Genomic DNA, 72089 nt, shown 5'->3' with positions numbered 1-72089 from the left:
TATATTATGCTATAGGATACAAGATACTTCCAATATGTTTGTCCAACCACTTTAATTTTTATTTTATTAAATAAAACATTTTCAAAAATGGGGCCAAATTGACAAATTTCATTCAATTCACAAGTTATATTTATAAATGTACACTCATTTGTTCTCCTCCCATAAAAAAGGTGTTAGTTGAAACAAATCTTAACTATCTCTTGCTGTAGGTCACCAAACCAGTGCTGAGTCGTGGGGAACAGGTCGTGCTGTAGCCCGTATTCCACGTGTTCGTGGAGGTGGTACTCACCGGTGAGTGTTTTCTTTCTTATAATTCTGTTTATTTTTTATATACAACTAGTTTTCCAGTCAAATCCATCCCACCCTTATCTATTTTGTAAAGTGAAGTGTATTGACATCAAGTCTGAACTGAGTATGTGTTAACAATCATAGTTATTATCATGACATCAACGGTGACATTAACTGTGTGACATTTATTATATATTGTGTGGCCCGCCTATCAAATAAATAATATTATGTTATAATAGTTTTTTAAGAAGTGCGCTCGTCACCTTGAGACATAAGAAATGTTAAGTCTCATTTGCCTAGTAATTTCGCTAGCTTCGGTGCCCTTCAGTCCTTCTAACACATTACTGCTTCACGGCAGAAAAAGGCGCCGTTGTGGTGCCCATAATCTGGCTGGCTTCATGTGCAAAGGAGCCTCCCACCGGTAAAGTAAAGATGTGTTCACACAGATCTGGTCAGGGTGCGTTCGGCAACATGTGCCGCGGCGGGCGGATGTTCGCGCCCACCAAGCTGTGGCGGAGATGGCACCGCCGCGTCAACCTACGGCAACGTCGTGCCGCAGCGGCTGCCGCAGTCGCCGCCGCTGGAGTGCCCGCACTGGTGCAGGCCCGAGGTTTGTGACACTAGCAGCTCACTAGACAATATACTGTGTGTGACCAGAAGATTTTTCCATAACTATTGTACATATCTGATATCTGAAAAATGGTTTATTTTCATTATAAGTTTTCCGCGTTTGCCAATTAGTTGATAGTTCTGCATTCACTTTGTGTTTCCATATTAATAGTGATGTGTACCTGACATCCACAGTTCATCTGTTTGTAATAATTATATTTTATATACAATTCCGTAATTATTCAATATTTATATGCACTATATGTCCACATGCAGTAGATGATGATATCTTTGTGTGTTACTGCGGAATAGTGCAACATCAACACATACACATGGCGTTCCAGAGTGGCTATCATAGCTACGTTGGGTGCATTGTATATGTTACAATATATCTTTGTATTTCATTGATATTAAATGGCGTTAAAGGCATTTATTTTCTCAAATTCAAATGCAAAAACGCAAAAATTCTGAGCGGCACTACATTTGCGCTCGTCACCTTGAGACATAAGTCTCATTTGTCCAGTAATTTCACTAGCTAAGGAGCCTTTCAGACCGAAACACGATAATGTTTACACATTACTGCTTCAAGGCAGAAATAGGCGCCGTTGTGGTACTCATAATCTAGCCGGCATCCTGCGCAAAGGAGCCTCCCACTGGTGGTGGACTTCATGTTAAGCTGAGAGCCTGATGCTGGGTCAGGCCTTGTAGCATGTTGTGGCAGGTTCATAGGATCATCTGTACATTAAGTATACTGTAATGTGTACAGGACATGTGATTGAGAAGATCCCAGAGCTGCCATTGGTCGTGTCCGACAAGGTCCAGGAGATCACCAAGACAAAGGAGGCTGTCATCTTCCTCAGACGTGTCAAGGCTTGGTCTGATGTTCTCAAGGTGTGTTACTTTTTTAATTTTCGCCAAAGAGTATGTAAGTACAACATAATGAGGTGGTAAATGTTTAAAATAGTCACACAAACTGTTCTTATTTTGACTTTTGGTATTATTTGCATCAATTAAACTTAGTATATTCGTGTTTCGGGCTATTAGAAATGCCTTAATAAAATTGAGAAATAATGAATACAGTTTATTTTGAAGATTATAGATCCTTAACATTTTGATGTCAAGCAAGTGTATAAATAATTATTTATTGGCATGCCAATTTTGAATTGTGATGTTATCTATAAATGCATATTAATTCTTAAATATTATATTATGTCCCCTTATTACAGTGCGGTTTCGTTATTTCGTAACCTCAATGTTCAATGAAGGGACTAAAGAAAGTTCTAGAACAACAATTATATTGATTTCTTTCAATATGATATACAATCTAGAATACACTAGACTTCAGCAGTCGGTATCGCAAGAAATTCGGCTCAATTTCATTGATTTTTCATGAAATATCCTGGTGTGTCTAACGGCCGTCCCCAATATACTATCTACAGATAGATATAGATTACTACCTTCTACTTCGTCTTACGTCAGTAATTAGCAGTCAATAATCTGAAGCTGTCCCAATATACCCGATAAGTCAAACTTATCGCCTTATAATGGGTCGCGTGAATTGCAATTTCCATACAAACTTCTATCGCTGGTAAGCTATACGTGTACGGATAAGGTGAGTTACCGTCGATACGTTTATTGGGACAGAAATGTCAACGATATTTTTATCGCAAGTAAGAGAATATTGGGAAAGGCCGTAAGTTATCTATCTATCCATCTCAAGGTGTTGGTAGCTCCTTTACATTTCCAATGGGCAAACGGGCCAAAGGCTTACGTGATTGCAAGTGGTAAGGCAGGCGCCCATGGACGTCCGCAAAACAAGTAGTCGGGAGATGCGTTGCCGGCCTTTAAGGTGGTAGTATGTTCCTTTCTTGAAGGTCCCTAAGTAGCATCGCTTCGGCAAAACAGCAGCCGGTGATTGATTTAACCAAGTGATTAGGGTGATATTAAGCATTTTGACGAAATGACCGTTGGTGGTGTTCAACTGCTGGCATCAACCCGAAAAGCTCTGAGCATTCCCCGTGATGAATGCGGTTGAAGATGCATAGCGAAACCCACATCATTGCGCAACGCCGAAGAATCAAGCCGATCGCGAAGATGACTTGAATGTTTCATGTTATTCATTATGTTATTTTATTAACAGGTGTACAAGTCCCAGCGACTTCGCCCCGGTAAGGGTAAGATGCGCAACCGTCGTCGCATCCAACGCAAGGGACCGCTCATCGTATACTACAGGGACCAGGTTGGTTTTGTCATTTGTACTTAATCACTACTTTTATCTTCTAAATATAGTATCTCCTGAAATTTACAGGTTGGATAGGACAATCAGATAATTGTTCTGAATATGCACTAAAAATTCTAATTAATAAGTGTAACTAAGGTACGAGACGAGCAAGACGTTCAGCTGATGGTAATTAATACGCCCTGCCCATTACAATGTAATGCCGCTCAGGATTATTGAATAATCCAACAATCGCTTTCGTCACCTTGAGACAAGTAGATAAGTCTCATTTGCCCAATAATTTCACTAGCTACGGCGCCCTTCAAGACCGAAACGCAATTATGCTTACACATTATTGCTTCACGGCAGAAATAGGCGCCGTTGTGGTACCCATAATCTAGCCGGGAACCTGTGCAAAAAAGCCTCCCACTGACATAATATATCATGTGTTTAATTATTCTTTTATGCCCCCTCTTAGCCTTACTCATATTGTCAGATACAATGTTGGGTTACATTAGAGGGGGAGAGTAAACCTTCCCGAAGGAAACATCAAGTACACTACATGTGTATTGGTGTGTCGACATGTGGAATACATTTACCGATTTAGCTGAATGTGGATTTAGTGCTGTAAATGATTTACTGTTCCCGATGAACAAAAGAAAGATTGATATCTTCTTAAAGATGTATATTCGTCTTAACAGGATTACTATTATAGTCTCTTGTGTAGTTCAGGTGTCGTGTGCAAGTAGTTGAAGTAGAATAGAGTGAGTGAATGAATGTTGTATTTGACAGTTAGATGAAGTATGATTGACAGAGTAGGTAAACGAAGTAATATTTGAGTATAATTATAAGAAAATTAAACTTTATGTAATCTTAACACCGATTATTACTGTTAAACTTAGGAGACACAACTCAAAGCTTGGTGGTCTACTTTAACGTGATTCTGGCAAATCTGTGGTGTGTCTTCCACAGAAGCCACAGTAGGAAGAATAGAATAATAATTAAATTTAATGCAGTCGACAATAGTAAATCTGGCGTCGACATTTATAGATGTCACACTCATACAAAAAATAAATCGACTTGATATGAGACAAGGCGGAGACTTGAGTTTAAAGCTAAGTAAATTGGAACTTAAATAAAGTCTGTGTGCAGCAATTATCAAGCGCAAGTATCGCACTAAATGAATATAGAAAAATCAATATTGAAATTTGTTTGAATTCATGTTTTGATAACAATTTTATACCAATTTCTTCCTAAAATTTATCATTTATGTTTCTTAAGGGAACAAAGCAATTTGAAAGTTTTAAAATTATGTATAAAATTTAAAAATTTTAGAAATGTTAAGGTAGGGCATAGCCTGAAAATGATTGGGGAACACTGGTAGACTATGAGCTGTGAAAATGTCCAAAAAAAATTGAGTTTACACATACAAGTCGCGAGTATAAGACGTAGATAGTCACACACACATTAAGTATTAAAACTGGCCTTTTATCGGTGACTAACAAGAGACTATCTAGATTTATAAATTATCTGAGGTTTGAACTAATAATTGAACAAGGTCACATTTGTAATCTGAATATAATGCCCAACAGGGTCTTACAAAATCTTTCCGCAACATCCCTGGTGTTGAGATGCTGAATGTCAACAAGATGAACCTTCTGAAGCTGGCTCCAGGAGGTCATGTTGGTCGCTTCATCATCTGGACCAGGTCTGCCTTCCAGAGACTAGGTGAGAATACAATCTTAACCTTTAAGTACAGTTGTTCATTATTTTGTGTCCTTAACCAATGTATTAAAATTTAGCAAAAAAACATGAGTGAAAATTTCCATTGGTCATTCTCTATTAACAGATTCCCTGTTCGGGTCCTGGAAGTCACCATCCAAGGCTAAGAAGAACTTCAACCTGCCGCAGCCCAAGATGGCCAACACTGACCTCACCAGGCTACTGAAGTCTGATGAGATCAGAAAGGTTCTGCGTGCACCCAGGTGAGTAACTTACATATTGGTAACTAGCTTTAAAATAAGAAATTAACAGGCCTGGGTGATGATTTAAGATATTATGATGGTACATAATTAACACAATTTATTGAATGACTGAGCACTGCTTGGTGTATACAATTTTGAACAATCACAGTTCCATATTGGATATTTTATTAGAGTGAAAAAAAGAGTTCTGGGGGAGTTTTTTCTCTCTCAGAGTGCCATTTGTTTCCGAAGTGGTGGTTAGTGTCTGACTGTCATCAAAAATAGTTCTAAAGGAATCAATTTTGAGAAAATAAATGCCTTTTATGATGATATGCCTTTTCAGAGCATTGGGTTATGAGAAGTAATGATTACTCACGTTGACACTTTCTGATTATCATAACAACGATACAAGTAACTGGATTGTTTATAAAACAAGAGCTAACATCGCCTATGTTTCAGCAAACGCGTTGTTCGCACTAAACGTAAGCTGAACCCACTGACCAACACCAAGGCTATGCTGAGATTGAACCCATATGCTGCTGTCCTGAAGAGGAAAGCCATTTTGGACCAGGCAAGAAGGAAAAATGTGAGGGCCCTGGCTGTGGCTGAAAAGCGTGGAGTAAGTAAAAATATAAACTTGTGTAGTATTCAATAGAAGAGACATGAAGATCGTAATGTAAAGTGGATTTAAAGAGATTTTATTGTATTTACTAGTGGCCATGGAATATTCCCTTAGCTTTATTGTTCAGCTTTATAATTTTACATGGACATTACATCTTGGATATTCAGAAGAAAAAATCTTAAAAATCCTTCACTCTAGGGTAGATAGACATATTAAACATGATGATATTTCTCTACAGAGCATTGGGTTATGACCACAATGATTACTTTCACGTTGACACATTCTGATGGCATTTTGATTTGGTTTGATTTTGATCTTTTGCTATGCGCCCAGACAAAGGGAATGGGCTACGCTCCCAGATAACGATGGGAGGGAGATGAATGCTCATGCATATCAACCCAGCCGGCTGTGTTGGTTATGTGGGACTTACATGAAACCTATTTGTATACCCCACTAAAAACACCATCTGAAGTTGGCCTTGCCCTTCATTAGAGGTGACCTCTTGGGGAGAGATATTTCATTTGATAGAGTTATTGTTTATTAATAACCAACAAAATTAAACCAAATCTAATAAAGCTATTTTAAATATTATGGTATAGCATAGATTATATAATGAACAATATATTAATCTTCTGGATGTTACCAGGTAAAACTGCCAGCTGATCACCCAGCACAGAAAGCAGAAGCCTTACGCGAGCTCCGCAGGAAATCTTTAAAGCTGGCGGCTGCTAAAAAGCCCAAGAAGACCGTGGCAAAGAAAACTCCTCCACCGCCTAAGAAGAAGACTACCGAGAAGGCACAAAAGAAGGCGGAAGCTAAGAAACTTGTAGCCAAGAAGTGAAAGTCGTAATAAACATTTATAACTGATTTTTGTTTCATTTTAAAGAATAATGTCACAATATTATGGTCTTCACAATGGATTGATCAAGTCTAGACGAAAATCTGCTCAAATATAAGCACTATTATTCGGGACCTCTAGTTGAGTAGACACGGTCACTAACCATTCCGCTATATGGATCGTCATATTATTTTTCCATACTACCTATTGTAGAAAATAAAATATTGTGTACCTTAAATACTGATGATGGCTGGCAATACATACTGTAATATTTCCAGCTGTTACTATCAGCATGCTGACGAAACGAAAGGAAATGTCTGCTATAGGGATACACAGAACACTAAAAAACCAAAATGGCTGACATGCATTCCCACATTTTCTTGCCCTTCCATTTTAATAACAATAAAATTAGCTCGGTTACCTATCTATTTTATCTTAAAGTAACGAAAGTTTTATATTCTTAAAAATCGATTTGGCCGACCGATAATAATTAAGAAAATTACAACTGTAACTGAACTATAAAAAAGCCTACAAAACAAACAACAAAGTATGTTTTTTCGTTGTTGAAAAACGTCGGTACCTGTGGAACGCGTGTTGTGGTTCCCTTATCACGCTCGCCTGTAGATCATTCGCATAATAATAATAAAACCTAGATCCAATGACCACTAACCAAAACAAACATTAATACCTATTGCTTTTTGCAGACCTTTTAGCGTAGGGACGCGCATGTTCTTTGAGATACATACCTAGCTAGTTCAATTTGTAAAGTATAAACCATCGCCATAATCAAAGCACAGATAAATCGAATGGTCTCATAAAGAGAATAAGATCGAATCTAAAAGATCTCAAAACGTTCTAAGAGGTTAGCATACTGCGATATAGCGACCACTTCTGACAGCGCTTTGTCTACAAATATTGATATTAGGTACCTACTTGAGTAGAAAATAATGTAATGGTTTGAAGGTAATTTCTTTTTAATGTTATAGGTGGCTATTAAGAGTTAAATCAAATCTGACTATCTCTAGGTACCTACTGGAACTAGACGCAATACATTTTAACATTTATATACTAAGAGAATGTGATACGATAAAAATCGTTAATCGTTCATACCTATGAGATTTTATACTTTAATGAAACGGCCGGCGTGAGCTAATTACAATATTAAAGAAAATAATTAAGTTTAAATAAACAACATTAATCATTATAGATTACACCATTATCTCAATTAGAGGTGCCAAGGTTCACCTATCTAAAAAATACATACTATGTTACGAGTTACAAAAAGACATTGCATAAACATTATTTCCCAAGACAGGACGTCATATAATATAACGCCGTGGTCTCATCATAAATGTAGCAGCGAGCTCATAATTACTCTTATTATGCACACATAAATCACTATTTAATTTGCAAATACCAATCAATCGAAAACTTTTGTTTTCAACAGTACTTCAGTTAGTAGATGTACATAATATTATATTATTATGCAGCCTACCTATCTATATATTGGCAATTGATCATTGATTTATTTTGGTAATGAACCTTGACATTTTTTAATGACACTATTCAATAAAAGTAGTGACAATTTCTATTGACAATGACAATGCAATTATGTCTTAGGAGTAAATGATTAGAATGGGATCTAGAGAGGTCACATTATTTTATAGTTTATATACCTGCGTAAAATGAAAAATGGTATCATCATGAACATAATGCATCCAAAAATAACCTCGATGCACCGGATGTAGCGTAAAACTCGAATGATCAATACATGGGTTTGACGTCTATGGTGTAACTCTATTGAAATTTAAAACTTGAAATTTCATGCTTCTGTTATTCTGATACCCTATCCTATTGATCCAGGTATATTACATATACAGATATTGAGCTAAATAAACATGAAATCGTTTGCTATTTATCATAATTTACATACAAAATGCAATTTTCCGTAACATAGTTCCATCCATAAATATTAGAACATTAGCTGTGGTTTATGCTTTTTTTTAAATTGCAACACTGGTAATCGAACAATTTTTCAGTAATCGATACTGTTACTAAGTAATCGTAACTTGACGAGTTGTATAAACTACTTTATTCTCTTTAAAATGAGATTTTCTTAGAGTTTTTTGCATTATTCTTTGAATTTATCAAATGCTTGTGGTGACAGTAAATTTACCTAGGGGTGTATATACTTAATACAATATTATAGTCACTTATGTACCTACGCTCGTTTTTCGATAACATGTATAAGATATCTAAATAGATGACTAAATGAAAGCAAAAGCACAATGTCAATCATTTAAAGTTTCGTATCGCTGTAATTAGAGAATGATGGATAAAAAACGAAATATGCTTAAGACTATACTACAGACGAAGTACATACATAAAGTATGTTGTTATATTGTTACATAATAATTATAATTCATAAGTATAAATTGCTTTGGTAATATGGTTGACGAATAACCTCTTCTTCTCGAAATTCTGCTTCACTTTCCGTATCTCACTGCACCAATATGTAGTATAAAAGTTAGTTAGTTATCTGTCAGATAGTTCTGTTCTAATTATATTCTTCATATTTTGTCAAATAAAGTCAACGTTGGCCACTTTTGCCATTTGTCTGTAGGACGATCTGTTCTGTGCCCATCTCAAAACATATCCATACCACTGTAATAACTGTATTGGAACTACCTGCTGAGTGCTGCCCATTCATGTTACGCTCATAGATTCTGATCTATAGTTTCAAGATGTGGTTTTCTATGTTAACCACAAGGCACCATTTAACATCGTTGGCTTAACCACGAAGATTATTAACAATTAAAAAAATATTTTAAGTGAAAATTCTTATAAAATTAAATTTAAAGCACCAAAAATATTTTTACTTCCGTGGAAGACATTAGGTACTAAAGATAAAATCTTTGAGACTTTAACTAAACATTTTCAACGTTAAAATATCAAGACAAGGGTCAAAGCGTACCAATTTATCATTGTCATAACAATTTAGAAACGAGGTAGACTTAATAAAAAGTTAGATCCATATAATCGACTATTCACAGTTTCAAAAGCAATCGAGAATGATGTCTCGATCCTCGATTCCTTAGATTTTTAATTATTTTATTATATGTTGCCAGTATCTAAAGAGGCGGAAACTTACATCATCGTCATCGGTCACGGCAGCGTTCGCTTGGCAGACTGGCTCTGGCAGTGGCACGCATTTGGGACTTGGACTTTCATGACAGCATGTCATTTTCGACATTTGATTGATAATTTTCCAAAGATCCATCAAATTAGTTTGTTTGAAAGTTAGTTTAGGCGCTAAGTGTATATATTTTCATTTTTTCATGTTAAAATAATGATGTGAGTGGTTGGTGTCCATATTTGGTGTTCGCGGTAGCAGCAGCCAAGATGGGCTCTGAAAAGTGCGTTGTCGAAGGCTGCAATTTGGAGTACGATGTAATCTGCAGCTTTTCCTTCTATAAGTAAGTGTTTTCCCGCCCTTTATTCATTTATACAACGACTTTATCTTACAAAACATTAGTTTTCCTAAATAGCGTCTCTATCCACGACGCTTTGTCACCAATGCGTCTATATTTTAAGTCCTAGATTTGTTGAAAAATAATTTCTCATTCCTATTAGATGTTTTGTCTAGCACAACTAGTTCATCAACCTAGTTACAATATCATACATTTTCTGCTTCTAATATGTAATAAATTATTCAGATCTATTATGCTTATGTTGTTCAAATAGGTTAGTAATTCAAGCTATAAGATTCTTCACCTATATGGTGTGTAAAATAAGCCCAATCATTAAAAGTAATGTTTATCTTCATAGAAGTCTTCTAAGTCCTGGTAACGGTCCTGTATTTCCTTTGGTGTTAATAAGAGTAGCTGTCTGTGTTCGCTTAACATCAGGTGAACATTTGACCTAAATATTGGTGCTGGTGAAACACTATTCTTTGAAACTCAGTTATAACTGCATGGATTATCCAAATAGTGTATTTAAGCCTCATACTTATTTTATTTTTCAAGTATCATGTAAGAGATACTAAAATTAACCATAATCACAATGAAGTTTTATTGCCCAATATGTAATAAAGCTAAAAAGTAAGAAACATCTCCTTTACATTTAGCTTAATAACAAAACCCCACAAAAATGTTTTTTTCATTTATTTTTTACTTGGGTGTAGTTACGTTCTAAGCTACACACATCACATTTTAAGGAATTTGGGTTTAAAGTTTAATAAATATTAGTGTATTCCATACAAATGTATGGAATACACTAATTTTTAGGGTTGGGCTACCATTTTTTGTCAGTCCATTAATATGTATCACAATATGACCAGTTTAGTGTTCTTAACTCTGTGGTTTGGAACATTTTACTGGAATAACATTCACTTAACCACATACAAGTAGGCAGGTCAAAGGTATAGCCCTTTTCTTTCCTCAGGCATAGTATATATCAGTCTGGAGGTTAAAATAGTTGATTTTTGAAGTTTGATATTCATATAGGCACATTATGTACACTTAAGTAAGTCAATTTTGATGCCATCAGCACAGTAGACTACCAGAAGGGCTTGTTCTGAGAAGAACAGACCGGTTACAAGATGCAGGAGTTTATTATATATATTTGTATACATTTTACATCCCATAAATGATTGAGTAATTTTATGAAGTCCGAAAGCTGGAACAGCAACTCAATTTCTAGCTCTTGTGTTTATATATATCTTGTGATATAATAAATAACTTTTTTGCAAAAACACAAAAAGTGCAGTTAGAATTTACAAGGTTTCAGAAAACCTTTAAAACTTATTTATATGCATTTTGCAATGCACTCGCATTGATCAAATAATATAAAGTCAGCATAGGCATAAATTTTTTTAAAGGCTGGCAACACTCCTGTGATTCCTCTGGTGTTGCAAGAGGTTGTGGGTGGCGGTGATCACTTAACAACAGGTGACCCGTACGCTCGTTTGTCCTCCTATTCCATAAAAAAAAAATATCTGTGCCTAGTTAGGGGATATATAATTTGTATGCCAGTAAAAAGAAATAGTTATGTATATCACTACACTTTCTTTGTTGGTTTGGTTGAGGCAGGCTACCAAGTAATGAGTAAAGGTATGGTGTTGAAGAGCATTCCAGTTTCAATGGTAATGATTAGTGTTTATATACAACAGTTTTATAATTTTATGTTAAATCTGAAAAAAATACACCAGCTGCTACCAGTAAAATTAGAAAATGATGTAATCACCAGGGAAAGGAGATACTTAAAGGAAGTAGGATGGGGAATTTCAGGAGGTATAAAATTGTATAGGGAACAATGCATTAAAGGACAACTAAAGAATATATGGTCCACATTTCCCTCATATAGGCCACAATTACACAGAGCGTGATCCCTAATCCTAAGTTTTGCCAGAAATACTGGAGTGCAGGCATGGTTTAGACGTAAGCGGCAAATGGTTGAAATTCAAGAACCATGGTTTTGGTGGGATATGATCAGGTTGAATATCTCCATAGATTTTTCCTTTCAAAGTATTGGATGTTTTCCAAATATTGAACCATCATACATCATGGATTTCAAATTAGTGCTTAGGTCATGAGTGAAAATTTGGTAGTGTTACAATTTTCTTAGATCATGGATAAAGTGACAACCATAGATTAAATAAATAGACAAACTATCATAGAATAAATAGTTTAGTGTGTTTTTAGCATACATATTTAAACTAATTTAAATTAATACCCTCCCTTGCTAAAAAACTTGTGTTAACATAAATGAACATCATAACTAAAATAACTATATTAAAATACTTATTTTAACATCATAACACAAGTTAGGATATCATCCTCACCATCTGGATGTGTGGCGGTCCTCCACAGTTCGGTTTTCAAGTAGCTTTCTTCCACGTACTACAAAGCTGTGGAATGAGCTTCCTTGTGCAGTGTTTCCGGGACGATACGATATGGGTACCTTCAAAAAAAGCGTGTACACTTTCCTTAAAGGCCGTCAACGCTTCTGTGATTCCTCTGGTGTTGCAAGAGATTGTGGGCGGCGGTGATCACTTAACAACAGGTGACCCGTACGCTCGTTTGTCCTCCTATTCCATAAATATATATATGTTTAGCAAAATGATACATTTGTAATGTGTATATAAACTTAAAACATTTTCCAAATTATTATGTTCAATATTCTCCTTATGGACAGAAAATTATTTGTTTTGTTCTTATTTTCAAGTCTTTTTGATGACTTGATGAGTTACTGGGTTAATTTTAGAATATAAATAAGTTAGTACAATATACACAGATACAAGACCCAAGTAAATCTCTAAATTTCACAAATTTGCATTTCAGCAAAATTTTTATCAAGATATACACAATCTGTTTTTCTTTATTTAAATACTTTACAATGATCTGTTTAGACTTTACTTTGTCACATACAAATTTTTATTTGATATTTATTTATTAAACACCAACAAAAGTATAATAATATTATTATAATAAATTGTAAGTGTTGGCTTAATTATAGGTGTTACACACATTTCATAAACAAAGACACAAACATATTGAATTAAAATTAATGCAAACATTATCGGAATATTTACAAATCGAATTAAACATAAATGTATAAAAAAATCAATAATATTTTATAATAATTAAAACTTGCAGACTTAAACTTATCAGTTTTTATAAATTATGTGAATAAAATATAATTTATGCCTATGATATACAAAAAAAAAAAAAAAATTGAATATAAATGAAATAAATTCAGTTTAAATGACGAAATATTATCTTTTTCTTTATCCTTTTCTTTATTAATACTAGCTGTTATGACACCAATACATTTTTTATGTGATATAACAATATATTTTACTCTAGCATTTTTCTCAGGGTTAACAATAATGTTTATACATCCCTGATTGTCTTCATTAATAACAAAGTTTAAATCAACAAGATGTTTTCTTAAAAACAATGCTTCAGAAGTACAAGAACTTAGAGCAAAAAGCTCAGATTCAGTTGTCGATAGAGCCATACTGTGTTATTTCATTAGTTGTCCAATGAATAATGTTCTTATTAATTTTTATTTATTTATTTAACCAATAAAGCCCCAATCCTTACAGAGTGACCTATTGCGATCGAGGCTTGACTTAAATTTAAGTATTTAAATTAATATAAACATAAATCTTAGAGCTACTACTAACAATCTATACCTACTATACTAGATTATTACTATACTAATTACTATTACTAGAACATACAACAACTACTCAAATTTTTTAATAAATAACCTGACAGATTTCCTATTTTTAGAATCTCCTCCCCAATTGTGGGTCACTCTTCTCCAGTTCGGTCCAGCTGTGAGTTTGAGTTCATCATCCCATCTTGTTCGAGGTATCCTCTGGCTCCGTGTGCAACCTCTTGGATACCAATTTTGCTCCATTTCTCCTGGCTATCTCTCAACTATTTTATTAAGTGTGTCGTTTACTTTTGTTTTTGTCTTAGGATAAGTTAATCCATAATCTATTGTGCCTTTCAGGTATTTCAAAACATGCTTCACATAAGTCCACAACTGGTCATTATAAGAATCTTGAAACCTAATGAAGTAGTTAAAAACTTAAGTATGGGTGTGATCCTAACATTAGGTACATCAATGAACTTACCAATTCTCGATATGGTTCATTACATTGTTCATTGTCAGTGCTAAATGTAACATTTAATACATTTGGATCAATAGGTACAGAATTTTCTGAACAATTTTCCATGTTAAAATGTTTCACAATTTTCTTTGTATAATTACTTTGTTTGATTGTGAGAATACCCTTCTGTCCATCATGATTAATTTCTAATCCAAGAAAATATTTCAACTTAAAAGATTCAATTTATTTTATCAACAAGATCAAGACATGGACTGGTAACAATTACATCATCGACATAAACTAATAAGTAAATGTACACACCATTTTTCCCTCTTACTATATAAACAATAATCACTTTCTGATCTCTTAAAACCAATACTCTTAAGATATTCATGGAATGTCTTATTCCAACAACTGGATGCTTGTTTGAGTCCATACAATCCATTCAATTTTAAAACATTGTTCTTGTCAATAATTATACCTTGAGTTGGATTGAGATAAATGTTTTCTTCCAAGTTTCCGTTCAAAAATGCAGTCTTAATTTCTAATTCTTGAAAATAATAATCATTTTCTAAGCCAACAGATAGTAAAGTTCTAATAGTTGTCGTCTTTGCTACTTGAGAATAAACATCCTTGTAATTAAAGACCTCTGACAACTAGCCTAGATTTGAATTTTTCAAAACCAATTTCATTCTCTTTGAATGTGTAAACCCACTTTGTATCCAAAATCTAACTACCATCAAAAGGTCTTCTTACTTCATTCGAGGTTTGATTTTCCTGAATAGAAACTATTTCTCTTTTCATAGCATTTAACCTCTCATTTTTGTTCCTATTAGATAACACATCTTGATAGTCGACAGGAACCTCTTGAAAGAAATTCATGTTACAAAGAGCCATATACATTTCAAAATCATTGAACTTAGGTGGTACTTTAACTTGTCTTTTCTCTCTAACATTATCACTTAGTACATCATTTGACTTGTCACCTTGTTCATTAATTTCAACCTTACTTTCATGAGAATCAGTACACATGTCCTGTTGAACTTTGTCGTCACTGTGAATGAATGAACATCTAGACCCTAAATTTTGAAATTACAAGTAACAATTTGTTTGAAATATAATTCACTTTCCTTAAACTTTACATCCCTCATGGATACAATTTAATTTTTTTCAATATCCAACACTCTGTAACTGTTAACCTTTTTTAGCTTTAACATCAAGCTTGGATCTAAGATGCTTTTGGATATGGAAAAATACAGTACATCCAGAAATATTAAAATTATTTACATCAGGTTTTCTTTGATACCATAACTGTGCTGGATTTACATTGTCAAGAGTACTGGTAGGACTTCTATTTAAAATATATGCAGCTGAATAAACAGCCTCCTGCCAGAATTCCTTAGGAACTTGAATCATATAACATGGTCCTAGCCTTTTCTGTTAATGTACGGTTAATCCACTCAGATTTCCCGTTCAATTGAGGAGTGTAAGGTACAGTGTACTCAATGAACACACCATTGTTTTTACAGAACTCTTGTAACTCAATACTTTTATATTCACAGCCATTATCTTAATCTATTTATACTTTTGTTTAACAGTGATTTGGTGTATAAGAAATATTCTTTAAACATACAAACTACCTCACTTTTGTCTTTTAGATGATAATCAAACAAGAAATGAGAATAATCATCCAAGAAAGTTAAAACATATTTATAACCTACATGTGTAATTGTATGTGGGCCACATCTGAATGCACAATCTTTATATATAGAAATGAATTGCTGTTCGTTAGTCTCGCTAAAACTCGAGAACAGCTGGACCAATTTGGCTTATTTTGGTGTTGAATTATTTGTGGAAGTCCAGGGAAGGTTTAAAATGTGAATAAATATGAAAATTCTCCAAAAAATATTAATATAAACAAAAATTTGATGTGTCCCCCGTTGTTCAGAAATAAATTTTAAAGAATAATTTTAAATAAATAACTAATTAGATTTTATATATCTTTCTTTATAAACAATACTAAGCACTTCTTGGTCAGATTATATATATATAACAGCGGTTTCCCGATGACATCCATTTTGCACACCCGTAAATGATTAGCCTAGATAGATAGATAGAATAACTATATAACCTGAATATTATATAGTCTGAGAATCGGCCGTCATCTATTTTTTATACCCCAAAAATTTTAATTATTAATTTTCTTATTACTTTACATGGCAATACAATGTTTGCTAGGTCAACTAATTTTTAATAAATAATTTACCCTATTTCTTATCTTAGAAAATGGTAATCTGGTCATTTTGCCATTAGTACAATTTTTATCTACTTTAAATACCATCTACCAAATTCTCATCTATCAGCTTTATCATAGATGCACAATTTAAATGACCATACCGTAAATTCCATAGTTTGTCTTTCCAAACATTTTTGATAGTACAATTTTGAAGTTTACCTCCATTCATTAACTTTCCTGTGATGGTTACAATTCCAATAGCGTCCGTTGCTATACATTATTTTGTCACAACAATCTTGATTGGTGTATTCAACTTGCAATATGAAGTAAACATTGTTTCATCCTTAACCATATGGTCGGTACATCCGGAATCAACATAAAAGATAAGCAAATTATCATCACCACTGTGAATGATTGAGTTATGAACTGATATAGATTTATCTTCACACAGGACACTAATCCCATTTTCATCATGCACATTTTCAACAGCAACATGACTTTTTCTTTTGAAATAAACATTTCTTCTGTGAAGTACTAGTATAGAACTTTTTAGCACTGTCACCATTGTTTAGCCTATTCTGATGATTTTTCTTTATGTGACCAATTTCGTTGCAATAGTGACACACCACTTATTTACCACCAACATGGAATGACATCTGGTTGTCTACCTATTGTAATTTGACGATTTTTCATATACATTTTTCAATTTTCGTTTTACAACTTCATATGAAAGATCCTTTTGAGACATATTTTCAATGATTGATACAACAGTATCATACGTGGAGGTAAGTCCCATCATTAAGACACAAATAATGTCATCCTCTTCCATGCCTTTGCTATCAATACTTCTTACCTCATTCAATAACACCTCAAACCTTGAGACATAAGAATGTAATGTTTCATCATCCTTCATTTTGATTGTGAGAAGCTTCTTCTTTAGCACTAGTGTGCCTTTCTTCTGAATGTGTCCGTTAGTGCTTCCCACATAGAGATGGGCAGTGGGACAAAACTCAACGGGTATATACCCAAGTTTTTTCAAATTTGGGAAAAAACCGGGTATTTATGTGGGGAAAAACCCAATGAACGGGTCTTCTCATTATTTAACGTAATTATCACGATGCACAAGCTGTTGCCTGTTGTTCGAAACGCGAAAACGTGTAGCCTAATTCAGGTTTTATTTTAATAAAACCAGCAGTTTATTGTGACAATAAAAAGATGTCTTCTTGTTTTTCTGCGCTTTCTGATGGACTTTTAACAATCTTTGACCACAAAAAACACAAGAGATACTTAAAAACAATTATTTATTACACTTTATAAAGTATAATAATGTGTTTATTGAATTATGAAAATAAACAAAGTTAGATTAGCTCTAACTAGTAGGAATAGCACTTAAATAGTATGTACTATTTCATATTTGATATATACATACATGTATCTATACATTACGTAGATGTTACGTATGCTACATAATAAAAAACCCGAATATCCCATTCGGTAATTTTCCCCGGGTTTTTTCCCTATTTTTTCCCACATTAGGGTTTTTTCCGGGTAAAATCCCATCTCTGTTCCCACATTTCATAAGCCGTACCCTTGTCTCGTTACACATTAAGTTGAGAATCAAAACACATTGAACAATCAAGCTCTTAGCAACATTGTCCTTTTTCTTCCTGTCTCGTTTCTCAGACACTTCTCTCTTGTCATCAGTTAGATAATGCTGATGTTCGATACAGCAAAGAACATCATGTTCAGAGAGTAAGCTCTGCATCCTGAACTTCCAGGTTAAAAACCCGTCTCCTTTGAATAATGGCAAATTTTGTTGTCTGGTTGGCATCTTTTATATTTCAAAGAAAACAACTCACACTGAAAACTCAGTCTTGATACTACAAATTACACAGTACTTGCGGAAAAATTAACATTAACTTGATTTTAAGTTAGCAAAATTAATCTTAATGTTCCTACTCGTAGTCTTAGGAAACCGGCTTTGTTTAGCATCGATACCAGCCACACTAACTACCGAAAAAAAGGCTTTTTTCCTCGTTGCAATCGACAGTTCAACAAGCTTAACCATGACAACTGTTTTGACCACTTTACTTGTAGTCCTCGTGTAGCTGAGAATGTGCTTACCAAAGACTGTCAATGTAAGTCTAATATAAAAAAAGAAGCACTTAATCTCATAAGTTAGAACCTATTTTGTATTACATTATTTTTTGTGTTATATATTAATCTGAGCTTAAGCAATTTAAAAACATATGTGGAAGCTTGTAATGAGCATTTATTAATCTATTTGTTGTGTAAAATTTTGTAAAAAAGGTTGTAAGTTTCCCAAATAAAATAAAATTAAATTAAAACTTGCTGAAACCTCAGCCTTGATGGCTCACAGAACACTTGCTCAGAAATCCAGATATATCCTGGATATCTCTGGGCCCATAACCTTTTAAGTAAAACACAGAGAGTTATAATACACAAATTATGTTATATTAAATGAAACAAAAAGCTCAATTGTTAGCTTAGCATGAGACATCATCATTCAGGTTAACAAGTAACAACCACGTTACAATTTTCTTAGATCATGGATAACGTGGCAACTCTAACCATAAATTAAATAAAAATACAAAATATCATAGAGTAAATAGTTTAGTCTGTTTTTAGTATACTAATTTAAATTAATATCATTCACATTGAATTGTAAATTATACCTGTACAAAAAAAGGTTATTAAAATAATACTTGTGTGTTCTAGTGTAAATACAACATCGGACAGCAATGACAAACGACAAGAGTGGATTGATGGAGCTATGCAGGAGGAAAGCGAGTGTCTATGGAGACATGTCAGCCTTCAGTTGTGTGGGTAAGGAGTAACTTTAGAGGCTATGCCAAAGAATATTATGTAATAGTACAAGAACAGAAGGCTCACTGCAACCCTCTATGCAGAGGTTGCCTTGGGGCAGAGGAAACTACAGGGCGGCTTCGCCCTGGTGCTTACCTGGGGTCACCAGGCGCTCTTCGGGAAGTCTTCCGAGACGTTAAGAAGTTGGGTGACTTCTTGGAGTAGCCTCTACTACCCTCGCACGCAAAATAGGCGCATATGACGTCGAGGTGCGGAAAGTGCCCCTATGAAGAAGAAGAAGGCTCACTGCGCAAAATCAATTAAAGAAATAGAGACTCTTGCGACTATACAATATGGTGCAATTCAGATCGCAAAGTGCTATTAACCTACACTTATATTCACCTAGAAGTTGCCTCTCTTTTTATCGCGTGACTTTTACATCTGCAGATGACGTTAGGGTTGTCTTCTGTACCTACCTAGGTTATCTTATAAAAATAGCCTAGTTTTTTCTATAATATAAATAGGTATGTAATCGCAATTTTAAATGATTATTCTTTCACACCTACATTAGTTGCAGATAGTAATGTATGTCTTGGGAGACCACGATATTGTGGATACAGTTCATTTGGCCTTCAAAAAGTAGGAACTATTTAAATAGATAACGTGCAGTATACCGACCTTGAACAGAACCATGACGGAACTTAGTGTCCCGTAGCACGAATTTGGAGGTAAAAAATATTGTAGTTGATAGAGCTTATAACGTTACCACTCTTATTACAAGGTAATATACCATTTTCAAGAAAATAACTAAATAAAAATTCTAACCTTAAACCACGGACCAGTAAAAAAAGAAGGACTCCGTGTCACCTTACATAACAGTACAGCACCAAAACAAGCCGATTAACGTGTAAATACATATCCCCACGCACACACTTACACTACTACAGGCCGATAGGCGGCCATTATGAGTATTGTCATCGTCTGTGACAGATCAGTTTGCGTCTCAATAAAATATTTTAAAAAGACCGTCGTGCGTCGTAAAAATTGTAAAAACAATAATTTAAAAGTATTTGTCGGTATATGATTATTTAAGGGAGAAAAAATTGTGTAACTGGTATCCCCCGTAACCGCACACACACTAGCATAAAGGTGCTTCACTTGCTAATATCACGGCGCGGAGTCCTTCTTTTTTTACTAGTCCGTGACTAAAACAAGTAAATCGTCTAAGTAAATAAAACAGTACCTACATGAGCGATGGCATGGCGGCGGGAGGCTAAAAACTAGCTAATACCTGTCAATAATTATTGTAAATGAAAAATAGTAAAATGAAATGTAAAAACTTGTCTGGGCTACTCGACGGTTTCACGACGCCACCTATACATAATTAACTCGGCCAAGTTTATATATGTTTTTAAACTTTTATCATCGCGAAACTTTAACATTATAATTATTATAAGGGTATTAAGATTCCCAGCCACTGTTCAGGCATTATCTATAAATAAATTGAAATGGTGTTATAAAAATGGCTCTGTCGTAAATCCTATTACTCCACAGCTGAATATATAAGTGATCGGACAGCCTGGGACTAGATTATGATTATTTTATAGCAATAGCAATAAAAGTACAATATTGTATAATTATATTAAAAAGAGCGCAAAAAAAAAAGAATTCTGGGAGAGTTTCTTGCGCCGCTTCTCCACTCTCAGAGCGCCATATGTTTCCGAAACGGTAGTAGTATCTAGTATATTAGAAATGACATCAAAAATAATTCTAAAGGAATCAATTTTGAGAAAATAAATGCCTTTTATGACGCGCATTCGCGATATATATTTTATTAATTTGATGCCGATATCTCGATCCAATTGCATGAATCGATGTAACTGCGGAGACGACGAGAAACACTTGACACTAATAGTACATCAATCTGCCCACTTGGCGCCTAGTTCGTTTAGGTCTTTGATTCCCTAATTCACGACAAACACTACTGACGACGTCCATACTTTCGGATCTTTTTGTTACATTCGTACTGCAGAGAGAGACCACGGGATTCCTCCCTCCAAAACCTCCCAATTGAATTATTTTCAAATGGATCGAAATATCATAATAATTAGAATGCAAAAGATTACTATAATGTTTGTGGCAGGTATCATTTCGAGCTGGATAACCAGGGTCTGTGGATAGATTCACCGATGCTGCCAGAACTCCTCACTCCTCACGAACCTCCTCCATTGATGCAGCCAACTCCAGAAGAAAAGAAGGGTAAACATTATCCCCCTTATTCATAATAGTCTGCTACCTTAAAGCATTGCTAATTCTCACTCTGTCTTCTTCTATTGACCTAAGTCAGAATGAGAAAAAACACTCCTTAGCGGCTGTTTTAAGTTAGCGGACCATTATGAATAAGGGGGTATAAATTTATAGTAAAATAGTATTTTCAATTAAATTAAATATTAATTCCTTGATTGAAATTATAGTTCCCTTTTTATATACAGGATGTAAAACGGCGTCTTTTTCTGCCGTGAAGCAGTAATGTGTGAGCATTATTATATTTTGGCGAAGGGTGCCGTAGCTGGTGAAATTAACTGACAAATGAGACTTGGTAGAATAGAAGAGAGATTGTAGTGCCGCTCAGAACTTTTGGGTTTTTCTTCTAATCCTGAGCGGCACTGCATTGCAATGGGCAGAGCGTATCAATTACCATCAGCTGAACGTTCTGCTCGTCTCGTCCCAAATTGTTATGAAAAATCCATATGTTTCGCTTTGAAATAAAGAATACATCCCGATATTTGCACCTATTAAAATAGCCGTCTTGTTGGAGTACAATCGCTTTTGTAACTAATAAAAAATACCTATTTTTAGCTGCCGAAATAATTCGCATCGACCACAACTACCATCTCGAGGTGGCCTCTAAAGAGCCTGAAAACATATCCCGACTGAACGTCCGACAGCTGGTTGATACTTTGGGATATCTGTAAGTATTAAATTAAATGAATCTGCTAGAAACTGTCATAACCATAATTTTATCACCAGGAATAGACATAAACTTATAATGCCTACTACTCGGCTAACGGCCGTTTTCAATCACCTATCTGTCCTTAGTTCAACTTACTGGAGGTAGAAAAATCTATTCTTTTACGCTTACTTGCATTTCAATAACCTTTCGACATAACTATATAACACTAGTTGACCCGACAGACGTTGTTCTGTATATAATAAATAAAATAATGTTTTTTTATTAATTGTCAATGATATATCATATATATCATCAAGAATTATTTCGTAAAATATGTTCCCTGATTGTATCACAGCAGAACTGTCAAACCGTGCGTCAATAAATTCTCTCATAGAAAATATGTCCATACAAAACAAATATCGGACGACGGGAGACATATCAAAGGAAAAATAAAATTGTTGTTTTTATTTAATTCCGAACACTTTCATATTTATTCACCTTTTAAACCTTCCCTGGACTTCCACAAATAATTCAAAACCAAAATTAGCCAAATCGGTCCAGCCGTTCTCGAGTTTTAGCGAGACTAACGAACAGCAGTTAATTTTTATATATATAGATTACATAACTATGGATAGATAAGATCTTGTCATTAAACGGTGAGAGCAATGTATCCGTAACTAGAGATACGTTATTGAAAACGGCCGTAAAGTCGAGTTAGTAAGTCTTTTGTGGGGCGATGTATATGCTTTTACATCAAGATCCCAGAAAATGTACAAAACAAATGTATTACGATATTCAAAAGAATTGTTAAAAAATGTTTGTGTGGTAAAGGTTACTATAACATAAATGACTTTCTTAATGATTCCACAGATTGAGAATGAAACGACCGCCCTCAGTCTATTAAATAATAAGTTTAATTGTACAATATTACATTGTAAACATATTTTTTGATGAAAAAAAAAGCACGCTGAGTTTGAGCGAGTCGAAAAATATTTGAATTTATTAATCAGTTGAAATCAATTTATTTACAAACTAATTAACGTAGCAGTTAATATAATAAGTGTAGTCTCTAATTCACCAATGGGAGGCTCCTGTGCACAGGATGCCGGCTCGATTATGGGTACCACAACGGCGCCTACTTCTGCTGTGAAGCAGTAATGTGTTAGAATTATTGTTTCGGTCTGAAGGGCGCCGTAGCCAGTGAAATAACTGGGCAAATGAGACTTAACATCTTATGTCTCAAGGTGACGAGCGCACTTGCAGTGCCGCTCAGAATTTTTGAGGTTTCTCAAGAATACTGAGTGGCACTGCATTGTAATGAGCAGGACGTATTAGTTACTATCAACTGAACGTCCTGCTCGTCTCGTCCTTTACTGTCATAAAAAACCTGATCGATGGATCGATGGGCGTCATTCAATATGTCAATGAAAATAAAGCAATATAAATTATTAACTTTTTACACATTTATAGAATTTGTTATTTTATAGTGACAACCCTAACTTCTGGGATTAATTATAAAAATTAAATTTGTTACAATAATTTTTGAGCGATACGGGACTCGAAGAATCTGAGCGCTCTTACCAGCTGAGCCAACTGCCCGAGTGACGCATCAACCGATTTACTTGATATGTCTATGTTCAAATCTCAGGTTGTGGCTTCATCTACAGGATCTACTTTACAGTTGATAACCTGCTCAACCCCAATACCCGCGTATTAATGAAATTAAAAATTGACTCGAGATGTCGCTCTTTCAAATCTAAATAGGTTATTATATTTAAGTGATATACCTCACATCTGGGATTATTTATACAAATAAAATTTTACACATTTAGTAAATTACACTATATTAATTAATTAGATGTAATTATATCGTTTCATTGTCTGGTGTGTAATTTTATTATTAATGCAATAACTTTCGTATATTGACAGATCTCTGAAGAACCTTCAAAAGAAGCAGTTTTGGGTGGTGAAGGTTGAAACGGAGAAGGCTGAAGCTTCCATCACCCAGTCCGAGCAAGTGATCACCAAGATGCCAGATCCCAAACAGATTATTGAGGTAATTTTGTTACAATAATATAAAGTTAAAAGAATAATTTTAAAAATTTGTTCAGTAGTCTACCCAGAACAAAAAAAAAACTATGGAGACTTCTTGTAAATAATAATAATTAGTATATGACTTTCTCATATTATTCTCTAATTTTTATAAAAATAAATAATAGCCCCGGGCCCAGTTACTGAAATGATTTGAGGAATATTCACACACACAACCTAAATTATATATAAATAGCTACTGTTGTCATCATTAGTTGCAAAATCATCATTTACCTTAAAAAGTCACCTTAAAATACCCATCCTAGTTTGGGGGTCAAGGGTAATTTTAAACAAAATTGTATTTTCTTTTTGCAACAATTAAAAATTTATCCCAATAACCATCAGATAATGGCGTCAGCTCCATGACATTAGAATATATTAATTGATAAGAATATATTATGTATCAATATTAATTGTTTCAAATTCTCATTATTAAACTAATTTTATTTTTTATTTCCAGATCATACCTCAATCGCAGATCGAAACAATACAATCACAACCAGAAGTTCTTCAGATAATGGATGACGGAGAAATACCTGAGAATTTTATCTACGAAATAGCTGAAGAACAAGAAATATCAATGGAGGATGTCAAAGAAATTCCCATTACAGATACAGAATGGACAGTAAATATTATACCCGAAGAGACCAAACCTAAGTATGCTTACATAAAACATTGCAATTCAGGAAAGAAAAAACAGCATTTCACATCCGAAATGAACGAGATAACTCTTCACGGTGGCTTTGAGAATTACTACATACTACCAGATGTGGATCCCTCGGTTGGTGTTGAGATTACTACCAGCTATGAACCAGACAACTACGTCATTGAGGAATATCCGCACTTGGTGCTCGAAGAGCATCCAAAGAAATCAGATGGACGGAAGCGAAGGAAGAAGTCAAGCGTCCGAGAGCAGGTGAAACAGATCAAGACCGAAATCACAGAGGACTGGGTCGTGGACAATAATGTCTATGAAGTGACTATGGAGGATTACGAGGAGAAGAAGCCAGTAAGAGTGCGGAGGAAAAATAAAAAGTACTTACTTTGATACTTGTGCATAGGTTTGATTAATTTATTAAATTAATAATTTTAGAAGTTTTTATTTAGTGTTTCAGATAAATAGATTTGCATTTAGGCAAAGGCCTCCCCCCAACATCTTTATAAAGGGACAATTAGACGAATGGGTCATGTGATGATATGTGATCGTCATCTCCCTTGCATTACCAGAGGAATCACATTCTCTCTTTTATCTGGATGTATGTGCTTTATTTTTAAAGTACCCATGACATATACACTTGTACTTAAACAGTAACATGAAAAAAAAACACACAGCTGATGGATAAAAGGCTGTAGACAGTTGAGAGAAGTGATTCCTACACTATCGCCTAAACTGACACGTCGAATTAAACGTCGTTATACTAAATAGACATTACATCCAAATCATCCGATCACAAAACACTAAACAAGCACCTATTTACAATCGGCGTAACAGACAGTCCTAAGTGCAGAGGCTGTCTAGCCGAGGATGAAAAGCATACTCATAACATAATCCTGGAATGTGCTGGGATGGCCAACCAACGGGCAAATACAAGGTCGCTCCAGGAAGTCTACGAACACCCCAGGAGTGTTCTGACCTTCTGGAAGGAGCTGGGCTGGTTGGAATGACTGGCCCAACTAAGTAGTCTAGTTGCGGAAACAGGAGACCTTTACCAATACCCCATTGTTTACTAATATTTCTTTGAAGCCAGTATTTTTTTATATTTTGGTCTTTATAATCGCTATATCTAGTATGTATTAATTGTTAAACAACAAAATATATCTTTACAGGTCGACCACATACTACACAGGGGAGCAAGGTGATTAAATCAGGCAGTGGCCTTCGTAAGAATTATAGTTTCAACTCTGCACATTAACATGTTCTGAATGAAATAAACGAAATCTGATTGAATTATTTATCGTTGTAAAATCTTTATCGGTTCCAGAAATTGTTTCTCTATACATTATGTATGTATAATGTATTGATATTGTTGTTTGTTTGCAAATAAAATCAAATATGCTGAATTATGAAAAGAGGGCAATATTGTATGCAATGGACCGTGAAATTAAATATTTGTTTTGTTTACCTATGAACTGATTTGAATGTCTTTTGTTAACATCTTTTCTGGCATTAATATAAGTGTGTTCTTATTTACAATAGGGTGTATGCATCTGATACAAATTTTAAGTGCACCTATTTATTGGATTATAAATTCTTAAAAAAAAAAAATTGAATTTGATAAACTTTTTAATGTAAAATAGTTTTAACAGATCTGAACTGTAAATTTTTTATGTAATACACATTGTCACTTTTGTGTTCGATAGTGCTATAAATGAATATTGTATTTAACCACATAAATGCTAGTGCTTTTATACTGATAAATTAAGCAAATGGTTATTCCCTAACCATTCAAAATTATTAAAAAATGCACAATGTTAATGTTCATGTTTTCACTTCTGCCGGCACTCCGTGAGTGCAACCCGTTATTTTTTTTATTAACAAGGTACTTTTTCTCATTGAATATGTATTTTAATATAATATAGTAATTTAAAATACATGCATATCCCCTATTGTAGTATTAATTGTTAAATAGTTTATGGTAGTAATATGAGGGTAGTCGGAGAAATAAGGATGTATTTGGTGTCAAGTATCTAATATCTAGTATATTGCGATTAAGTATAAAGCTCTGTCAATTTTACGGAGACAACCATGAATTTTATCAACGGGTGAAAGGAATGGTTCATATTCTCCCCCACATTTAGTACTCCCTTCCCCTAATATGGCCGATTATGTTGATTGCGATTCCTGTGGGAATAGAAGTTTTGGTTGGAGTTCAGGTTAACTTCCATAAAGTAAAATAATCTTATCCCGTTATTTATTTTCTTCGAGCTGCGAGAAGATTATAAAAATATATGGTAAAGGGATCGTTTTGGAACTACCCGCAGTTTTCGTTGTCATTTGGAAATTGGTTTTTGTAATAATCAAGACAATGGTAAGGGATATGGGGATGTATATTGTAGTTTTCTTAGATAATTTATACGTCTCGATAGAGTATCTCGCTGTTAGACAACCGATAAAAACAGGTCAATATTACTTTATAGTGCGTGGCAACCTACTTCTGACACTCGCGATTTGTATGACATTTTGTGTTAGTGTTCGTGAAATGCTCAAAATATAGAGGTTAACTCTAAGCTCAATTTTTTTTCGACGTTCTCACAGCTGTCCTAGTCTATCTAGACGTATAAATGATCTGAGATAGTTTTATTGAAATATATCTAATAACCTATACAGTGCGAATTCTTTATAACGTAGATCGTAGTGTCGTGTATTTCGCTATGTAGAGTGGAGTTGAAATTTAGTTAATATTTCCAAAACTTGTTTTCGTACTTAAACTACTTTGAACTTAACTAGGAGCTTAGAAATAAGCAAATGACAATTGAAAAAAAAAAATTGTAAATCATATTGTCAAACATATTTTTTTAACTTACGTTTTTTTATTCAAAATTAAAAAGATATGAAAATATCCTTTAAATAACTACAAATTATTGTTATATACGGCTGCTTTAATATAGTTGTAATTAAGAGCGTTATTGGATGAAAACGAATATTTTGTTTATTTTACCAACGGGTGAAAGGAATGGTACAGTTTTTCCCCCACATTTAGTACTCCCTTCCCCTAATATGGCTGATTATATTAGACACAGCTTAATCTTTTATCAGATTTAAGTGACTTTGTAATTTGCGGTATGCTTCAGTCTAGGTTGTTTTGTGATGCGTTACGACTTAGATAATTATGTCACAGTTAAGCAAATCCACAATTTAAAAACTATATTATATTGACGAAACGAAGTCGTTATAAAGATTCGGCACTGTATTTCTAGACTTTTAATGCTTAGGTAACATTAAAATTATATATTGTAAATTTATGAAAATTAATATTATTTGCGGATTTGAAAATGGTTTATGCGGTTTTACGGACGTTCCCAATATACTGTCTACAGATAGAGATACATTACTACCTTCTACTGTCAGTAATTAGCTGTCAATAATCTGAAGCTGTCCTAATATACCCGAAAAGTCATTCTTACGGCCTTATATTGGGACGCGTGAATTGCAATTTCCATACAAACTTCTATCGCTGGGAAGCTATACGTCCTCCCATTGACAGACCGTGAGTGAGTTACCGTTGATAAGTTTTCAGAAAAGTCAACGATAGTTACGTAGTTACGTTAGTTATTTTTATCTGAAGTAAGAGATAGACTGAATATTGGGAACGGCCGTTAGTCGATAGAATAAAGTCTAAAATGGTGACTCGTATATGTGAATAGGGCAGTACAGTCAGCAAAAAAAATAACAGTAGATTTGAAATTAATTCGACGAAATAATATATCAATTGTGTGCACTACATCAAATACAGCATATGGAGTAATAATTTTCTCATTGAATTACTATAATCCATCATGTTTTTAAATACATGGCTATGTGGTGACGTTACTATCTACAAGCGAGCCTGATGACGTCATCAGCGTATATTGGCGAGCGATTTTGAGAATGCGATACTCACAACTTGGAAATCCCTTTGAAGTGAAACTTCTTTGCGAAAATAATAATATTAGCGTCACGAAAATGCGGGACGTTTTTGTCCAAGAAGAGGGAGATAGGGATTGAGACAGATTGAGAGAGAGAGTGAGAAAGGGCGAACACAGAATGAACCACATAGCCATGTAGCGAGATAAAGGAAGATCTAGAAAAGATACACGCTATTGGTTGATTTATTCTTTTAGTAGTTAAATATTAGAACTTTATATGACAATTAGCATATCGTCTTATATTACAGTAAACGCAGACATTTTTTATTTATTTTGGTCTACATATATAGGTATTTATCTTATATATAAAATTTTCATGTCCCGGTGTTTGTTACCAAACTCCTCCGAAACTGCTAAACCAATTTTTGTGTATATCGGGTACGTCTGAGAATCGGCCGACATCTATTTTGCATACCCCTAAATGATCAGGGTCACCCACACCTAAATATTTAATTTGACAATTTTTTTATTTTATTATGATTCAGCATTAAAAAATACATACAAGTTCAAATTTTCACCCTAACAGCCATTTTTGTATCGCGATTTTAATATTATTCTATTCCATACACAGATACGCAATAGAGTTGCAAGATGGCAATCGAATATAATGATTATTTTAGTACGACATATTTGGTATTTATTATCCCCAAAAAATTTAAATTATTGAATTTTTTTATTACTTTATATGGCAATACAACGTTTGCTGGGTGTGCTAGTATATTATATAAAAGATATATTGACTCATCGCGATATCTCTGGAACCATAAGGCGTAGAGACTTGAAATTTAGCAGATATATTCCTTTCACCGAATCGGGGTCAGCTAAGAATTTTACAGAATTCCACCCGCAAGAGTTTTTTTTTATTATGAACAGAACAAAGTCTGTCGGGTCAGCAAGTATAATAGACTATTATTTATAACTAGCAGACCCATTACTATTATTTTTAGAGTTAGACCGTTTCTTGAACATTGCAACTTTACTTTATTTTTCTAAAATAAAATATATTTTCTAAAACAAGCGTAGCCTAAGTTACTCCTTATTAAATCAGCTACCTGTCAATAAAAGTCCCGTCAGAATCGGTCCAGCCATTTCAGAGATTAGCCGGAACAAACAGACAGATTGTAAAAAATGTTATTTTGGTGTATTCACATACATGTAGTAAAAAACGATTATTTCAATATTACAAACAGACACTCCAGTTTTATTTATATCTTAGTTTTTGATGTGACTAATTGCTATATAAGGCTGGGATCTATTGAGCTTACTTAGATTTTGCTCAGACTTTACTTACGTATAACTTTGCTGAGTGTGATGAAACGGGAAATTTGCTTGTGCATTGGGATGTCTTAGTTTAAGCCCAGTGTAAGTTCAGCTGTTAATTGATTATAAATACGATATCAATGGTTTAGCGAAGCAAACACTCAGCTAAGTTTTACATAAGTAAAGTCTGAGTAAGCTCTATAGATCTAAGTCTAAAAAATAGTCATATTTTAAATCATTTATTTATTACTGATTTTTTTGCATACAGTACTGCTGTGTGTATGAGTATAGATAGCAATAGCGGGTGAGTGAGATAGAATGATAGGAGACGCCGTTTTAGACACTTTTCTATTGAGTCGACCGATGCAGGTGTTTGAGATCTGGAGGAGGGCAAAGTGAAGTGATCACCTGCCTCGATGAAAATTTCTGCTTATTCTGTAAGTCCGTTACACTTAGCCAATAAATGTTAAAATTATGTTTTTTTTTTGCTTACAAAGGGGCCATCCATAAATTACGTCACACGTTAAAGGGGGAGGGAGTGTGACAAAGAGCGGGGAGAGGTCACATATTTTGTGACGTCACGAAATAAATATAACTTGTCACCAGCTGTGACAAGGACGGAGGAGGGGTCACAAATTCGTGTGACGTAATATATGTATGGCCCCATACGCGGGATGTCTAAATATAGGTAATAGAACATAAAACTATTATATATTATATTGTGTTTAAAAAAATTGGAGATAAGTCGAAAGTAGTGATGTGAAAATTTGTAAAATCAGGTTCTGTCTTAATTTTTTTTTTATTTGGACCTTAGTGATAGTAAACATTATTGTAAAATATTTAATATTATATTAGATTTCATTACACGCATTTTGTGTTTTCATTTCATAAGTTCTTTCTAGATAGTTCTGAGGTGAGCTTGGACGCAGTTTCATGCGTCATCATCACAGAGCAATTGACGTCACGGGCTAGTAGCTGTTCCAGCAGTGCTCTTAAAGTCGCAGTAGTTTTTTCGTGGGTAGAAAATTATGACAGTCAAATTAATACAGCCTGTATATTTAGAACAAGCAGCCACCCGCGTAAAATTTGTTTATGTCGCAATTGTGTGGATTTTAACACGATTTTACTAACTTACCCCCTTATTCATAATAGTCTGCTAACTTAAAGCATTGCTAATTCTAACTCTTTCTTCTTCTATTGACCTAAGTCAGAATAAGAAAAACACTCCTTAGGGGCTGTTTTAAGTTAGCGGACCATTATGAATAAGGGGGGTTAGTATTAACCTATAATAATTATAATAGTAAGGAAATCTTGGAACATGATTTTCATGTACTTTAAAACGTCAGATTGAAGTGAAACTTTGCAAAATTGATATTTTTTCAAGTGGTAACCCTCAGTTATGGGATTAATTACACAAATAAAATTTATGAACGATGCGAGACTCGAGCCCACGACCTCGCGTTCCGTGTGAGTGCTCATCCACTGAGCCAACCGTTCGAGTGACGTATCGTTGATAAATCTCGTAAGTCTTGTTCAACTCTCAGGTTGTGGCTTCATCTACAGGATCTACTTTACAGTTGATAACCTACTCAACCCCAATAATTGCATATTAGGAATTTGACTTGAGATGTCGCTCTTGCAAATTCTGATCAGGATTAATGACTTTTACCATTTCTGAAATCATGATAAGACTAGGACCCACCTGCTGCCTCCCTAGGTCATGATACTGGCTCTCGCCTTCCCTTTCAAATAAAATCCACTTTTTTCACGTAGGTCAAGGAAATGACACCTTTGAATGTCAAGTTTTTATCACTGTTCTTTTTACTTTTATACCAGTGGGAGGCTGTTTTGCACAGTATGCCGGCCAGGTTAAGGGAACCACAACGGTGCCTATTTCTGCTGTGAAGCAGTAATGTGTAAACATTACTGTGTTTCGGTCTTTCGGGCGCCGTAGCTACTGATTTACCGGGCAAACGAGACTTAACATCTTATGTCTCAAGGTGACGAACGCAATTGTAGTGCCGCTATGAATTTTTGGGTTTTTCTACAATCCTGAGCGGCACCGCATTCTAGTGGGCAGGGCGTATCAATTATTATCAGCTGAACGTCCTGCTGGTCTCGTCCTTTATTTTCTAAAAAAAAAATTACCGCCACTTCGGAAAAGATTTAGCTTATTGAGAAGCTTCATGAAAAAGTAGATATTACCTTCTATGAGTTAAAAAAAAAGGTGAAGAAAATTATTTTATCGTATAAGAGCGTAGCCATCAAATAATAGATAAACAGTAACTAGTCTCTTTTGTTATATGTGGATTTGATTAAAAGGCATTTATTTTCTCATAAATGATCCCTTTACAATTTTTGTGATGTCACTTCTAACATTACCACCGCTTCGAAAACAAATGGCGCTCTGAGAGAGAAGCGGCGCAAGAGAGTGTGGAAGCATTCTTTTTTTGCGCTCTTTTTAATAATATAATAAATATAATCTAGTATATATAATGGTAAATTGAACCTTGTCTAATTTAATCCCCAGAAGACTCAAGATTGCGCGTTTACCACTAAAAAACCCCCATTTGTCGTATCACCGCTCTTCGACAACACTTCCCTTAAAGCCTCGCCTAGTATCGGAATACTGGGTCTCGAAATCTCGAGCGATTGCCAATTTCGTGGTCATCTAGAGGGCAAAGACAAATTGGCTTCAAAGAAACTGGGCGTCATTAATAGAGCACGGCAATACTTCAAGCCGGCCCACATACTAGCGCTCTACAAAGCGCAGGTCCGGCCACACATGGAGTATTGCTGTCATATCTGGTCTGGCGCACCCCAGTATCAGCTCGATCCATTTGACCGCGTGCAACGCAGAGCAGCTCGAATTGTCGGGGACCCAGTGCTCTGTGAACGGCTGGATCACTTGGCGTTGCGTAGAGACGTCGCTTCATTGTGTCTTCTACCGCATTTATCACAGGGAGTGTTCCGAAGAGCTGTTTAATCTGATTCCTGCCGCCGAATTCCACCTTCGCACGACACGCCACAAGTTAGGTTATCATCCTCACCATCTGGATGTGTGGCGGTCCTCCACAGTGCGGTATTCAAGGAGCTTTCTTCCACGTACTACAAAGCTGTGAAATTAACTTCCTTGTGCGGTGTTTCCGGGACGATACGACATGGGTACCTTCAAAAAAAGCGCGTACACCTTCCTTAAAGGCCGGCAACGCTCCTGTGATTCCTCTGGTGTTGCAAGATTGTGGGCGGCGGTGATCAATTAACAGGTGACCCGTACGCTCGTTTGTCCTCCTATTCCATAAAATAAAAAAATATATAATTCTCGTGTCATTGTGTTAAACATTGAACTCCTCCGAAACGGCTTGACCGATTCTCATGAAATTTTGAGTGCATATTGGGTAGGTCTGAGAATCGGACATCTATTTTTCATTCCCCTAAATGTTAAGGGTTTGTTTTTAATTCGTTTGATTATGAGCCAGCATTAAAAAATACATACAACTTCAATCTTACGATTTTCACCCATCTACGATCAACAGTTACTTTTGTATCGCGATTTCAATATCGGCAATACAACGTTTGCTGGGTCAGCTAGTATTATATAATAAATAACGAACTATGTATAATGAAAGAAAGCTATGGAACGAGTATGTAGCGCGGTCGAAGGAAGTAGGTGTCTGGGGGTTGAAATAATACACACAAAAAACATAGACTGGATGATTTATTCAAAATTAATAATAATAATAATTAATAATCATATAACAAAAAATATTTAAAATAATAAATAATTACAAATACTGTATAATAAATAGTCTTAACTAAAGTATCGAAGTCAACACTCGTGTCGATAGAATAAAGTTAATCAAATAAAATTAAAAACATAAAACTATGTACTACGTATAAATTCATATTTTCCTATGGTGACTTCTCATCAGGTGTAATGAAAAGATATAACTCTGGATAATTTAAGCGTCTAAATAGACTGTGACAGCAATCAACACGTTGAGAAAAATAGCGCACAGCTGTTAGCCTCTATTTTCTGCAACGCACGCACACTAACACAAAATGGCTCGTAATTTATTCGGCTAGATAGACCGTGACAGCTGATTACACGTAAAAATAAATAGGGGCGAGCTGTTGGCCTCTATTTTCAGCAATGCACGCACACTTACACAAAGTGACATACAAATCGTGAACGTAAGACGTAGCTTGTCACGCACACTAAAGTAATAAACCTGGCTCCGACTCTATCTAGACGTATAAATTATCTAACGGTTAATACTAAGATGTGATTTCCAATATAGCCGCAGTTTAAAAGTTTGCTTTTTACAATTTAAGTATATATCTTATAACTTATATAAGCAACAGCGAGTCCGACTTGTATTTGACGGATTTTTATCTATACAATATCATTAAATTAAATATTTTATAATTACCCCATAAGGGGCCATCCATAAATTACATCACACGTTAAGGGGAGGGAGTGTGACAAGAATGGGGAGGGGCCCCAAATCTTGTGACATCACATTTTTTCAAACTATAACACTTTATATCTGAGCATTGAAAAACTATATTTAAACTACATGTCTACTAAACTTACAAATATATTAAAATATTATTTTTTAAGATTTGTTAATTTTCATGCCATTGTTTGCTTTAATATTGATTTTATTGTAAAAGAAATTAAATGGAAATAGAAATAATTTCGGAACAGTCAGTCCTGTTTTAATAATTTCATAAAAATCTAAATATATAATTGCGAAATATGTGACATCACAAGACCGGAGGGGTCACACATATGTGACCAACTGTGGCAAGTGACGAGGACGGGGAGCGGTCACAAAATCATGAAATTCGTGTGACGTAATTTATGGATGGTCCTCAACGCTAAAATAGCTCATAAAATATCTTAAAAGGTACAGTTGTATTCAACTCTTCAATAACATGGAATACATTTATCTTACAATTAAATACACAAGTAAAATATGATATTAACAATTAATTTATTAATTATGAACAAGTTAAAAAAGTACAACTTACAATTTGAAAAATAGGTGTCCATTCGAGGAGAGATAATAATATAATTCAATTTATTTAATCTAATTAAAATAATAATGATGCCTATTTGCTGTTACCAGGAATCCGTAACTATAAAAAAGGGAATTCTTATTTCAGTTCCTTGTCCGTCCCCTGTTCCCCTGTCTGTCTGTCAAGACCCTTTATCTCGGGAACGCGTGGGGGTATGAAGTTGAAATTAAAAATATATACTCAAGACTATAGTCTCTTGAAGTAGTAAAAGAAAACAAACCAACAAAATAGCTTTAAAAAAAGATACGGGCGTTTATGCCGAAAAAAACGTATAATAGGATACGCTCAAGTTAGTAAAATTTAGGTTGAAATAAGTTTTAAGCATTGAAAAAAAAAAGAAGTCTCTTAACCTTCTAGACTTATTGTATTAACAGATCAATTTATATACATACATACAACATATTGTGTTGTTAATAACTTACCAACCAACCCTTTTTGTTTTCAATATCCCCATTGAATTTATCTACCCCAAATATAAACGTTTAAATACAAACTACCCGGTTACATCGTCTATGGACCTTACGTCGATGACGTCACATCGTCGCTTTGGTACGGTGTGCAAAACAAGCATCGCTAGGATATTATCTATATATATAAAAATGAATTGCTGTTCGTTAGTCTCGCTAAAACTCCAGAACGGCTGGACCGATTTGGCTAATTTTGGTCTTGAATTATTTGTGGAAGTCCAGAGAAGGTTTAAAAGGTGAATAAATATGAAAGTGTTCGGAATTAAATAAAAACAACAATTTTTTTTCCTTTGATGTGTCCCCCGTCGTCCGATATTTGATTTGTATGGACATATTTTCTATGAGAGAATTTATTGACACACGGTTTGACAGTTCTGCTATAAAAAAATTTCATTACAACATAGAGCATATTTTACGAAATTATTCTTGATGTTATGATATATTATTGGCAAATTCATAAAAGACATTATTTTATTTATTACTAGCTGATAACTAAAATTACCGCGACGTCGTTCGCGTACGTATTTTTACACCTTGGGTTACATTACTGGACATTTAGTAGGGATCCCTAATTTTATTGAAAATGTTATATAGCTTATAACACTCGGGGATAATGTAACTTCCCAAGAGTGAAAGAATTATTCAAATCGGTTCAGTAGTTGCTGAGCCTATTCAATGCAAACAAACAAACAATCAAATCTTTCCTCTTTATAATATTAGTATAGATATACAGAACAACGTCTGTCGGGTCAACTAGTTATTAATAAATAAACAACCTATTATTTTGTCAGCATTATAGAATGATCTAAAGGTGTCATGGTGCAGATTATTATTATTATAATGTTGAAAAATCAATAAAAGAATCTGGGTTAAGTAAAAATTAATTTTATTTTACTGGCGACACAGAACTATTAACAAATAAAGTTAAACGCAACAATAAAAACTTCAAAAACAAAGCAGTGATAGCATGAAAATATCACATGTAATTGCACAAGGTACGGCAATGAATCTGCAAACCGTACTCACGCAACACGAGCGCGAGGGGATGAAAGGGGAACGGGAGATAATTTGGCCGTGTAGTATCACAGAATAAATTTATAACATCAATATTGAAATAATTCAGACATGCAAAACTTTCCATTTGACCAAAAACCCTTGTCTGGATGGAGTCTTCAGATCAGTACGTATAATTCTTCTTCTGTTTCAAGCTTTGCCTACAAAAGAAATGTGACAAACATTAATTAATTAGGTAATATATTTTATGCAACAGTTGTATAAGAGGTGTCGAAAAAAGTGAGTGGAGTGGCTTGAATGAATCAATAAATGACACCACGAGCGTTTTGAGACCAAGTTATACAACGTGCCGCATAGATTAATTTTACAGCAACGTGCCAACAGTAGCCATTTTGAACAAATTGTATATCACGTGCAAGACATATTTTTAGACCTAATTGGATCTTTTTTCTTCAACTTTTAACTACCATCTCGATGCGTACAGTGCGATTTTCGAGGAACTTTCTTCCATATTCATAAGTGTAATTTGAGTTTATGTTTGTATATCGTATTACACCCATTGTTAGATATTTCTAAAGGAGTGTGTTAGTTAGTAATATTTAAAAAAATATAGTCACTTACTCCCGAAACTCCTTGATTTTCCTCAGGACGGAGGCGCCGTTGTCTGTCAATGTGTTTGCGTGTTCCTGTTGCACGTGCTTCTTCAGATCTGTGTACCTTCTGTAAGCTTTCGTACACAACGGACAATCATTGTTGATGGCGCGTTCCTTATGTTCCTGAAAAAAAAAATTATATTATCATAACTGTGTCACACAAACAAAACATATATACAAATTACCTGTAAAGCCAAAAGGAGGTTAAATGGGGCCTTAAAACGAGTCCATTCACAATATTTAAGAACAAAAAAAAATTATTTTCACTTATGTGCAAACCCTACTTCTAGTATTGAAGTACAATAAACATCTAGACTCACAAAACACGCACAAATATTGTCTTAAGCAAAACTCTACCTTTAGCCGAGTTCTTTCACTTGTGTTTCGACCGCGCTTTGAATACAACGCCACGCAATGACAAAGTGTTCAGTGAAAAACTATCCAAATAACAGCATATCCAAACATAAAAAGGATGCAGAGTCATATTTCAGGTAAGTGGCCCTTTAAATTAACAAAATTATAAATAATTACATTGAAATTGCTAAAACAAAATGTTCTTGCTTCGTGTTCGCGTCCCAGCTTCTTATAGGCGTGTGCTTGACTTGTGGTACATTACTGCCACTAAATAAGTTGTTAATTTGAATGTATGTTTAAATCGATTATCTATGTATACATATATTTTTATGTGTACTATTAGAGATGGCAGTAATACAAAATCATTGTACTATGGCCGATGTATGAGACATGTCTTGGAAATGTGTGCCGTTGTGTGATCATGGCCACTCTAGGAGATGTATATTACTAATGAGCATAGCCTGGGTGCCTCATTTTTTCTATTGTTTTTCTCTGTTTGTATTTGGCGTATACACAAATAAAATTTGAAAAACAAAATTTTATGAACGATGCGGGACTCGAACCACGACCTCTGGCGTTCCGTGCCAGTGCTCTAGCCAACTGAGCTAACCGTTCGAGTGACGTATCGTCATAAAATCTTGTATGCTTTGTTCAACTGTCAAGGATGTGGCTTCATCTACAGGATCGACTTTACAGTTGATAACCTGCTCAACCCCAATATTTGCATATTAGGAAATTGACTTGAGATGTCGCTCTTGTAAATCTAAACAATTTGTTATGTTTTTAAAGTGACAACCCTCACTTCTAGTATTAATACACAAATAAAATTATTATATGTAATTTTTTTTTCGATTGAATTGTTTTTTTTTAGAATAACAATTACATAATATTAAAATATTATAAGTTTAAAATAATAGTGAACTCGCTATTCCTCTCATAAACACTTAAGTTTCATGAGGATAGTTTAAATTGTTTCATAGTTTTTTTCTTGTACATTTTAAACAATAAAAAAAAATACAACGCCCCTCGGACATTTTTACGACCCATCCGACCCGAGTCTAATTGTAAATAGTACGCCAATGATAATATTGACACACTTTTTACACAAATTATCTTGCCCCAAGTTAAGCATATATAGCCTGTGTTATGGGTTACAACACAATGATATATTTAATACAATATACTTACTTAAACATACATAAATACATTTAAACATCCATGACTCGGAAACAAACACCTTTATTCATCATATAATCTTGCACCTTCCGGGATTCGAACCCGGGACCTCTAGCTTAGTAGGTAGGATCGCTAACCACTCGGCTATACAGGTTGTTGTTAACAATCACAATGTTACTACGAAATAATAATAGAATAATTATTCCACAGTTACTTACATTCCACAGATGATCCCACTTATGCTTCAGTGAATCGAATCTCAGGCCACATATATGACAGCCGTAACTGTATTTCCTCTCGTGTCTGTTTCGCGCGTGCTTCTTGAAATCGGACTTCGAATAAAATATTTTATTGCACGCGTAGCATTTGATTGATTTCGTTACTTCATGCTCCTGAAATATAACAGTGAATTATTTATTTTATACAAGACGCGGGCACAATACAGTAAACAGTACTCAAATAAAATTTGAAAAACAAAATTTTATTAATGATGCGGGATTCGAACCCACGACCTCCGGCGTTCCGTGCCGGTGCTCAAAACAACTGAGCTTTTTTATTTCTTTCTTTATCCTTTTCAACAGTACTTGTTATGACACCAATACATTTCTTATGTTATAATTTATATATAGCATTATAACTCAACATCAATCTATTATAGAGTAAGGCCCGGTTTCTACTAAATGCGGAGAGGAGAGGAGATATATTTTGATAACAAATCAGATTACGGTATTTCCATATCTATTCTCCACTTAGCTTCGGAGGAAATGGCTCAAGCGGAGAGGAGAGGAGACGTCTCATTTTTCTTTAGTAGTTTAGCGAAGTTAAAAAAATAAGATTGTGTTGTGTGGCAATGGCAAGATTAATTCAAGTTTAATTGTATTGTTCCGGAAAAAATAAATTAATTGCTTTAGTTTTAATTTTAGATACTAGTTTCGCTATTTTTTGTGCTCTGTGCTCATAGAGAATTAATAGTTTGTAAACCTTCGTGTGATAGGACTGCGCGTTAGTAGCGCTCTCTGGGCTTCCACGGAAGACCAGCGTTGCGGATTCTTTCGAAACCATAACTATGCTGAGTTGTGGGCCCATTGGCGTCATTAGATCATAATTAGAATAGTATAACTTTAAGAACTATTATCAGAATGTATAATGATGTCAATAAACATTTTTTCTTTCTTTCAAGTATTAACTCAAATATAGTATCGAGAGGTTAGCGATCCTACCTACTAAGTTAGAGGTCCCGGGCTCGAATCCCGGCAGGTGCAAACATTTATATGATGAATATGGATGTTTGTTTCCGAGTCATGGATGTTTAAATGTATTTATGTATGTTCAAGTAAGTATGTTGTATTAAATATATCATTGTCTTGTAACCCATAACACAGGCTATATATGCTTTACTTGGGGCAAGATAATTTGTGTAAAAAGTGTGTCAATATTATTATAGGAAGAGGCTCCAAAAATATTCTTATAGAATTACATTAACATAATATTATAGTCGGTAATAGTGTTATTGTTATTGATGTCGGTTTTTTTTAAATATTTTCAGCTAAGTTTGTTTGTTTCCTGTTCCTCAAGTTATGAAGAGCTCACATCTCCTCCCCGCTACGCATCTCCTCTCCGCTTTGGTGGAAACCGGGCCTTATACGGCCGCTAAGCAATCTTAGGTAGACAGAACTATTGAATGCCAAGCCGTACGCTATCGAGTCTGGACGCTGTTCGAGTTAAATTATCTGCGCTAAAACTATAAAAAAAAATATATATTTTTAAAGAAATCATAAGATCTGCGCACAAAGGAAAACCACTATCATTAAATAAAAGGCATAAAAAGGCATTTATTTTCTTAAAATTGATTCCTTTAGAATTAATTTTGATGTCATTTCTAATAACTACTAGATACTACTACCGCTTCGGAAACAAATGGAGCTCTGAGAGAGAAAAAGCGGCGCAAGAAACTCTCCAAGCATTCTTAGACCTCTAGCTTAGTAGGTAGGATCGCTAACCACTCGGCTATACAGGTCGTCATAAGATGTCAAGTCTAATAATTTGCTCAGTAATTTCACTAGCTACGGCGCTTTTCAGACCGAAGCACAGTAACGCTTACACATTACTGCTTCACGGCAGAAATAGGCGCCGTTGTGGTACCCATAATCAAGCCGGCATCCTACCCTGTGAATACATACCTTTATATGTCGCTCCAGAGACGCCTTGGCCGTAAACTTTTTCTTGCAGATATCACATATGACCGTCTTGATGTTGTGCACCTTCTTGTGTTTCGTGAAGTTGCTCGAGTCACTGAAGTTCTTGTCGCAAGCCTCGCATTTGTACACCGGGAGCGAAGCGTGGATGCGCAAATGACATCTAAATCTGTTATTTCAAATCATGCACATGTTTAATAGTACTAGAGGGCGTCTAGAGATCGAAATCCGACCATAATTCACTTAAATTTTTAAATTTGAACTTAATTTCTACTAGTTCTACTGATGATAATTGATAGGCCTTCTTGATAAATCCAAAAATTCTGAGCGGCACTACAATTGCGCTCGTCACCTTGAGAGGTAAGATGTTAAGTCTCATTTTCCCCGTAATTTCACTACGGCGTCCTTCAGACCGAAACGCAGTAATGTTTACACATTGCTGCTTCACGGCAGAAATAGGCGCCGTTGTAGTACCCATAATCAAGCCGGCACCCTTTGAAAAGGAGCCTCCCACTGCTACTTACCTACTTATCAATGAAAAATATATCGCTATCTTACTTCCATTGAATATTATGTCCTTTGATTAACATTTAAAACTACCCACTAGTATTATAATTTTTATAAAATATTTTTATTAGAAATTTATACAGGGTGACCGAGAAGTTGACGTCCAAAGCACGCAAAATTTGAATTTGACTCATTTTAGTGGCCAATGTTCTGGGAAGTTTTCAAAAACAGTTAGAAGCCATAGGCTCCCCATTTATTTAAATTTTTGATACCTTGAACATTTTCATGAATTTAGCTGGAGCAGTTATCTTGAACTTACGACTCAGTTCTAAACTAGTTCCGCATTGTCTCAACTATTCATAGTTTCTTATGTGGTTATTGCAACTGTAGTTAATAATTATCAACAATAAAATTAACTAAAAGTGTTCAAAAAATTTTTAAAAAAGTACTAAACCACAATTAGGTGAAAAAAAGCTATTATCTCCTAAACTACGCAAAATCGTAGAACATACATAGGGGTGATTCGGATACTCATCACCATGAGGCTTTCAAATGTTAGCTTTGGACGACAACTTCTCGGCCATCCTGTATAACCTAAACTTACCTACTTCCTGTATAACCTAAACTTACCTACTTAGCCTATTTTCATTACTTTATATTTACTGTACGCTTTAAGATGCAATTTTGTAACCCACTTTTTATAAAATAGCCTGTAAGTTCCATTTAAGGCGACACTAAATACCAGCGACCTTGAGCGATATGAGTTGAGAGATGAGGCCCGCCATCTATGTAACAAAGTCAATATTTTCAAAATTCTTGCGTGGAAAACAGTTTATATGCTTATAATCCTCGTTATTCACTACTAATCCGAATAAATGAACCTACACAAAAAAGTACAAGCTATAAGAATAACTTTTCTGAGAGAAGTACCAAACAAATGCGTCTCGCCATGCCAAAAAACTTGTTTAACTTCAAAGAAAAGTGGTAGTTCAAAAAGGCTCGGAAGTGTTAACTATGACCAACAGCAAGCATTAGCAACTTCCAAATAAGACTTAAGGATATGTGTAACAGGATTAAGTAGTGTTCATAGCTCGAAATGCTATACTTTCACCACAAAACTTGTCTAAAAACACCATGTTTGCGTGTTTTCTGCTTACTCTTCGCCTTACTGTACTCAATAACTTTTGTATTAATTTACAATTATTTTTTTGACTTACTCGTGTAAGACATTGACTATTTGACGTTTGAGTGTGTTTGTTGCATCACTTTACATTTCACATATTATATTGTAATTGAAATGATCTGTAAATCTTGATATAAAAGAGTGGCAATGAGTTTCTTGCTACTTCTTCTCATTAGCTCAACCCTTTACGAAGTAGCGGTAGATTCTATAAGAAAAATATTTTATATTTTTGACATTCATAAGTGTAATTTTCGTGACCTACTTGAATAAACTGATTTTGATTTGATTTGATTTTGATTTAAGTGGATATTCCTTTATGGAGCAATGAATGTCTTAAACAAAGATTATTATTATTGTATATATGTAACTTACTTAGCGGAGCAACTCGAGTTGTGTCCGCAAAGTTGGCATCTCAGGGATTTGTACTTAGTCTTGTTGCGATACGCGTCACTCAGCAGATGCTCGTTCATGTGACGGGCGCAGTCACTGCGGCGTTTGAACCTCCTACTGCACGCGACGCAGGCAATCACTCCATTAACAGCTATTCGCGTTATCACATCACCAAGTTGGTACAGATCTGAAATAGCGACACCATGGTACACACACACACACCACCACACACCTGGTCTGGTGCACCCCATTATCTGCTCGATCCATTTGACCGCGTGCAACGTAGAGCAGCTCGAATTGTCGGGGACTCAGTGCTCTATGAACGGCTGGATCACTTGGCGTTGCGTAGAGACGTCGCTTCATTGTGTGTCTTCTACCGCATTTATCACGGGGAGTGTTCCGAAGAGCTGTTTAACCTGATTCCTGCCGCCGAATTTCACCTTCGCACGACACGCCACAAGTTAGGATATCATCCCCACCATCTGGATGTGTGGCGGTCCTCCACAGTGCGGTTTTCAAGAAGCTTTCTCTCTCGTACTACAAAGCTGTGGAATGAGCTTCCTTGTGCGGTGTTTCCGGGACGATTCGACATGGGTACCTTCAAAAAAAGCGCGTACACCTTCCTTAAAGGCCGGCAACGCTCTTGTGATTCCTCTGGTGTTGCAGGAGAATGTGGGCGGCGGTGATCACTTAACACCAGGTGACCTGTACGCTCGTTTGTCCTCCTATTCCATAAAAAAAAAAAAACCATATCAATATCCAGTTTTTATATACAGGATGTCCCAAGGCCGTGCCACATTTTTTTACGTAAAAAAATGGACGAGACGAGTAGAACGTTCAGCTGATGGAAATTGATACGCCCAAAATTTATACGTAAAACTCAAAAATTCTACAATTGCGCTCGTCACCTTGAGACATAAGTTGTTAAGTCTTATTTGCACTACCTACGACGCCCTTCAGACGAAACACAGTAATGATTACACATTACTGCTTCACGGCAGAAATAGGCGCCGTTGTGGCACCCATAATCTAGCCGGCTTCCTGTGCAAACGAGCCTCCCACTGGTAATAACACATAGAGAAAGTATCTTAAATATTAAAGAAGACTTTATTTTAATTTAAAAAACAATTTAAACTGCTTTCATTGCTTTTAAATAAACCGGGAATCGAACCCGCTACACGAGAGAAAAAGTACCCTGTAGCTTTAATATACCAATCGAAAGGCTTCATCATAACGTCTATGTTTTGCTGCATAAAATATCATTAGAAATAAAAGGAAAATCATAAATTTTAATATTTGATAAAAAAAAAATTGATTCAGAAAACTGAAAATCTGACATTGACGTAAGTATACAACTGACATTATTATGTTTGATTCTCGTTATAACCACAACGTTAACGCTAGGAACTGACAAAAACTTATAATGCCTACTACTCGGCAAGTCGAGTTAGTAAGTCTTTTGTGGGGCGATGTATATGCTTTTACAACAAGATCCCAGATAACATTAAAAACAAAAGTATTACGATACACATAAGAATTGTTAAGAAACGATTGTGTGGTAAAGGTTACTATAACATAAATTACTTTCTTAATGATGCCACAGATTGCGAATGGAGCGACCGCCCTCAGGCTATTAAATAATAAGTTTAATTGTACAATATTACTTTGTAAACATATTTTTTAATGAAAAAAAAATACTTCTCAGGTCTGATGCGTTCATTTTGGAATAGGTAGGTAGTTTTTGACTTTCAACAAGTCATGTCACATCCTATTTTGAATAAAAATATTTGAATTTGAATTCAGTTGTAATGCAGTTGTAATAGGTTTTCAAATTAAAATAAAGTCTTTTTTCAATAAAATTTTCAAATTCAAATTATTGAAGGTCAAAAAAACTACCACCCATTCCAAAATGAATGCCTCAGGCCTGAGAAGAATGGGCGCAACAAACTCAGCGGGCTTTTTTTTCATCAAAAATATGTTTTACAATTAAAGTAACATTTACAAAGTAACATTGTACAATTAAACTTATTATTTAATAGTCTGAGGGCAGTCGCTCCATTCCCAATCTGTGGTATCATTAAGAAAGTCATTTATGTTATATACCTTTACCACACAAACGTTTTTTAACATTTCTTTTGAATAACGTAATACTTTTATTTTGAACATTTTCTGGGATCATGTTGTAAAAGCATATACATCGCCCCACAAAAGACTTACTAACTCGAAGTAGCCGAGTAGTAGGCATCATCAGTTTATGTCTGTTCCTGGTGTTAACATTATGGTTATGACAGTTTCTGGCAAATTCACTTATGTGCCTATGAACATACAATACATTATCAAGAATATATTGAGAAGCAACAGTCAAGATGTTAATTTCTTTGAATTTTGCTCTCAATGATTCTCTAGGACCTAGGTTATAAATAGCGCGAAGAGCCCTCTTCTGCAGCACAAATATTGTATTAATATCGGCAGCGTTGCCCCATAGCAATATACCATAGGACATAATACTATGGAAAGTATACATCTACTATACTTAATGTACTTGACCATCATGCGGCATAGCAGTGGGACAACCTGTATACAAGAGGGGGCAAGGGGGCAAACGGGCAAGTGGGTTGGGGGGGGGGGGGGGGGGGGGGCGAACAACAGATTCGTGGCCGATTTTGCCAAAATACAGTTTTAAGTTTAGGAGCTACATGGGAGCGGAGCGGCGAGATGTATAAACTGTAAAAAAATGTATTAAAATATAATTTTATGCCGTCTGCCCTTTGATGTCAATTAGATTCAATACATCACATGAATATAACCTTTAAAAGTCTCACTTTTTAAAGGGAAAAAAGCGTAATAGTTATTTATTCAACTGTTGTGTAATAACGGGTATTAAAACACGAATGTGGGTTTATAATAGTATCACATGAGTGTTTTAATACCTAATTATCAAGTGTTGCATACAAGACTTTATCTACACCCATCATATGAATCCTCTTTAAAAGATTATGAAACAGTTAGCTTACTGCTAACATTAAAACGGCCAGTCCTAGTAACCATAATATAATCCAAACGAGTGTTGTAATGTGTACTGAATTTCATTACAACACTCGTTTGGACGATGTAATGGTTACTAGGACTGGCCTTTTTAATGTTCGCAGTAAGCTAACTGTTTTAGAATCTTTAAAAGAATATTTAAAGCTGGGTGTAGATAAAATTAAATAATTTAGTTTGTGATGAGAATCAAGTCATCTTACCTATGATCTTTCTGATGGCAGGATCCTCGTGGATCTCTGCACTGGTTTGCTTCATCTCCTCGGATCCCCCAGCGAACCCTTTCAGCTCAAGATGTGATTCCCAATGCTTGAAAAAATTCTTCTTGAGCACCTTACAGTCGCAGACTTGACACCGGTGACAGGTCACAGAGTCCTTCCTCTTAAACAAAATATTGATGGACAATTTCAAACGCGATTAATTAAGATATTATAAACATCTAGCTGCCCCGACAGAAGTTGTTCTGTTCATAATAAATGAAATACTTTTTTTTATTAATTTGTCAATAATAAAATTTCATAACATCAGGAATTATTTCGTAAAATAGCATATTTTACGTTACCCTGTTCTTATAACGAAATTGTTTCATAGCGGAACTGTCAAACAGTGCATCACTAAATTCTCTCATAGAAAATATGCCCATACAAAACATATATTGGAAATCAAAAGAATTATGGGTCCCAAATCGAAATAAAAACTATCCTATCTCTCAAGTTGGACTAAACTGCACTCCATGAAGCAATACCTATTTAAATCCGTCATCATTAGTATAGGAGTTCACTGGAAACAAACATCAGGACACTGGATTTATATATAAAAATATATGTGCTATTACATAAAAATGTGTTGAACACTTCTTTTAAAATAGTTCTATTACAATACTGTGTCTTTATGTTCTTTAGCGTTCAACAATCTTTAAACAATGCTTATATTTAAACACGAGTCGAAGCTTGTTTACAGATAGATTATATTCATATGGAGGATTTAATGTCAGATGGATGATAGCTGACAATAATTGCGTTCCGTTTTTGTTCGTTAGAATAAAAAAAATAGCTGTATAGATAAGTATAATTTTATTTTATAAAAACAGATCAAAAAATAAAAATATTTTTGACTCGAAATATTGAAATGATTCGCGTTAGAATGACAGACCGCCAAATCAGTGAATGGTTTGCTTAACTACGTTTTGTCATTGCGTGGCGACAACGCCAATTGAATACAAATTCAAAGCGCGGTCGTAACACAACTGAACGAAACTGCCTAATAGACGCGTAGACAGAGTTTTGCTTCAGACAATTTTCGAGTCTGATTGTGAGTATAGTTATTTATTGTACGTGAATGATATTGGAAACAAAAATCTTTATTTGCTAGAAACTGTCATAACCACAATGTTAACACCAGGAACAAACAAACTTATAACGCCTACTACTCGGCTAAGTCGAGTTAGTGAGTCTTTTGTGGTGCTTTTAAACATTTTCTAGGATCGTGGTGTAAAAGCATACACCACGATCCTACTACTAGAAAATGTTTAAAACAAAAGTATTACTTTATTCAAAAGAATTATTAAAAAACGATTGTGTGGTAAAGGTTACTATAACATAAATGACTTTCATAATGTTACCACTGATTGGGAATTAATTCACCGCCCACAGGCTATTAGATAGTAAATTTTATCGTACTATTTTACATTGTAACCAAATTTTTATATAAAAAAAGAAGCCAGTTGTGTTTGTTGCGCCCATTCTTCTCAGGTCTGAGGTATATCTTTTGGAATGGATGGTAGTTTTTGACTTCCAATAAATGATGAAGAAATATTTCAATTATCTTACCTTGTTACTGATTGATCGGAAGGTGATGAAGAAACTCTTGAAGTGGGTGGAGACATGGAGAGTCAGCTTCGTGGGCGTTTCGAATTCTTGGCAGCATTGCGGACAGGTTTTCGGCGGGTAGTCGTGAGATGGAAAGTGCTGCATATATGAGTGGAGACTCGAGAAAGATCTCTTGCACTTTGTACACGCGAACTCACGAGTATATTTGTTCAGGTTTATAGTTCTGTAAGAGAATTAGTATTGTTTTTTTACTTTATATTATATGCGTTTAGATAGATTGCCGCAGATGTGATAACGTCGATAAAACAGCGGTGAACTGTTAGCCTCTGTTATACCATCGAGTTAACCAGCGGGAGGCTCCTTTGCATAGGAAGCCGGCTAGATTATGGGTACCACAACGGCCCTATTTCTGCAGTGAAACAGTTTTAGCAAAACTGTGTTTCGGTCTGAAGGTCGCCGTAGCTAGTGAAATTACTGGGCAAATGAGACTTAACGTCTTATGTCTCAAGGTGACGAGCACGGAGATTTTTTGTGGTTTTTTCAAAAATCCCGTTGTAATTTGCCATGTAATGTACTGGCAGGGCGTATCAATTACCATTTGCAACTCACGCACACTTGTTAGTGTGACCACACAACGCAACGATCGCCAGTGTAAGACTTAGCACAGTAAAGTAATAAACCTGGCCTGTTTTTTGATGTCAAATGACTCGTGAATGAAGGTGTATAAAATTCGAATTTGTTTTAAATTCCAGGCCTTGTTTTTGAACAGTAAATTCACCTACCTTGGTCGACGTCGTAGGCACCTTTGTTGGTGTTTTTTATAGTCTCTGTGTGTCCCCTTATAATCGCAACGGCACCTGTAACTAAAAAACATGCATTTATGGACTACCCTCAAACTCTCTATATCTCACTAATGGCCGTTTCCAATATGCTATCTACAGATAGAGATAAATTACTACATTCTAATGTCAGTAATTAGCTGCCAATAATCTGAAGCTGTCCCAATATACCCCATTAGTCATTCTTGTCGCCTTATGTTGAGACGCGTGAATTGCAATTTACATAGAAATTTCTATCGCTGGTAAGCTATACGTCCCATTGACAGACAGCGTGTACGGATAAGGTGAGTTACTGTTGATAAGCTTATTGGGACAGAAAAGTCAACGATAGTTTCGATTTTTAGAAAAGAATTCTAAAGGTTTAAATTTTGAGATTCTAATAACTACTAGAGTAGTTATTAGAAAAGAATTCTAAAGGAATATATTTTGAGATTCTAATAACTACTAGAGTAGTTATTAGAAAAGAATTCTAAAGGAATAAATTTTGAGATTCTAATAACTACTAGAGTAGTTATTAGAAAAGAATTCTAAAGGAATAAATTTTGAGATTCTAATAACTACTAGAGTAGTTATTAGAAAAGAATTCTAAAGGAATAAATTTTGAGATTCTAATAACTACTAGAGTAGTTATTAGAAAAGAATTCTAAAGGAATAAATTTTGAGATTCTAATAACTACTAGAGTAGTAAAAGAATTCTAAAGAAATAAATGTTGAGATTCTAATAACTACTAGAGTAGTTATTAGAAAAGAATTCTAAAGGAATAAATTTAGAGATTCTAATAACTACTAGAGTAGTTATTAGAAAAGAATTCTAAAGGAATAAATTTTGAGATTCTAATAACTACTAGAGTAGTTATTAGAAAAGAATTCTAAAGGAATAAATTTTGAGATTCTAATAACTACTAGAGTAGTTATTAGAAAAGAATTCTAAAGGAATATATTTTGAGATTCTAATAACTACTAGAGTAGTTATTAGAAAAGAATTCTAAAGGAATAAATTTTGAGATTCTTATAACAACTAGAGTAGTTATTAGAAAAGAATTCTAAAGGAATAAATTTTGAGATTCTAATAACTACTAGAGTAGTTATTAGAAAAGAATTCTAAAGGAATAAATTTTGAGATTCTAATAACTACTAGAGTAGTTATTAGAAAAGAATTCTAAAGGAATAAATTTTGAGATTCTAATAACTACTAGAGTAGTTATTAGAAAAGAATTCTAAAGGAATAAATTTTGAGATTCTAATAACTACTAGAGTAGTTATTAGAAAAGAATTCTAAAGGAATAAATTTTGAGATTCTAATAACAACTAGAGTAGTAAAAGAATTCTAAAGAAATAAATATTGAGATTCTAATAACTACTAGAGTAGTTATTAGAAAAGAATTCTAAAGGAATAAATTTTGAGATTCTAATAACTACTAGAGTAGTTATTAGAAAAGAATTCTAAAGGAATAAATTTTGAGATTCTAATAACTACTAGAGTAGTTATTAGAAAAGAATTCTAAAGGAATAAATTTTGAGATTCTTATAACAACTAGAGTTGTTATTAGAAAAGAATTCTAAAGGAATAAATTTTGAGATTCTAATAACTACTAGAGTAGTTATTAGAAAAGAATTCTAAAGGAATAAATTTTGAGATTCTAATAACTACTAGAGTAGTTATTAGAAAAGAATTCTAAAGGAATAAATTTTGAGATTCTAATAACTACTAGAGTAGTTATTAGAAAAGAATTCTAAAGGAATAAATTTTGAGATTCTAATAACTACTAGAGTAGTTATTAGAAAAGAATTCTAAAGGAATAAATTTTGAGATTCTAATAACTACTAGAGTAGTTATTAGAAAAGAATTCTAAAGGAATAAATTTTGAGATTCTAATAACTACTAGAGTAGTTATTAGAAAAGAATTCTAAAGGAATAAATTTTGAGATCTAGAGTAGTTATTAGAAAAGAATTCTAAAGGAATAAATTTTGAGATTCTAATAACTACTAGAGTAGTTATTAGAAAAGAATTCTAAAGGAATAAATTTTGAGATTCTAATAACTACTAGAGTAGTTATTAGAAAAGAATTCTAAAGGAATAAATTTTGAGATTCTAATAACTACTAGAGTAGTAAAAGAATTCTAAAGAAATAAATGTTGAGATTCTAATAACTACTAGAGTAGTTATTAGAAAAGAATTCTAAAGGAATAAATTTTGAGATTCTAATAACTACTAGAGTAGTTATTAGAAAAGAATTCTAAAGGAATAAATTTTGAGATTCTAATAACTACTAGAGTAGTTATTAGAAAAGAATTCTAAAGGAATAAATTTTGAGATTCTAATAACTACTAGAGTAGTTATTAGAAAAGAATTCTAAAGGAATAAATTTTGAGATTCTAATAACTACTAGAGTAGTTATTAGAAAAGAATTCTAAAGGAATAAATTTTGAGATTCTAATAACTACTAGAGTAGTTATTAGAAAAGAATTCTAAAGGAATAAATTTTGAGATTCTAATAACTACTAGAGTAGTTATTAGAAAAGAATTCTAAAGGAATAAATTTTGAGATTCTAATAACTACTAGAGTAGTTATTAGAAAAGAATTCTAAAGGAATAAATTTTGAGATTCTAATAACAACTAGAGTAGTAAAAGAATTCTAAAGAAATAAATGTTGAGATTCTAATAACTACTAGAGTAGTTATTAGAAAAGAATTCTAAAGGAATAAATTTTGAGATTCTAATAACTACTAGAGTAGTTATTAGAAAAGAATTCTAAAGGAATAAATTTTGAGATTCTAATAACTACTAGAGTAGTTATTAGAAAATAATTCTAAAGGAATATATTTTGAGATTCTAATAACTACTAGAGTAGTTATTAGAAAAGAATTCTAAAGGAATAAATTTTGAGATTCTAATAACAACTAGAGTAGTAAAAGAATTCTAAAGAAATAAATGTTGAGATTCTAATAACTACTAGAGTAGTTATTAGAATAGAATTCTAAAGGAATAAATTTTGAGATTCTAATAACTACTAGAGTAGTTATTAGAAAAGAATTCTAAAGGAATAAATTTTGAGATTCTAATAACTACTAGAGTAGTTATTAGAAAAGAATTCTAAAGGAATAAATTTTGAGATTCTAATAACTACTAGAGTAGTTATTAGAAAAGAATTCTAAAGGAATAAATTTTGAGATTCTAATAACTACTAGAGTAGTTATTAGAAAAGAATTCTAAAGGAATATATTTTGAGATTCTAATAACTACTAGAGTAGTTATTAGAAAAGAATTCGAAAGGAATAAATTTTGAGATTCTAATAACAACTAGAGTAGTAAAAGAATTCTAAAGAAATAAATGTTGAGATTCTAATAACTACTAGAGTAGTTATTAAAATAGAATTCTAAAGGAATAAATTTTGAGATTCTAATAACTACTAGAGTAGTTATTAGAAAAGAATTCTAAAGGAATAAATTTTGAGATTCTAATAACTACTAGAGTAGTTATTAGAATAGAATTCTAAAGGAATAAATTTTGAGATTCTAATAACTACTAGAGTAGTTATTAGAAAAGAATTCTAAAGGAATAAATTTTGCGATTCTAATAACTACTAGAGTAGTTATTAGAAAAGAATTCTAAAGTAATAAATTTTGAGATTCTAATAACTACTAGAGTAGTTATTAGAAAAGAATTCTAAAGGAATATATTTTGAGATTCTAATAACTACTAGAGTAGTTATTAGAAAAGAATTCTAAAGGAATAAATTTTGAGATTCTAATAACTACTAGAGTAGTTATTAGAAAAGAATTCTAAAGGAATAAATTTTGAGATTCTAATAACTACTAGAGTAGTTATTAGAAAAGAATTCTAAAGGAATATATTTTGAGATTCTAATAACTACTAGAGTAGTTATTAGAAAAGAATTCGAAAGGAATAAATTTTGAGATTCTAATAACAACTAGAGTAGTAAAAGAATTCTAAAGAAATAAATGTTGAGATTCTAATAACTACTAGAGTAGTTATTAAAATAGAATTCTAAAGGAATAAATTTTGAGATTCTAATAACTACTAGAGTAGTTATTAGAAAAGAATTCTAAAGGAATAAATTTTGAGATTCTAATAACTACTAGAGTAGTTATTAGAAAAGAATTCTAAAGGAATAAATTTTGAGATTCTAATAACAACTAGAGTAGTAAAAGAATTCTAAAGAAATAAATGTTGAGATTCTAATAACTACTAGAGTAGTTATTAGAATAGAATTCTAAAGGAATAAATTTTGAGATTCTAATAACTACTAGAGTAGTTATTAGAAAAGAATTCTAAAGGAATAAATTTTGAGATTCTAATAACTACTAGAGTAGTTATTAGAAAAGAATTCTAAAGGAATATATTTTGAGATTCTAATAACTACTAGAGTAGTTATTAGAAAAGAATTCTAAAGGAATATATTTTGAGATTCTAATAACTACTAGAGTAGTTATTAGAAAAGAATTCTAAAGGAATAAATTTTGAGATTCTAATAACAACTAGAGTAGTAAAAGAATTCTAAAGAAATAAATGTTGAGATTCTAATAACTACTAGAGTAGTTATTAGAATAGAATTCTAAAGGAATAAATTTTGAGATTCTAATAACTACTAGAGTAGTAAAAGAATTCTAAAGAAATAAATGTTGAGATTCTAATAACTACTAGAGTAGTTATTAGAAAAGAATTCTAAAGGAATAAATTTTGAGATTCTAATAACTACTAGAGTAGTTATTAGAAAAGAATTCTAAAGGAATAAATTTTGAGATTCTAATAACTACTAGAGTAGTTATTAGAAAAGAATTCTAAAGGAATAAATTTTGAGATTCTAATAACTACTAGAGTAGTTATTAGAAAAGAATTCTAAAGGAATAAATTTTGAGATTCTAATAACTACTAGAGTAGTTATTAGAAAAGAATTCTAAAGGAATAAATTTTGAGATTCTAATAACTACTAGAGTAGTTATTAGAAAAGAATTCTAAAGGAATAAATTTTGAGATTCTAATAACTACTAGAGTAGTTATTAGAAAAGAATTCTAAAGGAATAAATTTTGAGATTCTAATAACTACTAGAGTAGTTATTAGAAAAGAATTCTAAAGGAATAAATTTTGAGATTCTAATAACAACTAGAGTAGTAAAAGAATTCTAAAGAAATAAATGTTGAGATTCTAATAACTACTAGAGTAGTTATTAGAAAAGAATTCTAAAGGAATAAATTTTGAGATTCTAATAACTACTAGAGTAGTTATTAGAAAAGAATTCTAAAGGAATAAATTTTGAGATTCTAATAACTACTAGAGTAGTTATTAGAAAATAATTCTAAAGGAATATATTTTGAGATTCTAATAACTACTAGAGTAGTTATTAGAAAAGAATTCTAAAGGAATAAATTTTGAGATTCTAATAACAACTAGAGTAGTAAAAGAATTCTAAAGAAATAAATGTTGAGATTCTAATAACTACTAGAGTAGTTATTAGAATAGAATTCTAAAGGAATAAATTTTGAGATTCTAATAACTACTAGAGTAGTTATTAGAATAGAATTCTAAAGGAATAAATTTTGAGATTCTAATAACTACTAGAGTAGTTATTAGAAAAGAATTCTAAAGGAATAAATTTTGCGATTCTAATAACTACTAGAGTAGTTATTAGAAAAGAATTCTAAAGGAATAAATTTTGAGATTCTAATAACTACTAGAGTAGTTATTAGAATAGAATTCTAAAGTAGTTATTAGATTCTAATAACTATTCTAATAACTAGAGTAGTAAAAGAATTCTAAGGAAATAAATGTTGAGATTCTAATAACTACTAGAGTAGTTATTAGAATAGAATTCTACAGGAATAAATTTTGAGATTCTAATAACTACTAGAGTAGTTATTAGAAAAGAATTCTAAAGGAATAAATTTTGAGATTCTAATAACTACTAGAGTAGTTATTAGAATAGAATTCTAAAGGAATAAATTTTGAGATTCTAATAACTACTAGAGTAGTTATTAGAAAAGAATTCTAAAGGAATAAATTTTGCGATTCTAATAACTACTAGAGTAGTTATTAGAAAAGAATTCTAAAGTAATAAATTTTGAGATTCTAATAACTACTAGAGTAGTTATTAGAAAAGAATTCTAAAGGAATATATTTTGAGATTCTAATAACTACTAGAGTAGTTATTAGAAAAGAATTCTAAAGGAATAAATTTTGAGATTCTAATAACAACTAGAGTAGTAAAAGAATTCTAAAGAAATAAATGTTGAGATTCTAATAACTACTAGAGTAGTTATTAGAATAGAATTCTAAAGGAATAAATTTTGAGATTCTAATAACTACTAGAGTAGTTATTAGAAAAGAATTCTAAAGGAATAAATTTTGAGATTCTAATAACTACTAGAGTAGTTATTAGAAAAGAATTCTAAAGGAATAAATTTTGAGATTCTAATAACTACTAGAGTAGTTATTAGAAAAGAATTCTAAAGGAATAAATTTTGAGATTCTAATAACTACTAGAGTAGTTATTAGAAAAGAATTCTAAAGGAATATATTTTGAGATTCTAATAACTACTAGAGTAGTTATTAGAAAAGAATTCTAAAGGAATAAATTTTGAGATTCTAATAACAACTAGAGTAGTAAAAGAATTCTAAAGAAATAAATGTTGAGATTCTAATAACTACTAGAGTAGTTATTAGAAAAGAATTCTAAAGGAATAAATTTTGAGATTCTAATAACTACTAGAGTAGTTATTAGAAAAGAATTCTAAAGGAATAAATTTTGAGATTCTAATAACTACTAGAGTAGTTATTAGAAAAGAATTCTAAAGGAATAAATTTTGAGATTCTAATAACAACTAGAGTAGTAAAAGAATTCTAAAGAAATAAATGTTGAGATTCTAATAACTACTAGAGTAGTTATTAGAAAAGAATTCTAAAGGAATAAATTTTGAGATTCTAATAACAACTAGAGTAGTAAAAGAATTCTAAAGGAATAAATTTTGAGATTCTAATAACAACTAGAGTAGTTATTAGAAAAGAATTCTAAAGGAATAAATTTTGAGATTCTAATAACTACTAGAGTAGTTATTAGAAAAGAATTCTAAAGGAATAAATTTTGAGATTCTAATAACAACTAGAGTAGTAAAAGAATTCTAAAGAAATAAATGTTGAGATTCTAATAACTACTAGAGTAGTTATTAGAATAGAATTCTAAAGGAATAAATTTTGAGATTCTAATAACTACTAGAGTAGTTATTAGAAAAGAATTCTAAAGGAATAAATTTTGAGATTCTAATAACTACTAGAGTAGTTATTAGAAAAGAATTCTAAAGGAATAAATTTTGAGATTCTAATAACTACTAGAGTACTTATTAGAAATGACATCAAAAAGTATTGGTATCTATACTACTACCGCTTTGGAAACAAATGGCGCTCTGAGAGAGAAGAAGCGGCGCAAGAAACTCTCCCAGCATTCTTTTTTTTTTGCGCTCTTTTCAATAAAAATATACAATATTGTACAGCCATTTCTATCGTTATAAAATAATCACAATCTAGTCCCAGGCTGTCCGATCATTTAGATATTCAGCAGTGGAGTAATAGGATTTACGACAGAGCCATTTTTTTTTATAAAACATTTAAATTTATTCATAGATAATGCCTGAACAATGGCTGGGACTTTATTATATAAGTGATATATATATATATAAGTGTTTATATATATGAAGATACATTTACCCTTAAAGCTATTATGTATCTTATGAAGCCTACTAGAATTAGTTACAAGCAATCCCTTATTTCTAGTGTTATAATAATGAAAATCACTATTAAGAGCAAAAAGGTGACGATTTTTGTGAACGTATATTAAATTTTCATAAATGTACTGACAATGAACAGTCTTTGAGAGACTGTCTATAACCAAGCTGATATATAGCACGAACAGCTCTATTTGCAGAGCAAACACTATATCAATGTCAGCAGCATGTCCCCATAGTAAAATACCGTACGTCATGATGCTGTGACTTTGTCGCCATATAGCACCACGGAAACCTAAAAAAGACAAAAAGACTTACATTTTTTTCTCATCCTCAGCCACTTCTTCGGACTCATCCGTCTCATCACCTTTCATCTCTTCGGAGTCGTCTCGCTGCTGGATGATCACTATATCCGTCTCGTACGTTTCATCATTGTCATCAGAATTCTGTGCTGCTTTTTTCTGAAAATTGTTTGATTATTGGGCCTTGGATAACTCATATGTCATTACATTCCAGATTTATGTCACTTTGTATAAGTGTGCGTGCATTGCTCAAAATAGAGGTTTACTGTCAACCTCAATATTTTATGTTTTACATTCGTATCTTTTATTTAACGTGAAAAAATATACCTGAGAAGAACGGGCGCAAAGTTATTTTCGCATTTTGTGCAAAACAAGCAAAACTAGTATATTATTATAAATAATAATAAATAAACTACGATTTATTTTTTCTGCATTATCGATTGATGTTAAGATTGGTGTGATGCTGATTAATATTAGTATAATAATGTAAAATAAATAAACCTAGATTTAAGTTCAAAGAGAATATAATTTTCTAAAAGAATTAATAAAGCGACTTAAAACAACAGAAACTGCAATAGTATTACCAAGAAAAGCAAAATGTAACAATGAAAACTTCAAAAACAAAGCTGTAATATGAAATTAGCATGAAAATATCACGTGTACCTAACGGTAATGAATCTGCAAACCGTACTGACGCAACAGGACGAGCGCGAGGGGTTGAAAGGGAAACGTGAGGGATTCACGTGTCAGCGAATTCCACAATAATGTGTAGTATGTGGAATGTTAAACATGATAAATACTTAGATGTTAACTCTTACTTACATTAAAAAAGTTAATTACATCCGACAGAAGTCCCCAATGCTTTTTATCTCTATTATCATCAGGTACACCTTCATTATTTTCCATTTCTTTACTTATCTCTTCTGCAGTGTATTCTTCAATAACAAAATCTAGGTCTTTATTTACCTCATCTGGTTCTTTCTTTATAACATCAGCATTCTCTTGCGCCACTTCTGAATATTCACAAAGATTATCATTCGCCGCTTCGTCTGTTCCTTTTTCATCCTCCATAAAGTCTTTCTCCACTTTTATATCTACTGAATCAATGAGTGGAATTCCAGTTGGAGTTTCAATATTGTCACCATTAGAGTTTTCAATTTCGCTACAATTGCCAACAGTACTAATTGAATTCTTTACATCATCCATTCCGTCATCAGGTGCCTTTATAGAATTTTCTTCGTTTGGATCCTGGGCTGTACCATCTATTGTTCTATTAATTTCGTTAATTTGATCCTGTTCCATTTCCACATTTACACTGACGTCGATAATACGAGCAGAATTAGAAGAGCTTGCAATAATATCATATTCAGTTTTAACATAATCTATATACGGTTTGTCATTTGTCGATTTGGCTTCAATTTTAACATGTGTCAATTCGTTCTCTTCGATATCAATTTCACTTTTAATATCAGCCAAATAATTATCATCGTTGCATTTATTCTCTTCATCATTGTTCATCTCTACATCATCTACTACCTCTTCTTTAACTCTAGCACTATTATTCTCCGTATCATCTGTCAACTCTTCTTCTAAATCCGAGTCGACGACAATTTCTGCTACAGGATCTTGACAGTGAACAATACCTTTCCATTTTTTGTTAGAATGAGGTACCGGAATTATTAAACGCTTTCCTTTACGTACGTCTTGTGCATTCATATTTTCATTTACTGAGAAGGCTAAAAAGAAACGCATATTTATCAAGGATTATTCAATTTGTGCATTAACTTGGATGCCGCAGTCGCTCGACGTACCGCTTCGCTGCGGTGTATATTTGAGCGAAGCGAGGTAAACTAAGTCTGTGTACAAATAATCCTTACATGTTTTAAAGCATTAATTCTCTGTCTTTATTGTTTTTTAACATTCGTATTGTTATTTTTTCTTTTCTTTTTTTAATGTTAATTGTTCATATCTATTGTAATTGTAAAAAATTGGGTGGCAGTTTTTCGCAAATAAATAAATTCTTATTATTATTAAAAACAAAACAAAATTAATCAAACAATATTTGATCAATCGGCTTAATTTTTAAATAAATATAAATAGCGCGTGTTAATTAACAATAATTTCTAAATCATGTTTGTTTTTAATTATAATAATTGAATCAAGTCGAAATTCAAAATTCAGTCTCGACTAAACCTGGAAAATTTCGAAAGCTTTCTATGGGTTCAAAATTTTACAAAATCGGTCCAGAAATGGCCGAGAAACAATTAAACACAAAAATCAATTAGAGTCACCCGTTGGGAGCTTCGCTCAATAAATTACAAACAAAATGCCTTCTTAATCTCGAAGACCGGACCGCATTATATGACGACGTTACAAGATGAGCGACGAGGATTTAGTCATTATATTTTCATTATTGTGTGCAGAAGAAGAACGAATTGTGGAAGAGAAAAAAAAGATGAAATGGATTGATGATATACCAAGGTTACAGTATTAAGAAGGCGAATATTCTATTTGTTTCCTCGCCTTAATGACTCTGCACGTCAAAATATTCTCTCGGAGGCGACTCTAACACGACGCGTAACAACGTATAGTGCAGCACTGCTCTGTGTTACAGTTTTAACAAAGAGAATGTAAATACTACGTAATAAGGGGCGGGACTGCCTGAGTAAAAATTGAAATTAGTTTGACATTTTTTTATGAAAATAAGGGACGAGACGAGCAGGACGTTCAGCTGATGGTAATTGATACGCCATGCCCATTACAATGCAATATCGCTCGGGATTTTTGAAAAACCCAAAAAGTTCTGAGCGGCACAACAGTTGCGCTCGTCACCTTGAGACATAATATGTTAGGTCTCATTTGCTCAGTAATTTCAGGTACGACACCCTTCAGACCGAAACACATTACTGCTTCTAGGCAGAAACAGGCGCCTTTGTGGTACCCATAACCTAGCCGGCATCCTGTGCAAAGGAGTCGCCCACTGGTAAAACATAGGTTTGAAATAGTAGTAATTACAGTATTGCGATCGGCTACGAAGTATAATGCGGCTAAGTTTGAAAGCGAACAGTTGCTTTAATCTTCTTTTTTGACGTGGGTAACACTGAAAATGTTTAGAACTGGCCAGTTAGACATTGCTAATGAAAACCTTTCTTGAATTTCAATTTTAGAACTCTTTGGTTACCTAATGTAGATTGCATTCATTTGTCATTTGTTTTTGTGAATTGGCGGCAAATCTAAAACTCTTGTTACACGTGAAAATTAAACTAACGCGAGAAAATTTTCGGTCAATGATTTATTATGACCGAAGGCTGTTGTAGGCTTACTCAACAACAAAGCTATGATAGGCTGCGATTAGCATTTGTTAATGAAGGCCCATCTCGTGCCTATATTTACAATTGGTTTAACGAGTTTAAGCGTGGACGTAGCAATCTCAATGATGATCCGCGTGAGGGACGTCCTTTAACAGCGACTACTGAAGATAACATCAGTGCTGTGCGACGCATGATAGAGGAAGATAAGAGAGTGACCTATTAGCAGATACGGGCAAGCCTAGGCATTGGTATGAGTCGAGTTCAAAAAATATTATACGAACATTTAGGCGTCAGGAAGCTTTGTACCAGATGGATTCCCCATACTTTAACCGACGACCAGAAACACCTTCGCATGAACTGCTGTCGCCAAATGTTAGATAAGTTCAACGGCGGTGACTCAAATGCTGTATTTGACATCGTCACCGGTGATGAAAGCTGGATATATTGCTACGAACCTGAAACCAAAACACAATCAGCTCAGTGGGTGTTTTCTTTCGAGGATCGGCCAACTAAGGTAAAGAAAGGAAGAAATCAAGGAAAAAAGATGTTTCCCTCATTCTTCGGTCGGAAAGGTCATTTCGCGACAGTTGTGATAGAAGATGGAAGGACAGTTACTGCAGACTGGTATGTCAATCGCTGTTTGCCTGGTGTCTTGGAAAAAATTTGACAGCAGCGCCCTCGAAGCAGGATCCTCCTTCACCACGACAATGCTTCAGCGCACTCCGCATAACGGACTGTTGAATATTTGACTATGGCGGGTGTCGAGATAATGTGTCATCCGCCATACAGTCCTGACCTGGCGCCCTACGACTTTTATTTATTCCTAAGACTTCGAGGTATTCGCTTTACGAGCCCTGAACACGCGGTGAAAGCGTACGAAAATGCCATAGAAGAGACCCCTAAGGAAGAATGGGCCCACTGATTTTCTCAGTGGTTCCATCGAATGCGACGACGTGTACAGAGGAACGGAGATTACTTCGAAAAAAACAAAAGTATTGGCAACTTTCTACATTTAATCCGGTTTTCGTTTTCTAAACATTTTCAGTGTTACCTAGGTACAAGATTATAGCCGTCATCTGCCAATGACTGCACGTTTCATACAATCGAGTGAGTCGCTTATTTCTTAGAGAGTTTCTCCGGACTGAGTTTAAAGGGTACCGTAGCAAGTGACATTACTGGGCAAATGAGACAAAACATCTTGTGGTCAAAGTGACGAGTATAATTGTGATATTGCTGTCGGAACTTTGGTATAAATTATTTTAGTAAGTCATGTATTGGGCGCTGTTTATGATTTAGCAACATGATCCCAGATAATGTACAAAACAAATGTGTTACGAAATTTTAAAGATTTGTTGGAAAACGTACTATAACATAAATGCTTTTCTTAATGATACCACAGACTGGGAATGGAGCGAGCACCCACAGGCTATTTAATTATATTTTTTTTTATGAAAATAAGGGACGAGACGAGCAGGACGTTCAGCTGATGTTAATTGATACACCCTGCTGATTACAATGCAGCGCCGTTCAGTATTCTTGAAAAACCAAAAATTCTGAACGGCACTACAATTGCGCTCGTCACCTTGAGACAAGATGTTAAGTCTCATTTGCCCAGTAATTTCACTAGCTACGGCGCCCTTTTGTCCGAAACACAGTAATGTTTACACATTACTGCTTCACGGCAGAAAAAGGCGCGCCGTTGTGGTACCCATAATCTAGCCGGTGTCCTGTGCAAAGCAGTCTGCCACTGGTAAAATATGTTTATTGTACGATATCACATTGTAATCCATATTTTTATAAAACTAAAATTCTATTTTGAATGGTAGGTTTTGACTTTTGAAAAAGTGATTTTAAATCCTAATTTGAATAAAAATATTTGCATTTGAATCAAGAATCCGTTTTTTTTGGCATTTTCCATCAGATGAATGTGTTTTCGTAATTCTGTTACTTTTCCAGCACGAAAAATACTAAAAGGCATTTATTTTCTCTAAATTGGTTTCTTTAAATTTTTTTTGATTTCTGTTCAAACACTACCAGAGCTTCGGAAACAAAAGAGAGAGAGTAGAAATGGGGCAAGATACTCCTAGCATTCTTTTTTTGGGCTCTTTTTAATATACAATATTGTACTGTCATTACAATTGCTAAAAAATAATCATAATCTAGTCCCAGGCTGTCCGATCACTTATATATTCAGCTGTGGAGTAGTAGGATTTACGTCAGAGCCATTTTTTAATAAAACATCTAAATTTATTTATAGATAATGCCTGAACAGTGGCTGGGACTTTATTATAAAAGTGTATACATTTACCCTTTAAGCTATGTATCTAAGCTATGTATCTTATAAAGCCTACTAGAATTAGTTACAAGCAATCCCTTATTTCTAGTGTTATAATAATGAAAATCAAATCAAAAACGGCTGGATCACTTGGCGTTGCGTAGAGACATCGCTTCATTGTGTGTCCTCTACCGCATTTATCACGGGGAGTGTTCCAAAGAGCTGTTTCACCTGATTCCTGCCGCCGAATTTCACCTTCTCACGACACGTCACAAGTTAGGATATCATCCCCACCATCTGGATGTGTGGCGGTCCTCCACAGTGCGGTTTTCAAGGGGCTTTCTTCCACGTACTACAAAGCTGTGGGCAATGTGGGAATGAGCTTCCTTGTGCGGTGTTTCCGGGACGATACGACATGGGAACCTTCAAAAAAAGAGCGTACACCTTCCTTAAAGGCCGGCAACGCTCCTGTGATTCCTCCGGTGTTGCGGTTGGTGTTCAAGAGAATGTGGGCGGCGGTGATCACTTAACACCAAAATATCACTATTTAGAGCAAAAAGGTAACGATTTTTGTGAATGTATATAAAATCTTCATAAATTAACTGAAAATTAACAGTCACAATATTTATTTCTTTAATTTTTTTCAATCATTATAAATTTTGAATACTCACAGTTCAATATAGTTGGAGCTGTATTGCTTGAAGAAATTGAGTTACTCTTTGCATTTAGCACCGTTCTTGAGGGCAAATAAACCTGAAAATAGTCAAAATTAAATTAAAATGCATAAAAAAGGCATTTTCTCAAAATTGAATAATTTTTGATGTCATTTCTAATAACTACTAGATACTACTACCACTTCGGAAACAAATGGCACTCTGAGAGAGAAGAGGCGCAAGAAACTCTCGCAGCATTCCTTTTTTGCGCTCTTTTTCAATAAAAATATACAATATTGTACAGTCATTTCTATCGCTATAAAATAATCACAATCTAGTCCCAGGCTTTCCGAAACATTTAGATATTCAGCAGTGGAAGTAATAGGATTTACGACAGAGCCATTTTTTTATAAATTTATTTATAGATAATGCCTGAACAGTGTCTGGGACTTTATTATAGAAGTGTATACATTTACCCTTATTTAATTTCTGCTTCAATAGCTTTGGTATTACTATTTAGAATAACATACGGCGCCATATATAAACACACATGTCACACGGAGGGAAGGGGTCGACGAAGTGTCACAAGAGGAGGACCGTCAAGGAATTAGCAAGTTTTAATACACTTTTATTTATTTACTAGCTGACCCAGCAAACGTTGTATAGCCGATATTAAAATCACGATACAAAAGTAACTGTTGATCGTAGATGGGTGAAAATTTGAAGTTGTATGTATTTTTTAATGCTGACTCATAATCAAACAAATTTAAAAGAAAAATGTCAAATTGGCGTGGTCCACCCTTATCATATAGGAGGATGAAAAATAGATGTTGTCCGATTCTCAGACCTACCCAATATGCACTCAAAATTTCCTGAGAATCGGTCAAGCCGTTTCCAAGGAGTTTAACTACAAACACCGCGACATGAGAAACCACAATTAGGTGAAAAAAGCGGATAAAAGGGGAAACAAATTATTATCTCCTTAACTACGCAAAATCGTAGAACATACATAGGGGTGATTCGGATACTCATCACCATGAGGCTTTCAAATTTTAGCTTTGAACGACAAATTCTCGGCCACCTGTATGTGTGTGTGATGTACTGATGCTCGGTCAAGTTTTATCTATTATATATATATAAATGAATTGCTGTTCGCCAGTCTCACTAAAACTCGAGGACGGCTGGACCGATTTGGCTAATTTTGGTCTTGAATTATTTGTGGAAGTCCAGAGAAGGTTTAAAAGGTGAATAAATAGGAAAATGCTCAGAATTAAATAAAAACAACAATTTTGAATGAATGAATTTTATTTTGATGTGTCCCCAGTCGTTCAGAAATCAATTAAAAATAATAGTTTAAAATGAATAACTAATTAGAATTTTTATATCTTTCTAACATTCTCAGGAGGTAAAATTTAAGCTTCCTTAAAACACGGGTAAATAACACTTAAAAAAGGTTTCCTTTTGTTTCTTTTAAGTTTATCTTATACGAAAGTTTACGTCTTTTATATATCGATTGAGGCAGTACGAATGCTGCCGGGTCAGCTAGTGAATAATAAATTTATTGAACACTAGCTGACCCAACAGACGTTGTTCTGTATATAATAAATAAAATAATGTTTTTATATGAATTTGTCAATAATATATATCATAACATCAAAAATTACTTCGTAAAATATGCACCCTGCTGTCGTGATGAAATTGTTTCACAGCAGAACTGTCAAACCGTGCGTCAATAAATTCTCTCATAGAAATTATGTATGGACACATGAAAGGACAAAAAAATTGTTGTTTTTATTTAATTTTGCAGCATTTTCCTATTTATTCACCTTTAAAACCTTCTCTGGACTTCCACAAATAATTCAAGACCAGAATTAGCCAAATCAGTCCAGCCGTTCCCGAGTTTTAGCGAGACTAACGAACAGCAATTCATTTTTATATATATAGATAAATTTATTGAACATAGCGCACCGAGTATCAGAGCCGCCATATTACCTGTTTCATTTCACAACACATAAAGGTTGTCTGATGCAAAATGGATTTCTTAATTTAACGTTTTGGCTTCACACTCCTATATTTGTAATACAACAAGAAATAATAAATTTCTATTAACCTACATGTTACACGGATATAAATATGTTAGTTTCCTTTTTTTTAAGACAATAAGGGAGGAGACAGGCTGTCCATTTTAATGGAGTCCGCTCAGGATTCTTGAAAAACCTAAAAATTATGCGCGGCTCTATAATTGCGCTCGTCACCTTGAGACATAAGATGTTAAGTCACATTTAGCCAGTAATTTCACTAGTTATGGCACCCTTCAACCAAAACACAATAATGCTTACTTATAATATAATATCATAATATTAACACGTTTTACACAAATTATCTTGCCCCAAGTTAAGCATATATAGCCTGTGTTATGGGTTACAAGACAACAATATATTTAATACAATATACTTACTTAAACATACATAAATACATTTAAACAAACATGACTCGGAAACAAACATCCATATTCATCATATAAATGCTTGCACCTACCGGGATTCGAACCCGGGAACCTCTAGCTTAGTAGGTAGGATCGCTAACCACTCGGCTATACAGGTCGTCACTGCACATACACATTAATGCTTCATGGCAGAAAAAGAGGTTGTTGTGGTACTCATAATCTAGCAGGCATCCTGTGCAAAGAAGTCTCCCCCCACAGCTGCCATGTGGAACCAATTATGGCTTCACTTTTCCTGATCTCATACGACTTAAGGACCTTTTAGCTTACAGCACACCCCCAACTAAAATTATTGTTGCCTCATGAGTTTCCATCTCATGAGCCTCTTGCACGTTTTCGGCATTTTACATTAAAAAAAAAAGAAAAAAAGGGCTGGTTTTCAATATCCCTCAGTAAAAAATTACTAGATTACTAGTTGACCCGACAGACGTTGTCCTGTATACAAATCGGTCCAGCCGTTAGGAGGAGTTCACTAACATACACATGAGCAGGAGAATTATATGAACGGAATTGAGAATCTAAACCAATCGCAAACTCACTGGAACACACAAAAAAATCATCAAAATCGGTCCAGCCAGGTAGTTCAATTGTGAATCAAAACCATTCTCGAATCCACCTGAAGACACACAGAAAGTTTCATTATAATCGGTCCAGCCCTTTAAGACGAGTTCAGCTACATCAGACGCACAAAAAAGGTTTCTTTCTTTCTTTCTAAATATATATATTAAGATGTTTGATAAAAAAAAGTATTACTTACATAATCAAACGGAACAGCATATGTAGTATTTTTATGTATCTGAGTGTTGTGTGCATGAACCATGGAAGGATGAAGGAATACATTATCCGCACACAATAAGCACTTGAAGCTGAGCACATAAGAACTTGTATGCACTGCAACATGTTCAGCGAGCATGCATTTCCTCCTGATCTTCTTCGAACAAACCGCACAATTCACTACGAACCGGGTCATTGCTTTATGCATATACAGCTCTTCGCTACTCTGGAACCGTCTGTGGCAGAAAGTACAATTAAAACTCCATGGCTGTGTCAGCTCCTTATTGTGGTCAATTCTGCAGTTCACCTCCTTGCATAGTCTACAGAAATCCGGGAACAGTACAATTGGTAGATCAGATCTTACAGAATGTCTTCTAACCATATGCTCAAACAGCTCCGTCTCACTTGGATAGAAGGCCGCACACAGGTGGCAGCAGAATCGTCGCTTCACTTTCTTTAACTCCTGATAATGGGCACAGATTCGTAGATGGTCTATCAATGCAGTGCAGCACTCCAGATTTTCGGAACATCCTGGGCATGTTTGGGGCCCTTCATGCTGCAGGATATCCTGACCACAACGCCAACATACTGATTTTACACTTCGTATGAACAGTCTGCGGTAGACGAGGTAAGCCACTATATTGCATTGCAGCCGGTTGACAATTTCGAGTTTCATATTATACTCATCATGGTTGTTCATGTGTTCTTGGAAGTGTCTTAAATGCCACCATCCCTTTGAGCATATATAGCATTTATAATGAAGAGGCGGTCCTCGATTATCGATGTCCAGATCGCACCAGTTCCGCCATTGGAACATCACTTGCTGAAATTTTTTATTGGGGGAGTATTGATTATTATCTCGAACTACCCTCCCCGCGTAGTTTCTCAGTTCTATGTCGAGTATTTGATTTGGGATACTTTTAATTCTATATCTATTTGAATATTTGATGGCCTGCTTCATGTCCACGATGAAGAATGTCGGCTTGTTCGGCTGGTACTCTTCATGATATTCTTCAACTTCAACTTTGATATCAAATTTTAGATTAGGTTGCGCCGGCTCGTCGCTATTTCTAATTTTCGACAACGTCTTCTCGACCTGTTCCTGAAAAAATAAAATGTTTTTTATTGAATTTAACTTGCTTCGCTGAGGCAGAAACTTACAATCCGCACTTGACGTTGGTTCTATGTCTTTCTTAAAATTACAACAGTGTCCAACCGTATCATGACTTTCTACTGAAAACGAAACCACCGCCGAAATCTTCGGTGTCGGTTTTTGTTTCGACCGAAACCGAAGCCCACATTTTTTCAGAATTGTTGAAAATGTAGTAGAGTTTTATAGTTTCCTAGATATACATCGCATCTAGGGTTCTTTTTCACTCTTTATGCTGAGATTTATAGAGCTAACTTTGCTCAGACTTTACATAAGTAAAACTTTGCTGATTGTGATAAAACGCAAACTTAACTTTTGCATTCGGCTGTCTAAGCTTCACCTCAGTATAATTTCAGCTGTCAAATGACGTGACAGCAATGTATTCGTAACTAGAGATCTAGTTACGAATACATTGCTGTCACCATTAACGACCGTTTTCACTAACATTTCTATCCTTAGTTAAACTTATTAGAAGTATAAAAATCTATCCTTTTTCGTTTACTTACATTTCAATAACCTTTTGACAGATAGCATTGGACTATAACTATATTGGACTGTGGATAGATAAGATCTTGTCATTAAACGGTGACGGCAATGTATCCGTAAGTTAAACTAAGGGTAAATTAAACTAAAACTAAGATAGGTTATTGAAAACGGCCATTAGTGACAACATCTTAACTGTCCATAGTTATGTTCAATATAGTTATAGTCCAATGCTTTATGTCGATAGGTTATTGAAAGTTTATGCTAAGCTTACACATAGCTATGTTATATGAGAGTAAAGTCTGTGCAAACTCTAACCCCCTTATTCATAATGGTCCACTAACTTTAAGCAGCCGCTTAGGAATGTTTCTTCTCATTCCGACTTAGGTAAATAGAAGAAGACAGAGTGAGAATTAGCAATGCTTTAAGTTAGCAGACTATTATAAATAAGGGGGTAAGTATGGTAGATCTATTATCTCAGTCTTAGTGTCAACAACTCTCAATACCTACTAGTTTTTGTATCGAAAGCACCTTATTCAACCCAAACTACACATACGGAATAAGACTGCTCACAATAGAACTATATATAACTACTGTTAACTACTAAACACTTTCTCTACAAACAAAATGAGGTTTGATGCACTTTCAATCGGCATTCAGAAACATGAAACACGAGATGACGAGCGAGTTTGCCAAATTATTCCATTTTGTGGTAAGTAGAACAGATGTTCTTACCTTGCCACATTCTATTGTACATACCAGTAATATAAAATCATAGTTTTTAGCGCGATATCAGAGACATTTCTTGGGAATGAGTGCCGCTGATCATGGCCACATACAGGAAACGCCTATTACTAATGAGCATACCTGGGTGTCTCAATGTCTCATTTTTTCATTATTTCTATTTTTCTTTGTTTTCATTTTGCTTTGTCTCCTTTGCTATTTAATTTGTCATGTCAGGATAATTTTAAAATGATAATTATTTAATATTAAAACATTTTAAGTTTAGAATAAGTGGACTCGCTATTCGTCACATAAACACTTATTTTTCATGAAGATGGCTTAAATTGTTTGTTTGTTTCTTGTATATTTTAACAATAAATAAAAAAACCAAAGCTAACTGTTACATTACCTATCAACGGTGAGTACAATTGACTGTTTATATAATATATCAATAGTAAAACATATGTTTTTGCGTATAATGCTACTAAATCATAAGCTACTGCTTCTAGGCAACACAACACAATTATCATGGAACTTAGTCATACAATAAACAGAGCTGTGGCCAGAAGTGATGTGATTGGTTGGATTGATGGACGCCACACCCATACCCACGAAAAAATTGGTTAACTCGAACTTTATAGTCATAGTTTGCTTTGTCGGTATAAATTGTCTTTACATGTTAATAAAAGAGTTATCTGCTGGAATTAGCCCACGGTTAAAACTTAGCATCCCGTAGCATGAATTATTAGTTAAAATATATTGTAATTGATAGACCTTTAGTCCACGATTATAATGCTACCACTCTTAATACAAGGTAATACACCATTCAAGAGAAAATAATTATAAGTATAATAACCTAACCTCAGATTATGACATTTTTATGGGGAGGAAAGAAAGAGAAACATCTAGAATTCGTATCTGGCACTAGACGGCCGATGCCGCGGCCCACTATGCTCGGCTCGTGTGTTGTTTTAACAGCTCAAACATAACCTAATCTAACCAATTTTAATAAATTCTAGTTGGTAAAGCTTTGGTCCACGATTATAGTGCTATTAATATTATTATAAGATAATGTACAGTTTTCAAGAAAATAACTAAACAAATTACAACTTCAAAACAGGAATGGAAGGAAGACACGTAAATAAAACACAGAACACGAGCACTAATACATAATAATATATTAAAAGTGAGCACACATCTTATGAAAGTGTCCTTTTTATATCGATGACAACATCATATGTATGTGATCACTGCGGCCCATGCACCACCAGAGGAATCACAAGTGTTGCTGTAATAAAGTGTTGAATACACATGATTTGAAAATAGAATACAAATTGGAAATGATTGGTGAGGATTGTACTGGGGGCATTGTAGTCAACGGGGTTAAACTTTATAATGTCGACCATCGATATAGTAGTAGTAACTATTAGTTATTAGAAATGACATCAAAAAGAATTCTAAAGGAATCAATTTTGAGAAAATAAATGCCTTTTATGCCTTTATATCAGATTTTAGAGGTGGCAGAGGGGGGAGGGTTACCCCTTTGGCCGATTGGCAAACAGCTGAAGACTACCTGGATTTCTATTGTCTATAATTACCTTTATATAAGAAATATATCTATTTCTCAAAACATCACACAAATGACAGCATGTTTAGTCCATTTTCAATCTATAGATTTAGTTATAATTAATAAAATATTATCTAAAAATATATTTTGACCTGTTAATGGTGGTTTTCGAAAACCTATTTCATTTTAATTAAGGACAATACAATATTCTGTAACTAGTATTCATACAATTTTCAAAAAACATCCTACATTTTATTATAATATTAATTATTAAGTTTATGTGTAATGGCGACGCGATTTTATTTTTGACACGCATACCTACGCTGTGAACTACAAAGAATGTGTAGGTACCGATACAAAATATATACGGTAATAAAAGTTCTATATTACATGGAAATTTGTATTAGAAATTTGGGCTTTTATCAAAATACCGTCTCTTATAGTAGGTATTTCTAAGTTCCATGTAACAAAGTCAGAAACCAAAATGGAGGTAGTACAAACCTCTAACTCAGCAATCTTTGCATCGTCGTCCGACTCGATTTCAACAAATTCACGGGGTACCAATTTCGTTTTTCTGCTCCTTTTACTACGACTCGCCATTTTCTTATGATTTATTTTTTCATAGGTATGCACTACTTATCACTATTTACTTGTGAATTATAATGGAAAAATGCAACTACCTCATGTTTCAACTTTCATGTTACGTCATGTTCGCGGTTTACTTCAATTGACATTTGACAATTCACAAATTGACTTTTTTTTTCTTTGGCACTGCACAGTATGCGCATTCAGCCAAATTGACAATTTAATCTCTTTTCAATTTCACTTTTTACTTTTTTACTTTTTACCTACGTTTCGAAACAACACTTGCCTATGCTTTGGATAATTGGTACCACATTAAATTTATTATTGGGTTTGCAACAAATATATTCTAGGAGGTAGTTTCAAACTACGAAACTTAAATCAAATCAAATCAAAATCACTTTATTCATGTAGGTCACGGAGATGACACTTATGAAAGTAAAAATTTTTTTTCTTATTGAATTTATTGCTATTCTTAAAGGGTTGAGCTAATGAGAAGAATTGGCTAGAAACTCATTGCCACTCTTTTAAATCAAGATTTAGATTTTAATCGTTTTACAAATCATTTCAATTACAATATAATATGTAAAGTGATGCAACAAACATACTCAAACGTCAAATAGTCAATGCCTTACACTAGTAAGTTAAAAAAGAAAGTGTAAATTAAAACAACAAAAGTTATTGAATACAGTAGCTACATCATCCACGCACCCCTATATAAGTAAAGGTATTCTGTGTGCATTTTATAAGGGATTATATTATATAAAATATAATCTGAATCCGAGCCTCTGGCAACAGGATCATCCTGCCACTACAAGTAGCCCCCGTTCCCGAGCATGACGCATGAGTCAGCCAACGCCTCCCTCAACCATATTTTAGGGAAGGGGACGACCCGTCCCATGTCGCCGCCACTGCAAGCAGTGACATTTAAGCGAGAATGAAGAAGCCTGTTACGAGTACTCAAGCAAACAACAAAAAAAGGATCCTCATCGACAATATTATATATACTTCATTAATATAATTTATAATTATTAATATTATATTTTCTACAAACAGTAATCAAAAGCTTAATCCCTTAGGGTAATCATTCATCATTTAGTTTTCATTTTGTATCCACCACCTTTGAGGGTTGAGCT

At 33.9% G+C, this 72089-nt stretch overlaps 3 protein-coding genes across 3 annotated transcripts in view; 2 read left to right on the top strand and 1 right to left on the bottom strand.

Moving 5' to 3' along the window:
• Positions 1 to 6568, top strand: part of LOC126973486 (60S ribosomal protein L4) — a gene marked incomplete at its 5' end in the record, with an annotated part of 7612 nt that extends 1044 nt beyond the window's left edge. The window contains 8 exons of the mRNA XM_050820816.1: positions 210 to 291; positions 735 to 898; positions 1664 to 1788; positions 3038 to 3136; positions 4708 to 4843; positions 4965 to 5100; positions 5539 to 5698; positions 6348 to 6568. Coding sequence (XP_050676773.1) covers positions 210 to 291; positions 735 to 898; positions 1664 to 1788; positions 3038 to 3136; positions 4708 to 4843; positions 4965 to 5100; positions 5539 to 5698; positions 6348 to 6542 — 1097 coding nt within the window. The remainder of the gene's footprint in view (positions 1 to 209; positions 292 to 734; positions 899 to 1663; positions 1789 to 3037; positions 3137 to 4707; positions 4844 to 4964; positions 5101 to 5538; positions 5699 to 6347) is intronic.
• Positions 6569 to 9691: 3123 nt separating this feature from the next.
• Positions 9692 to 25326, top strand: LOC126974951 (uncharacterized). Its single transcript, XM_050822713.1, has 6 exons — positions 9692 to 10015; positions 19139 to 19246; positions 21369 to 21484; positions 22085 to 22196; positions 24108 to 24234; positions 24730 to 25326. Exons 1-6 carry the CDS (start codon positions 9942 to 9944, stop codon positions 25315 to 25317), a joined length of 1125 nt encoding a protein of 374 aa, XP_050678670.1. The 5' UTR covers positions 9692 to 9941; the 3' UTR covers positions 25318 to 25326.
• An 11763-nt stretch (positions 25327 to 37089) lies between these two features.
• LOC126973477 (zinc finger protein 69 homolog) lies at positions 37090 to 71063 on the bottom strand. Its single transcript, XM_050820806.1, has 8 exons — positions 70873 to 71063; positions 66432 to 67550; positions 48248 to 48273; positions 46425 to 46600; positions 44392 to 44426; positions 43162 to 43460; positions 41085 to 41268; positions 37090 to 37497 (listed from the first exon to the last, which is right to left on the bottom strand). The coding sequence occupies exons 1-8, from the start codon at positions 70969 to 70971 to the stop codon at positions 37339 to 37341; spliced, it is 2097 nt and encodes a 698-aa protein (XP_050676763.1). The 5' UTR covers positions 70972 to 71063; the 3' UTR covers positions 37090 to 37338.
• Between the last annotated feature and the right edge of the window lie 1026 nt (positions 71064 to 72089).

The sequence above is a fragment of the Leptidea sinapis genome, chromosome 2, assembly GCF_905404315.1.
Source record: "Leptidea sinapis chromosome 2, ilLepSina1.1, whole genome shotgun sequence".
In the NCBI taxonomy this organism is placed as follows: Eukaryota; Metazoa; Arthropoda; class Insecta; order Lepidoptera; family Pieridae; genus Leptidea; species Leptidea sinapis.
This window is presented reverse-complemented; position numbering and strand designations above follow the sequence as displayed.

Bases quoted from the DNA above. Each gene is read 5' to 3' on its own strand.
- LOC126974951 (XM_050822713.1), top strand. From the start codon at position 9,942: ATGGGCTCTGAAAAGTGCGTTGTCGAAGGCTGCAATTTGGAGTACGAT. The intron at 19,247-21,368 runs GTAAGGAGTAAC...TGTTTGTGGCAG, and splicing joins GTCAGCCTTCAGTTGTGTGG to GTATCATTTCGAGCTGGATA. The intron at 24,235-24,729 runs GTAATTTTGTTA...TTTTATTTCCAG, and splicing joins ATCCCAAACAGATTATTGAG to ATCATACCTCAATCGCAGAT.
- LOC126973477 (XM_050820806.1), bottom strand. From the start codon at position 70,971: ATGGCGAGTCGTAGTAAAAGGAGCAGAAAAACGAAATTGGTACCCCGT. The intron at 41,269-43,161 runs GTAAGTTACATA...TTGAAATAACAG, and splicing joins AACTCGAGTTGCTCCGCTAA to ATTTAGATGTCATTTGCGCA. The intron at 37,498-41,084 runs GTATGTATTCAC...TTTTTTTTTCAG, and splicing joins CTCTGGAGCGACATATAAAG to GAACATAAGGAACGCGCCAT.